We start from the raw sequence: 71,679 nt of genomic DNA, 5'->3' as shown, positions 1-71,679 counted from the left end.
TGTCACACTTGGGTTATCCTTTGTTTTGCCTTGTCTTTGGGGAGACACCTGGCTAGAGTAGTATGTCCTTTCTCATCTTCAATTAACCTTGAGAAAGAGATACTCCTTTGCTGTGAGAGGGTTTCATTTCACCTGGTAAAAACGGGAACTCCTTAACCTTCTTGGCATGAAGGCAAAACATTCTAAGATGAGATATGCTGCTCCTTATCGTCCTTGATCAAATTCAGTGAGAGACACTACTTGAGATAAAGAAAAGCTTGGATTTACTCTCCATAGCCACCTTCTTTTCCTATCACTGAAAGGTTTCTAAACAGTGCAAGGGAGTCCCAAGTTCTTAGAAGTTGCTCATGGTGCAAAGTAACACCCCTAAATTTCCTGATATACCTTTGTGTACTATTTTTTGTGGGGCAAAGATTATACAGGAGAAATAATACATCAATGAATGCTGAGAAAATTCCCAGTCTTCACCTGAATTCCTCTACCATGGGAAGATTATTTTTCCATAAAATTGCAACTGCAATAAAAAAAAGCTTTTGTGATGCAGACAAATTTCCTCCAGCATCTAAGGATGGGGCACAACTGATTTCTGTTAATGATGTATAATGTTCTCTGCCGGATTTTTCTCTAAGGGGGGAAAAATGGATGAAGAGAAATTCAGCATCATTCAACTATCTGGGCAAAAATTCCATAACTTTTGGATTAGAAACCACAACTTTCTTTGAAAGCCAGGGGACTAGGGGAGGAAAGATGGCAGGCAGGTTGTAACCATTTTTTGAAAAAAAAAATGGAAAGGAATATGAGGTTTTGTCTTTTCTTTTTTTTTTTACAAAGATGACATTTTTCTAATTTTTAAGGGAACCCATTAGAACACAAGCATCCTTCTGTGTTATGGTAATTTTATTAAGAAATACAGGGGCTTTTAATTTTGGAAATGAACACTACCTGAAAATAGGATAGTATCACAATGTACAAAAAAAGAAGGCTGCCTCTATAGATATTCCACAGTGTCCAGAGTGCATTTGATATCAGTGCCTCTCCATCACAAAGTGGCAAGTCCCAAGCCACTAGCAGACCCATTTCCAATGAGAAGAACAATGGCTCAGTGTGATGTATAAAACCAGCTCCAGTAATCTATTTTGCAGATGAATTCTTCTTGACCTTAAAAGGCCCTTGGAATTCATTGGGGGGAAAAAATTGGTATGGTCATTTGCACAAAGATAATGTCTACTTTGGTTCTTTCCCTAATAAAAGATGGCCTGCATTCAACAATAAGCAGGAGCTCAAATTAAATTCTCTGAAGAGAACTGCAATTAGAAAGATTTTGAGGGTGTCCATTCATCATTATATCGGACCTTGATTCTGAATTCACTAAAGCCCAGAATGGCAGTTTTCAACTTGTGGCACTCATCATCATCACATTTATTACAGCCCTATGGCCAGAAACAATAAAACTAAACAATAGCAACAATCTTAGATTAATACATAGATATAAAAACAAAAGCAATTAATATACTGACTATGCTGGCAGTTTGCAACTTGTGGCACTCAGCATGTGCTAAAGCAACTCATAGCACCCTGAAAAGCAAGGCTATTTAGTAGGGATAAGGGATTGTAAGTCATCACCTTCTCAAGTGCTACCACTGGTCCAGAGTGGCAAGGCTCTACTCCTGTCTCAGCTGTGTCTCCCTTTGAAATTTCATTCCTTTCCTCATACAAATGAGGAAAAAGACACAGAACATTTCAGTAAGAAAAAATAGGATAGAAAACCTCTTCAAAATAAAGTATCAGAATCTCCACATTTTAGACAGGACAGACATGATATTCTTATTTCTTATGCTGTAGATGATTGGATTGAACAGGGGTGGAAGTAAAGAATATAGGACAGTGAATGCTAAATCTAAGTAAGTTGGGGTGTTAGAGGGAGGTCTCAAATAAGCCAAGCATCCAGACACCAAAAACATGGAAAAGACTATGAAATGGGGAAAACAAGTGGAGAAGGCCTTCTGCCTTCCTTGCACAGAAGGGATTTTCAACACTGCTTTGAAGATCATGCCATAAGACACAATGATCAAAATAAAGCATCCTAATGCTGCAGTGACACTGGCCGCTACAACTCCAACTTCCACTAGATTGAATCCAGAGCAGGATAACTTTAGCAATTCTGGAATTTCACAGAAAAACTGGTTGACAACATTAGAACAGAAAGGGATGAAAAAAGTGCCAATAGTATGTAAAATTCCATAGAAAAGACTTGTGACCACAACCACAATCACAATTTTTGAGCAGGCTTTCCAATTCATCACCATCTCATAGTGTAATGGATAGCAGATAGCAACATACCGATCATAGGCCATGACTGTCAGGAGGGAGAAATCACAAACTTCGAAGGACATAAAGAGAAAGACTTGAGCAACGCAACCAGAGTAAGAGATGTTTCTGGTATTCATGAGGGAATTACTCATGGATTTGGGGACAATGACTGAAACAATGCCCAGGTCCTGCACCGCCAGATTCATTAGCAAGAAGTACATGGGGCTGCGCAGTCGATGGTCAAAAGCTACCACAGAGATGATGAGAAGATTTGCTGTTGCAGTTGCCAGGTATAATATGAAGAATAAGAAGAAATGGAGAAGCTGCAGGTGCCGATTTTTTGAGAATTCCAGGAGGAGAAAGTAAGACAGAGTGGTTTGATTGTCCATGTTTAAGTTATGGCGAAGATTAATGCCACATCTGCAAGGAATGAGAGGTGAGAGAAAACAGGACAACAGTTAAAACACATCCACAACATTTAGGGAGTGTCTTTCTCCAGTCAGTGCCCTCTGCATACATTTCAATCTATCACTGATTAAGGAACCCATCGTCAACCCTTCCCTCACCTTCCATCCTAATCATATTCTTTGTGTAGTGTTTAACCTAGAAGAGGCTTCCATAGACCTCCTCAATCATGGAGGTTCTCTTCCATCTTTGGAATAGCCATTTTCTAATCACTCTTATAAGGCTATGGTGGTGGTGAAAAACATGAGTAGAAGGGGTTATATACGATGACTTGATATCCTGGAGGATATAAACCTAGCAAGTGAAAACATGATATAAAATGTTGCAATAAAGAGCCAGTTTAGTCTAGTAGTTAAGGCAATGGACTATAAACCAAGAGACTGTCAATTCTAGTCCCGCCTTAGGCATGAAAGCTGGCTGGGTGACCTTGGGACAGTCACTCTCTCTCAGCCCAACCCACCTCATAGGGAGGAGGAAGGAGTATTAGGCATGTTCACCACCTGGAGTTATATATAAAAATAATAAAGGTGTGGTAGAAAATAAATAAATAGATAAATAAATAATACTTGAGGGTAGAGACTGTCTAACTGCCTGATTTTCTGTCTCTCTGTCTGTCTGTCTCTCACATGCAAAAGCACAGATACACAGACACCCACACAGACTGAGAATAGGTGAATGCTAATGTTTTTGTTAGCTGCTCTAGTGGCTTTTTGGCTGAATAATCAGATTATAATGCCAAAGAAACAAACAAACAAAAATAGTTGAGTAATTATCTATGCAATGGTATATTAGAAGAAAAGATAGAACTTTACTTAAGACCTCTGGTTCATGATTTGCACCTCCTCCGTGAAATTTAACCCTACTTTAACTCCAGCTTTGCTGAAGTGCAATACTTTGGTGAAGTGAAGGAAAAAAGAACAACTATTCCCAGTGATTAGTGGCTTTTTTTGGTCAGACCTAACAACCCCCTGTTCTTACAGGAATCGGGCAAGCATACATTGGTAAATGGGTCCCAGTTTGAAGAGTATTGGTTTGCCCTCAGTAGTCCTTTCAGTGAATCCCTGTGTACTATAAGTTTAGTACCAACAGCGAATGAAATTAATTTTAAAAGGGACCCAAGGATGAGTTTTTCAAGCTGAGATTGGGCAGACATCCCCCCTGACTTTTTCCCATTTACATTGCTTATTGCTGTATCTTGATTAAACGATGGCAGATGTAGGAAAAGCATATCTGCAAATAATAAGAGCCATGAATTCTTCTTTGGCATTCCTTTTCAGGAACTCATCTGCTCTTCCATAAAACCTTTACCTTAGTCAGAAGGAGTCCAAAATAATTCTGATCCCCGCCACCCTAGGATATCTGGACTAGTGATCCTTCTGCTCCAGGGCAGCAACCTTGTAGGAAATGAGTAGGAAAGCCATTCTCTTTGGGTAGCTTGCTCTTTCAGCTACCCTCTTTTCCTCTCTACTCATAGCTGAAATCATTCAGAAGAACTGCAAAGAGGGAGGCAGCCCTGAGTTTCCCCCTCAGTTGCTAGCCAAAGAGAAACCGAATTCAGCCTCTGAAGCCAAACCTTTTGCCCCAGACTGAAAGAGCCTATCCCTCAAGGAGACAGTGGCTTGTCAGGGTCCTTGTCAGGGTCCGCCACTAAGCCCCAGAGAACTGAACATATAACCCTCCGACTACACACCTTTCTTCCTGCAAATTAATAATATTTCTCTTTATTATGCTTTTCCTCATTCAATTAAGTAGTGTCTTACATTCTTACGAATGACTATGTATCATTTGTATGTTAGCTTTACATATTATTCATGCTATATTCATATATTTCTATTTCTATTTCTATGTCTATTAAAGTTTTTTTAAAGGAAGAAAAAAACTAATACAAACTAATATAAAGTGAGAAAAGAAAGAAATCAAAGACAATGTTAAAAGTGCAAGAAAGGAAAAGGAAAATAGAAAGACAATAGGAAGAAGTAGCTTCCAATCTCTTCATAGCAGTTATAAGTACAATTATAAATTTACCTCTTACTCTATGGCTACAGCATAACTCTCTTCTTTCTATAATCTATCCTGTCTAATCATCAAAACCATAAATCATACGCTCATTTTTTCATCAGCAATAGACGTGGATGTTGTCTTGTCTCTGACCAAAGAAGTCAATTTAGTCATCTCAGCAAGTTCCATCATCTTCACCAACCTTTACTCCATCGTGGGTGGTGCTGAATCTTTCCACCTTTGTGCATACAACAATCTCGCTGCAATTATCATAGACAAAAATAAAATTCCATGACTTCTTTCTAGCTGTTTTGACCACCAATCCCAGACATGCTATATTCCTCATAAATCATCAGGTATTTAGGATTTCATGGTCTTTATAACCATTTATTTCAAATATTAGATAATAAAATTGTTTGGTTATTCATTATGCTTTCATTTTTGGACTTCTGAAATGCATAAACTTGTTTAATAACCCACAATATAAAGGTACAACAGAACTGTTGCTGACCCCAGTTACTGTATCACTTTACAACTCACATCTTTATCTTCATGAAGTAATATTTGAAATTATATGATAATGGACACTTTTAGCAGGATGAATGAGGAATAAAGATGATATATTACTAAATCTTTTCTCCCATCCAACTTTACTTCTAAGGGATGGTGGAGCTAGATAAAAGTTGGCTTCCTTGGTTGCCATTCACACTTTTCTCACAGTTTATTACTTATACTATTTTACTGTATTACAATAATGTGCCACATTTGAAGGATTAAACCCTTAAAGCCTTCTCACTAAATAAGATCAGGGTGAGGGAGTTGTCCCATATTTTTTATCAACTAGAAAATGAGATGGACACACCATACCTAACAATGTTTTTTTACAGTTCAGCATCCCTTTGGATAATTGGAGTCAATTACTTATCACCAACAGAAAACACTTTCAGAAATGTCACCATCCATTATCCTTTAAGTGGAAATGCACCTTGAAATAATGTTAGTGATGCTATTCCCCTACTAGGGATCAATTCATGTAATAGGCTCTACATTTCTGCAAATGAAATATCTCCATTTTTATTTTCCACTATCAGCATGTTGGAAAGATACCATCATGCTGAATACAGATTGGTTTTATTGCCTAGGATGGAACATAGAGCAGCTCCCCATCCTTGAGTCTCGTTATTCTGATTCATAACATTTTTAATTTGGATCTAAATTTCTGAAACTAAATCCCCCTTTCCTCCCCTCCAACATATTGCATTATAGGAAAGCACTAGGTTATAATTTCATTTCTTTAAATTATCTTCCCAATGTTGAAATTATAAAAATGAATCTAACACAGTCAAATCAGACATATTTAACTAAATTACAGTCTGCCCCAGAAAGCAGGAGATGGCTTTTCTGTCAAATATTCAGCATACAAATCACTTACTATTTTTCTGCACAGAATTATTGTTTCTTTTGATGCATGCTGTTTACACCCTTCAGTACTGATTCAATAATGGAAAAAATACTATGCAACTCTTGTTTGATCAGGTAAAGGCATATCACCAGTGAGAAGCTTTATATCTGGCAATCTGAGTGATCTTTTAGTATCCCTCCAGACTTAATTACATAGTGTAAGGCTATACAGATTTTGACCTGCTGAGAGTCTTTTGATTTCAGTCAAAGAGATGAACAAAACATTAGACATTAGACATTTATTTGACTTGATTTGGGCCCCCTGCTCCCAGACTGTACCTCTGAATTTGGCTTGATGCTTGAATATGCTTAATAGTATTTAGCAAACAAGTCTGAGATGTGGATTGCAAAAACAGTTGTCTTTTATACAAAGGTACCTTTAGGTGCTAGAAGTAGTGTGCCAGATATGTCAGGGTGATAAAGGGACAAGGTGTAGCAGAAATCCCTCACAGACAGTAATATCCTCAGAGCTTCATGGACTATTCTTTTGTTACTCAAAGAAGTAGACATATGCTTTGCCATGACTCATCTGGTCTTCCTGTTTTTATTTGAATACCCTATATACCATTTTCCTTAAATATTAATCAGTCATATTGATTGTTCCTAATTATAGTTCCATATTTATATTTCTGCAGTGTTTTGGGGAGTCCAATAGTAAACTATCACCAATCAAAACAATACATTAATCACATTTCAAGTTCTCAGGAGAGTTGGTTCTGTAAGAGGCTCAATATTGTAAAACATTTATTTTGACAGATGCAACAAAGAACAATTTATAATACATGAAATAAACAAACTACATACATTCAATGGGTCATACCTAGTCAGTGATCCTAATCTGACTGCAACTTCTTAATAAGCTGAAGCTCAAAGTTAAGGTGAGCAACAAATTGGTACATCAAAGGGGAATTATCATTGTTTGCTAAATAGTCTCCAACCAAGCAATTTCCAAAAGGCAGCTTTGACATCTTTGTTCCTCATACTGTAGATTATTGGATTCATTAGTGAAGGCACAACAGTATACAGGGCAGTAAACACTTGGTCCAATCTGGATGGAGAATTAGCAGGTAGTATCAGGTGAGCCAAGAGGCTACTGCCAACCAATAGGGAAACAACAATGAGGTGGGGGATGCAAGTGGAAAAGGCCTTTTCCCTCCTCTCAACTGAGGGCATTCTCAGCACAGTGGTAAAGATCCACACATAGGTCAAGATAATGAATGACAGCCAGCCAACTCCTAAACATGAACTAAAGACAAGAATCCAGATTTCACTGAGGTAAGAATCAGAACAAAAGAGCTTCATTAATTGGGGAACTTCACAGAAGAACTGATTGATGATGTTGGAGCAGAAAGGCATTGAAAAAATATTCACTGTATATAGAGCTGCATGCAGAAATCCAGCCACCCATGCCCCACCAGCCATTTGGAGGCAAATGGACCACTTCATTATGGATGCAAAGTGCAATGGGTGACAGATGGCAATGTATCTATCATAGGCCATGACAGTGAGAAGGAATAAATTTGATGACAGGAAAAAGAAAGAGAAAAACAATTGTGTCACACATTCAGAATATGAAATCCAGTTGGAGTTTATCAGGGCATTAACAATAGATTTGGGTATAATGGCAGAGGTGGCACCAAGGTCACCAATAGATAAATTGATTAGAAAGAAATACATTGGAGTGTGCAGATAACAATTGACCAGTATCAGAAAAATAATCAGAAGATTTCCCATCAGGATGAAAAGATACATTATCAAGAAGACAATGCTATATAAAATTTGAACCTCTTGATTTCCAGAAAATCCAAGAAGTACAAAGTCCATTGTACTTATTTGTCATGAGTGCCGTTGAGCTGAAGACATCAGCACAACGGCACAAATGACAATAACGAGGAAACAGAGGAAGGGGCTCAAGATAAGCATAGCACGCACAATAAAAAGCACAGACCCTAGCCGGAGCATGCAGCCATCAAAACACAAAAGAGAGAGAAGAAAAGACAAAGGATAGGTGGATCGCGAGGCACACCCAAGCTGTTAGCACAAGCGCAACGGAGATCGCCCAGCTGACAGCAATCACCAGCTGAATGAGGAAACCGATGATGGGCGATCCCGGGGCAGCCGCTGGGGCCTCGCAACCCTTCACCTACTGGCATGACAGCATGCAGGACAAAGGGGGGATGACGTAACCCAGGGTGAGGGGGCGCTGACTGGCGCGGGGTATTTAAACCCCGCACCGGCGCGCTCCTCTCACTCTCAGCTTTTTTCGCAACTGACACTACGTACGAAATAAACCGGAACCTGCTCTCATATGAATCAGCGTCAGTGTTTTACTCTGCGGTAGGCAGTGCATGACATAAAGCTGAGAGTCACAAACTCAGCCTCGCCGAGCCCCACCGGACAACGAGCCGCGGGAGGAATAGACGGCGAGAAGACCACGAGCAATGAGGCCGACGCATCGTGGCCAAAGCGGGCGAACCGCACGGCAAGAAGCAGAAGAGGACCGATCGAGGCCAGAGGCACCGCGGACCCCAGGAGCCACGGACACCCGCCCGGCCCACCCCGAGCCTCAGCTCCAACCCCAGAGGGAGACGGCGGCGGAGGCGACCCGGCCACGGGAGGGAGCAACATACCTCCCGAGATCAGCAGAGACCCCCCCGCCCCACATCGCACCCCAGCCACGAGCGTGGAGCGGCAGCCCAACTGCAGCAAGCACGGTGGAGGACGGAGAGGCAACCCAGCCGACGCACCCCCAAACGGAGGAAGCGGACCAGTGGACGGGACTGCCTGAACCCCACCAGTGGCCCAACCCGGCGGACACCCCGACAGACCCGACCCCAGCTGCGGTGCGGATTTCGGACGGGGAAACTCAAGCCAGACTCGCGGCCATGGAGGCCCAGCTACAGGACCTCAGGACCATGCTGCAATCGCTGATGTCCCCGGCACCGCCCAACGACGTTCCCATGCAGGCCCACACCCCGAGCGGGTCGTCGCTCCCCCATGGGCTGAATGCGAATCAACAAGCGGCCCAAGCGGACGAAGCCAGGAGTCGGGAAGCGAGAGGAGGGGACTCACAGAACGCCCGGGCCCCAAAGGACTTCCCCATTTTCTTCGACGGGAACCCCGCGAAACTGTCGTTCTTCATTACGAACACCAGGGAGTTCATGGGGCGGCACGGACACTCCTTTAACTCTGAAGCGGACAAGATCGCAGCCGTGGCGATCAAACTACAAGACCGGGCGGCGGACTGCTACGTCCAAATGTACGAGTCCAACTCCCCCGCCCTCTCTGACTTCCATGCTTTCATTACCGAGATGAGGCGCTACTTTGAGGACCCACTAGCCAAAGAGAGGGCTAAAAGCGCACTCCAAAGCCTCAAACAGGGCGCACGCACTGTCCCGGACTACGCCCTCGAATTTAAAGCTCTAGCAGGGAAGATCAACGACTGGTCCGAGACCACCCTGCTAGAAATGTTTAAAAGGGGGCTCAACCGCGAAGTACTTCAATGGGCTCTCTACCGGGACGATCCGGAGACTCTGCACGGCTGGATCCACCTCGCAGGGAAAGCAGAAAACGCGCACCGCACCTTCCTAATGGCAACGACGGAAGACAAAACCAACACCTACCCAAAGGTATCCGCGCCACATGTGGGGACGGCCGGTCCCACATATCCAAGGAAGAAATTCACTCGCGGGCCCTGCGGGAGGTGTGGGAAAATGGGGCACAAAACGGCAGATTGCTTCTCCAATCGAGCCCCAGCGAGCGCTCCTAAACCTGCACCGAAACCTAACCTCAAACCAACTAACCCGCCGCCACCCCCCCACCGCCAAATGACCGGAGCCAAAGACACCGGACGAAGGCTGGGATGCTTACTGGGGGGGAAAGGATGCCGTAGACCCAGACCAGCCAGCGGGAAACGCTCCCCGCCTGCCCTAAAATGCACCGCGAGGCAGGTGGTGGGACAGAGGCGCGGACCACTTTGACAGAGCGGCGAAAACGCCGTAATAATGGCGGCAATCAAGCTCTCTGGGGGCAACGGAGCCACCACGGCCGCGGCACTAGTGGACTCGGGGTGCTCGAAAAACCTGATCCACCCTGACATAGTCGCAAAACTCGCCCTACGCTGCCTCCCCCTCCCCACGCCGCTGGCATTTCACCAGCTGGACGGCTCAACAGCGGGAGGGACACCAGCCACGATGCAGACTGAGCCGGTTACCCTACAAATGGGTACCCACACCAAACGAACATCGTTCGTGGTAACCCACATAGGACGGCCCATCGTAGTCTAGGGATACCATGGCTTGCAACAAACAACCCGCGCATCGACTGGGCGACCCGCACCTTCCGATTCGACAACGGCGAGTACCGGCGCCAGTTCCAGCGGGCAGGACCAACCCCACGGTGGGACGAGCAGAGGCGGCAACCCAGGACAACACAACCACACCAGAAGACCTACCGGAGCAATACGCTGACTTCTCAGAGGTCTTCGGAGAGGTGGAAGCTGATCAACTGCCCCCCCACCGCAAGACGGACTGCAGGATTGACCTGCTGCCCGATGTCCCCTTACCTAGGCCGAAGATTTACTCGATGACCCCGAAGCAGATGGCAACCCTCCGGGAGTTCATCGACAAAAACCTAGAGAGGGGATTCATAGAGCCAGCATGCTCACCGGTCGGAGCACCTGTCCTATTTTGAGAGAAAAAGGATGGCACCCTACGGCTCTGCACCGACTACCGGGGCCTCAATGCAGCTTCCCTATCCAATAAATACCCCTTACCCCTCGTAAAAGACATGCTCGCCCACCTGTCCACGGGCAGAGTATTCTCCAAGCTGGACCTGCGCGAGGCGTACTACCGAATCCGAATCAGGGAGGGGGATGAATGGAAAACGGCGTTCAACTGCCCCCTAGGCACCTTTCAGTACAAACTGCTGCCTTTCGGACTAGCAGGGGCCCCGGGGGTATTCATGCAGCTCATCAATGAGGTTCTGCATGAGCACCTGTTCAAAGGGGTCCTGGTCTACATAGACGACGTCCTTATCTACTCCAAAACGCACAAGGAACACGTGACCCTAGTCAGACAAATCCTCAACAAGCTAAAACGGGCGAAACTCTATGCCAAACCCTCAAAGTGCAAATTCCATAAAGCACGCCTAGACTACCTGGGGTACCGAATCTCCGGGGAAGGCATAGAGATGGACCCTGCAAAAGTCGAGGTGGTGGTGAACTGGGAACGCCCCCGTAACAGGCGCCAACTCCAGAGCTTCCTCGGCTTCGCGAATTTTTACAGGTCATTCGCCCGGGGGTTCGCGGAGATAGCCCTCCCCCTAACAGACCTCCTCAAGACTAAAGGAGTGGGGGACACACGACGCGCCAAGAACCCGGGCACAGTACTGAATTGGACTCCCGCGTGCCAAACCGCATTCAACAGGCTGAAAGTGCTGTTCACCACGGAGCCAATCCTCGCGCACCCGGACCCAGAACGGCCGTTCGTGGTCCAAGCCGACACCTCAGACTTCTCCCTGGGGGCCATCCTACTCCAAAAAGACCCCACAGGAGTCCTAAAACCATGCGCCTACCTGTCGAAGAAATTCTCTGAGACAAAAAGGCGCTGGCACGTCTGGGAGAAGGAAGCCTTCGCGGTGAAATCGGTGTTGGAAACATGGAGGCACCTACTGGAAGGCGCCACCCAACCATTCTAGGTCTGGACTGACCACCGGAACCTCGAGGCCCTCCGAACGCCCAGACGCCTCAGCCCAAAACAGGTCAGATGGGCCCAATTCTTCAGCCGCTTCAACTTTCAGCTGAAGTTTATGCCGGGCAAAAAGAACTTCCTAGCTGATGCCCTCTCCCGACTGCCCCAAGACGAGGAGCCCGCCCCAGACATGATCGGGACAGTCCTATCCGCTTCCCAGCTGGGGATGGCGGTGACCACCCGGAGCAGTGCTCGGAAGCAGCCCAACCCCACGGCACAACCGACGGTGGGTCAACCAGTAACCAGACGGCGCCAACCACAACTGCCAGGGGGGATACGCGCAGACCTCACTGCTGCCCTCAAAACCGACCCTTGGCTCCTAGCAAACCCCGACAAGGTGACGATGGCACAGGACCTGGCATGGGGGGAAGGCAGAATATATGTCCCAGACTCGCAACGCCAGGCGATCTTGCGCATATCCCACGACGCCAAGCAGGCGGGACACTTCGGGTTCCTGAAGACCCTGCACCTCACACGACGCCAATTCTGGTGGCCCGCGCTGAGACGGGACGTGAAAGCCTATGTAGCGTCCTGCCCGACATGCGCCAGGGCCAAACGGGCACCAGGTAAGCCCCCGGGACTTTTACAAAAGGTGGCGGAGCCCTCCCGCCCATGGGAGGAAATCTCCATGGATTTCATAGTAGATCTCCCACCCAGCCAGAAGAAAACGGCCATTTGGGTGGTGAAAGACTACTTTTCGAAACAAGCCCACTTCATCCCATGTTCATCGGTCCCGTCCGCCCAACAACTAGCCAAACTCTTCCTGATACACGTGTACAGGTTACACGGATGTCCCGCATGTGTGGTGACCGACAGGGGCACACAATTCACTTCTAAATTCTGGCGGGCCTTCCTAAAGCTGACGGGGACCCAACAGGCCCTATTCACTGCCTGGCACCCCCAGACGGACGGAGCCACAGAGGTCCTCAATGGCACCCTAGAACAATTCATACGCTCATACACCAACTACCACCAAGACGACTGGGTCGAACTGCTCCCATTTGCGGAAGTCGCATATAATAACGCTGTCCACACGAGCACGGGGAAAACCTCGTTCGAAGTAGTCTCGGGGCGCGACTTTGTCCCCATACCGGAGCTACCGCAACCCCCGGGACCCCAAGTGGATGCTAGTGACTGGGGACGGAAGATTGCGGAATCGTGGCCAATAATCACGGCAGCGCTGAAGGAAGCACAGGAGGCCTACAAAGAGCAGGCCGACAAGCACTGGCGCCAGCAACCGACGTTCCAGGCAGGGGATATGGTCTACCTATCCACCAAATTCCTGAAGTCACCTCAACCCTCAAAAAAACTGGGGCCTAAGTATATTGGGCCGCTTCGAGTAACCCAAATAGTGAACCCGGTGGCAATACGCCTGGACCTGCCGCACAATCTATGGAGACTCCACCCGGTATTTCACACCAGCCTCCTGAAACCTGCAACCACCTCTCGATGGCACCCGAGCACGCCACCGCCCTCCCCAGTGATGATCGACGGCCAACAACATTTCGACGTAAGAGATACTTGACTCTCGCCGTCAACGGGGAATATTACACTATCTAGTAAGGTGGAAACACTTCCCCCACCCAGAATGGGTGGCGGCGCAACACGTCAAGGTGCCAGACCTGACCCGGGCATTCCACCAGACGTACCCCGACAAGCCAAAGGGGCGACAAACCGAACCGGCCCCTGAACACCCTTTTCCCCGTGGGCCCCCCCGCCAACCGCACCCCCAGGGGAAAGGGCCCCCCAAGCCCGCGACTTGGGTAGACCTCCCTCCCCCCGGGACTCACCCTTCCCCCGCCCCGGGCCCACGAGGGAGTGACATTGGTCACCTGTGCATGCCTGGGGGGAACGCCCAGGATGCACACATAACAAAGACGACACACTTGGAAAAAAGATAAGGGCCCTACCTTGAGCTGAAAAGCACCCGACTAGCCACGCCTCTCTCCTCGCCATACTGAGCCAAACAAGCAGGGTGTGGCCGGAGCATGCGCACGCCCAGGGTGTGGCCGGGGCATGCGCACTGGGAACACACCCTAGATGGACACGAGGTAGAAGGCGGAACAAAGGGAGGGGCGAAATCACTCCGGCGGTAAATTAAAAAAAAAAAAAAACATTTTGACAGCTCGCCTGGTAAAAAACCGGAAGGCCGGGGGGGGGCACTATTCGGACAGGGGGCAGTATGTCATGAGTGCCGTTGAGCGGAAGACATCAGCACAACGGCACAAATGACAATAACGAGGAAACAGAGGAAGGGGCTCAAGATAAGCATAGCATGCACAACAAAAACCACAGACCCTAGCTGGAGCATGCAGCCATCAAAACACAAAAGAGAGAGTGGAAAGGACAAAGGTTAGGCGGATCGCGAGGCACACCCAAGCTGTTAGCACAAGCGCAACGGAGATCGCCCAGCTGACAGCAATCACCGGCTGAATGAGGAAACCGATGATGGGCGATCCCGGGGCACCTGCAGGGGCCTCGCAACCCTTCACCTACCGGCAAGACAGCATGCAGGACAAAGGGGGGATGACGTAACCCAGGGTGAGGGGGCGCTGACCGGCGCGGGGTATTTAAACCCCGCACCGGCACGCTCTCCTCACTCTCAGCTTTTTTTTCGCAACTGTTACTACGTAAAGAAATAAACCTGAAGCTGCTCTTGCATGAATCAGCGTCAGTGTTTTACTCTGCGGTAGGCAGTGCATGACATATGTACTTCTTCCTTGGCAATCTCTCTTTTGTGGAGATCTGCTACATTTCCACTACTCTCCCCAAAATGCTATGGGACCTCTTTTCAGGGGACAAGGCTATCTCCTACATAGGATGTGCACTGCAATTGTATTTCTTTGTTGCTTTAGGGAGCACAGAATGTGTGCTTCTGTCAGCCATGGCATATGATCGTTATGTAGCTATCTGCCACCCCTTGCACTACACTATACTCCTCAACCAAAAAGTATGTCAATGTTTGTTAGCAGCCTCCTGGACTATTGGCCACTTCAATTCCACTATTAACACAGCCATGGTCTTTTCCCTACATTTCTGCCACTCCAATGAAATCAATCACTTTTTTTGTGACATTCCTCCCTTACTACGCTTATCTTGCTCTGACATCTTCATCAGCCAGATGGTGACCTTCACCATCTCTGGGAGTATCATGATTGTGTCATTTGGCCTGATCCTTCTTTCTTATATTCTCATTGTCTCCTCTGTCCTCAAAATCCGCACTGCTCATGGGAGGATCAAGGCATTTTCCACCTGTGGATCACATCTCACTGTGGTGAGCATCTTTTATGGCACCATCATCTACACCTATATGCGGCCTTCATCTGCGCACACTATAGGAGGAGACCGCCTCATTTCTGTGCTATATGCCATCATTACACCACTGCTCAACTCCTTGATCTATTGCTTCCAAAACAAGGAAGTACAGGGGGGCCTTTGGAATGCTCTTGGAAAAAGCAGGTTATAGTTGTAAGTTTTAAAAGTTAAGATTCATACAATATCATAAAAACAGTGGGTGTAAAGAAAAATCACTGAGATGTTTTCCCTCTGATTATTTTGTAATAATGCAGTATAACTAATAAAGGAACTAACTTCACCATTTTGTGCACATATTTTTTATATCATTACAGCTAATGGGAGCACCATTTGCCTTTTCCAAATATTTCCAGCTATTTCACAGAGTTTCTTTTTAAACTACAATCTAGGGGAATTTCATAGTATATGGTGGTATGTAGCTTACATTAATTTAGCATTTCTAATGGAATATTGAATTTTCATCAATAATTAATATATATAAACAACCAGCAAATTCCATTCTCCCTTTCACTGACAATATTACATAGCCTGGTAATTAACATCTACTAGCAAACAATCATGCTCTGTGAAGACCAAAAACCCAACTAATGGAATATTGTATTTTATGCTTCGCTTGTGGGAAGGATGTTGTCGCTTTGGTAGTGAAGCAATTTATTAGTGTGGGTTATTAAATGTCTGGAATCTTACATTATTCCCTATTTATCAGAATATTAGATCTCCCCATGCCGATCGTACAGTGCCATTGCAGGGGGCTGTGCAATGACAGCACAATGAAATTCAGCCCTTTTTCTTCTTCTGGCAAAAGAGCAAATCATCTGCATGGGGCCCACCTTGATTGAATATTGGATCTCTGTCCTACTCCAGAAGAACGTTACAGCAATGACCCAGTGGAAATGAATAAAATTTCAGTAGAAATAAAACGATCTTTCTCATTGTGGCATAAGGGTTTTGTGACCAGGCTGGCTGCTGCTGAGCTGGTGTGAGTCAGAAGAGAAAGAGAAAAGAAAATGAAGAGAAGGGAAGGGAAGATATTCAGGTACAGTCTTGCAATCCAGGAGTGCTCTCACGAGGGTGGATGAGGCATGGCAGGTGAGGTGCCTTAGCTGCTAGCCAGGACTGTTGTGGGGTAGACGGAGGCAGCATTTTGATTGGTTCTACCTAGCATGTAGGGATTGGGATTTAAAGGCCTGGGGGAAACCCCATTTCCTCAGTTTCTGGGGGACTTGCTGTTGGTTTCATCTGTAAAAGGAGAAAGAGAGAAAGAACTACATCAAAAATAGAGATATTGCCATATTTGATTTCATGCTGTTTTGAGGCATCAAGGCAGTAAGTGATTTTGGGGTGATTGTATGGGAAGTTGGTGGTTGGGAAGAGACATCACTGTGGGTGTTCTGGGCCATTGGAATGTGGAGGTGCTAGTTTCTGGCCCTAGAGAGAGAAAAGGATGGAGACATCAGCTTAAGGCTTCCCCGGGAGAAAAGATATGAAAACCTAGAAATAGGGACTTGCTTCACCCAAAACCCAAGGCATACAGGGATACATGGAGGCAGTTCCCTGCAGACTGATGCAAGAAACCCTCAGGGAAATCATAGACTGGTAAGTGCTTAGCAGAAGACCCAGAGAGAGATACATCATGCAATGTCTACACAGAGGGATGGTTGACAAAGTCCAAAAAAGTTTGAGGAAAGGTTTTAGGCACACACCTAAAGAAATTTAGCCAGTCCCCTTCCTAACATTCTCTCTTAGTAAAAAGCAGAGATGAAGGAAGGGGCAGAAAGAGTGGACTGTTGGTAGCTAAGCAACAGAGTGGGTGGTTGCCAGCAAATAGTTCTGGGAGAGAGAGAGTTAGAAACTGGAGAGTTTGGACATTCTGCTGTAAGCAGTTCTTCTTTTTCACTAATTCCTGTAAATATAGATGCATATAGTAGAAAAAGAAAAGCACCTCCACTGTCTCTGTCTCTGTGAAGCAATTATCCTATTTAAATACATACACAGTCACACACCACAGCTCTAAAAGAACCTCAGTCACACTTGACACTTATGTATTTTGAAAAGAAAGGCAGTATTTCAAAATATTTACATCTAAAAGTCTCAGCTTTAGGGCTGAACATCAGTATGAAATTTCCATACTTCCAGTTTTACAGCATACGGATGCCTCCACTGGGGCAATATAAAACCTGCCTGTATTGGAGATGCATAAGTACAGTGGCAACTGGTTAATAGCATATCTTGCTAGTGTGGAAGTGTTCATGGTAGTGCCCAAATCATTAGCCTGACTCAACAGTGGTCACAGGGAGAGATTTAAAAAAGGCAAGATGACAGAAGTTATGCCATGATGCAAGCCCCAACTTGCATTGCAAGGCCACTACCACCATCTTGCTTTTTTGAAATCCCATCACATCCCACAGAAGCTGCTGCCCTGATATGGGAAACTGAGATAACAGTTCTAGAAGAAGGACACAAATCTCCTATAAAAAGAATGTTCCTTAGAAAGAAGTGATAAGAAGAAAGCCCCACTCTGATGGAGTGTTCCACTCTATCAAAAGTTGAAATCACTCGGGAAATGTATCTATCTACATATCTATCGGTAGCCATCCCTGACCATGCACACACACAGACACACATTTTTACCAGTCTTTGGTTAACTCAGAAATAAACCACCTTGAGCCATCTGAGACCAGATCTCCCACATGAACTGAAGTTGAGTCCAGTCAGTTCAACCAGCAAGTGGACAAGTCCTGTCAAAGCACAATACTGAGTTGAACTTGTTAATGTTTTCTACTACAGATTGTCCTAACAGCCAGGAAACACGCTGAGACAAGGAACTGGTCTCTAATATTTATTGCTAGTACTTAACAGGAATCCTAACAAACTGAAGAAGCATGGGAAAACCCAGACATATAAACCCCAAAGGTTAAGGTGGTCCCGATCTGTCTCTCTTTGAATGGCTGACCAATTCCTCAGTGCTACGCATGCACTTGACAGTCTGGATGGGAGCCCCCTGCTCGCCATCCTTACTCATGACATCACCCTCCCCTCCAGATTCACATTCCATTTCAGCCCCCTCCCCTCCAGAGTCTTGATAAGATGTGCCGTCTGCTTCTAAAGTCCCATGGGAACTGGGCAACGATGGAAAGTCTTCAAAGGACAACTCCTCCAAGGACGAAGCAGTGCTGCCCTCCAAGTCAGATAACGCCTCTGGGCCAGGTGGCTGCTGCTGGAAAACATCTAGAGAGTTAGAAAGGTCAGCCCCCCTCCCTCCTGGGAAATGCAAGCCCGAGGTGGAGGGCTGCGGTTCCCCCACCTCCTCTGTAACTGGAGTGAAGGCTTCAGGCGGGGGGGGGGAATACACACTCACGAACTCTTCTGCTTGGGCTTCTTCGGCCTGCTCAGCCGAAAGAGGAATCTCTGGTAGAGTGCGAGGCTTGGGTTTGGGAGGGAAAAGCTGATGAAAATGATGAACCAGTGCTGGTGCATGCACATCTCTGGCATTCTCCCACGTGTGCTCTTCCTCAGGGTACCCTTTCCAGTGTATGAAATATTGGATGCCCCTTCCCCTCCTCCTAGAGTCCAGAATTTCCTCAACTTCATACTCCTCCTCTCCCTCCACAATTACTGGAGGGGGGGGGGCAGTTGCGATCGCAAGGCACTTGGGGGAGGGTCTTTGGCTAGCAAGGCTCTGTGAAACACTGGATGGACTTTCATGGATGGTGGGAGCTGTAAACGATAAGCCACTGGATTTATCTGCTGCGCCACAGTGAAAGGGCCGACAAACTTAGAGTCCAACTTCTTGGAGGGTCTGGTAGAGATCAAAAATTTGGTAGAGAGCCACACCTTGTCTCCTACCGCTATAGCTGGGCCCTCCTGTCTGTGAGCATCTGCCGCCCTCTTGTAAGCACTCTTTGCCCTGTTCAGCTGCTCCTTTAACAACTCCTGTGTGGCTTGTTGCTCTTTAAGAAAATCAGCCACGGCTGGGACAGTTCCCTGCTGGGAGGAGGTGGGCAACACCTGAGGGTTAACCCCGTAGAGTGCTTGGAATGAAGACATCTGGGTAGATGACTGTACAGAGTTGTTATAAGTAAATTCTGCCATGGGCAGCAGGGCTGGCCAATTGTCTTGCTGATAAGTGGTGTGACACCTGAGATACTGCTGTAACCACTGGTTAATTTTCTCGGCTTGCCCATTACTAGCAGGATGATGCGCTGATGACAGGTGGATCTGGACCCCTAATGACTGGAAAAGGGCCCTCCAGAACCTGGAAGTGAACTGTGGGCCTCTGTCACTCACCAAGTGATTCACCATGCCTCTATACCTAAAAACGTGGTCCATGAACAACTGCGCTGTGGCTGGTGCAGATGGGAGGCCCTTGCAAGGAATAAAATGTGCCATCTTTGTGAAAAGGTCCACCACCACCAGTATGGAAGTCAGGCCCTGGACCGGGGGTAAAACAGTGATGAAATCCATGGAGATAGTATCCCAAGGCCTACTGGGGGTGGTTAGGGGTTGCAAGAGTCCTGTGGGCTTCCCTGGGAGAGGCTTGGCTCGTCTGCAGGTGTGACAAGAAGCAACGTAACCCTTAATGTCTGCAACCATCTTAGGCCACCAGTAGTCTCTCAGAGCTCTATGGAGAGTTTTGAAAATGCCTCTGTGGCCTGCCGTTTGGTGGTCATGACACAGTCTCAGTACTTCTTCCCTCAATGAAGGGGGAATATACAATCGCCCACTATGCCAGAGGATTCCTGCCTCCACATTGAATGGGGAGGCAGTGTCTTGCGGGGCCCTCTGGAGGTCATCCATCCTGGCCCGGGCATACGAGCTCTGACTCTTGTAAATAGGTCGTCTGCTTGTCTGCCTGCTGCTAAAGTCTCTGTCTGGCTCCCCCTCATAGACTGATCAAAGTTGTGAGGTTGTAATATAGCAGCCTGTACGTCCTGGTGAGTGGGGGTGTTTGCCTGAAAGGATCGAGACAGGGCATCTGCCAAGCAGTTTTGCGCCCCGGGCACATAAGAAATAACAAAATTGAAACGGGAGAAAAACTGGCTCCATCTGATCTGACGTGGGGTGAGGGATCTGGTGTTCTGTAGAAGCTGTAAATTCTTGTGATCGGTGCAAACTTTCACCAGAAAGGTCGCCCCTTCTAGCCAGTGCCTCCACTCTTGGAATGCTGCTTTAATTGCCAGCAACTCCTTGTTAAAAACATCATAGTTTCTCTCTGCTGGTGAGAGTAGGCATGAAAAAAAGGCACAAGGAAGCAATGTATTCTCTGCCTTGTTTGTATATTGCAATAACACTGCCCCAATGGCAATATCTGAAGCATCTGAATGCATGATGAATTGCTTCATGGGATCAGGGTGTCTTAACAGCGGCTGGGATGCAAAGAGCTGCTTAAATTCTAGGAAGGCTGCTTGCTGTCTCTCCCCCCAAATGAACTTTGCTTCTTTCTTCAAAAGCTGTGTGAGAGGTCTAGCGATATCACTATAGCGTTTTATGAAACGCCGATAAAAATTATAAAATCCTAACAATCTTTGGACCTCCTTAACATTTCAGGGAGGTGGCCAAGAGAGAATTGCCTGGACCTTAGAAGGATCCATGGATATGCCTTCTGTTGAGACCTTATAGCCCAGGAAATGTAATTCAGTTAAATCAAAGGCACACTTCTCTAGCTTGGTGAAGAGCCTGTTCTCTCTCAGTCTTTGCAAAACATTACGTACATGGGTTATGTGAGTTGTGGCATCCTCAGAGAAAATTAATATGTCATCTAGATAAACGACCAGATACTTATCTAGTAAATCAGAGAAAACTTGATTCATAAATCTGGAAAATATGGCTCCTGCATTAGACAAGCCAAAGGGCATAACAAGGTACTCAAATTTTCCAAACCTGATGTCAAAAGCAGTCAGCTATTCGTGCCCCTCTTTCACCCGGGTCAGATTGTACGCAGTCCTGAGATCCAACCTGGTAAAAATGCGTGCCTTCTGTAAGCGATCTAGCAGATCCGAGATTAAGGGCAGAGGATAGGATTCTCTTTTTGTTTGTTTATTTAAAAAACTGAAGTCGTGGACCACTCTCATGGGTGTCTCCTGGGTTGCAGGTGCCCACGGGTCAGGCTTCTTTGGTACGAAGAAGGTAGGAGCAGATGCTGGGGAAGTAGAAGGTCGGATGAAACCCTTTTGGAGATTGGAGTCCAAGTAATCCTTTAAGGTAGCTAGTTCCTTGGGGGACATGGGATATTGTTTCCTTGCTGGAATCTTGGCTCCTGGTATCAACTCAATGGTGCAGTCACAGTCCCTATGGGGGGGTAGTGCTGTGGCCTCTTGTTCGCTGAAAACATCTGCAAAATCTGCATACTTGGCTGGCAAGTGGACTCCCCCTGCTACTGTGACTGCGTTGGTTGCTGGAGAGCGTGGAGCGGCTTGAATCTTGTGGTGCTGGCATTCCTTAGCTGGGAAGGAGATTGCTCCTGTAGTCCAGTTCATCAACGGGTTGTGGATCCTCAGCCAAGGCGTGCCTAGGATTACCGGCACATTTAGCGATGCAGTAACATAAAGCTGGATCCACTCAGTGTGGTCTCCCATTGTCAGTTGCACCGGTTCTGTGAGCCTTCTAATCGGCCCTGCCTTGAGGGGCTGGCCGTCAATGGTCTCCACTTCTATGGGGCATGGCAATTCTCTGGTCGGGATGTTGAAGTCCTGTATGGTCTGCACATCAATAAAATTGGTTGAAGCTCCGGAATCCACGATGGCCTCTAGCTTGACCTGGTGCTCTGGGTTGACGTGCAGTATTACTGGTAAGTAGTAAATGGCTTGCCTGGAATCCTCGGAATGAGCCCTCCTTAATTGATTGATGGTCTCCCTGCTGAGCTCTGTGGAGGGAGACCGCTGGAGTTTCCCTGGTTGGAAGCAGAGGCGGAGCTGGTTCCTGTTTCAGCTGCTTGCCTTGGGGCTCTTACTGGAGTTGCTTGGCCTCTCGCTGGGCAAGTTCTCACCATGTGCCCCTGGGCTCCGCAGTAGAAACACAGGGCTCTCTCTCTCCTTCTCTGCCTCTCAGTCTCAGAAATCAGTCTCCTGCTTGCCCCAATCTGCATTGGCTCCTCTTGTGCTGAGTGAGAGGATACTACGGAGAGAGTTGGAAATCCTGAAAACGCTCTGAGGGTCCTGTTTCTCCCCAGTTCTGCCTGAGCTCTTCTAGCCTGGCATCTATGACCACCGATAACTGATATAAGGCTTCTAACGTAGCTGGTGTTCCCTGGAGCACTAATTCATTCTTAATTTCCTCATCCAGCCCTTGTTTGAATTGATCTTTTAATGCACTCTCATTCCAGTCCAGATCTCCTGCTAACAACTTAAAATCAGCAATGTAGATTCCCACCCTCTTGTTACCTTGCTTGAGCTTCTGAATCTCTCGGCTGGCCGTGGCCTCTCTGATCGGGTCGTCAAAGTGTGCTCGGAACCCTGCCAAAAAATTCTGGTAGTCGTTGAGAATCGTGTCGTTGTTCTCCACCATGGGAATAGCCCATTTGGCTGCTGGTCCCTTTAGCAGACCTAGGATGAAGGTGACTCTGGTTCTGTCTGTGGGGAACTCTGCCGGTCTGCTGTCGAAGAACATAGTGCACTGTGGGAGAAAGGTTCTCAGCTGTCCTGCTTCTCCTCCAAATTTCTCTGGAAGACTGCCCTGGGATCTCAAGACTATTGGCCGAGCTGCTGCTGCTGCTGCTGCTGCTGCTGCCGGTTGTGAGTTAATCGGAACTGGTTGTTGTAACTGCTGTAGCATGGCAGCTTGTAATGTGTTGATTTGGAGATCTACTTGTTGGTGTTGTTGCAGGGCTGCTGCCAATTGTTGGATGGTGAGCCGCATTTCTTGGTTTTCTGAAGACATTCCAAACGTATCTCCTTAATTTCTTGTTCCTCCCTCTTTCGATGGGAGTAGGAGTTTGTTAGGATTGATGTTGTCATGCGCTGCCTACCGCTGAGTGAAACACAGACACTGATTCAGGGAAGAGCAAGTTCAGGTTTATTTCAGAGTAGTGCTAGACGAGAAAAAAGCTGAGAGTGAAGGGAGCGCGCTGGTGCGGGGTTTAAATAGCCCGCGCCGGTCAGCGCCCCCCTCACTTTGGGTTGCGTCATCCCCCCTTTGTCCTGCATGCTTCCGTGCTGGTAGGTGAAGGGTTTCAGGGCCCCTGCTGGTGCCCCGCGCTTCGCCCATAATCGGTTTCTTTCTCCGGCCGGTGATTGCTGTCAGCTGGGTGATCTCCATTGCGCTTTGCTGACAGCTTCAGGTGAGCCTTGTGATCTGCCCTGTCTTTGTCTTTCCTTCTTCCTCTTTTGTGTCCTGATGGCTGGGTCATCCGGCCGGGGTCATTCCCTTCTCCTCGGGGTCTGTGTCTGTTGTTGTGCATGCTTTGCTTATCTTAAATCCCTTCCTCTGTTTCCTAGGTATTGTCATGTGTGCCGTTGTGCTGATGCCTTCAGCTCAACGGTACTCATGACATACTGCCCCCCGTTCGAATAGTGCCCCCCCCCCGGCATTCCGGTTTTCCCCGGGATAGCTGTCAATTTTTTTTTTTTTGAATTTCCCACCGGAGTGTTTTCGCCCCTCCCCCTGTTCCGCCCTCTAACTCGTGTCCATCTTTGGGGTGTGTGTCGAGTGCGCATGCCTCGACCACACCCTGGGAGTGCGCATGCCCCGACCACACCCTGCTTGTTCGTGCTCAGTTCATCGTGGATAGAGGCGTGGCTGGTCGGGTGCTTATCAGCTCCAGGTAGGAACCTTATCTTTTTGTCTTGTCGAGTTCGTCATTGTCATGTGTGCATCCTGGGCGTTTGCCCCCTAGCGATCCACTTGTGACCAATCGTCCCTCCCTAGTGAGCCCGGGGCAGGGGGAGGGTGAGTCCTGGGGGAGAGGAGGTCTACTCAAGTCGCAGGCTTGGGGGGCCCTTTCCCCTGGGGGCGCGGCGGGTGGGGGGGGAGGCCCGAGGGGGGAAGGGTGTTCAAGAGGCCGGTTCAGCTTGGCGCCCCTTTGGCTTGTCGGGGTACGTCCGGTGGAATGCCCGGGTCAGGTCTGGTGCCTTGACGTGTTGCGCCGCCACCCATTCTGGGTGGGGGAAGTGTTTCCACCTCACTAGGTAGTGTAGTGTTCCCCGTTGATGGCGAGAGTCAAGTATTTCTCTTACTTCAAAGTGTTGGCCGTCGATCATCACTGGGGAGGGCCGCGGCGTGCTTGGGTGCCATCGAGAGGTGGTTGCAGGTTTCAGGAGGCTGGTGTGAAATACCGGGTGGAGTCTCCTTAGATTGTGCAGCAGGTCCAGGCGTACTGCCACCGGGTTCACTATCTGTGTCACTCGAAGCGGCCCGATATACTTAGGCCCCAGTTTCTTCGAGGGTTGAGGTGATTTCAGGAATTTGGTGGATAGGTAGACCATATCCCCTGCCTGGAACGTTGGTTGCTGGTGCTGGTGCTTGTCGGCCTGTTCTTTGTAGGCCGCATGTGCTTCCTTCAGTGCTGCCGTGATTATTGGCCACGATTCCGCTATCTTCCGTCCCCAGTCGCTAGCGTCCACTTGGGGTCCCGGGGGTTGTGGTAGCTCCGGTATGGGGACGAAGTCGCGCCCAGAGACTACTTCGAATGGGGTTTTCCTCGTGCTCGTGTGGATGGCGTTATTGTATGTGACTTCTGCGAACGGAAGCAGTTCGACCCAGTCGTCTTGGTGGTAGTTGGTGTATGAGCGTATGAATTGTTCCAGGGTGGCATTGAGGATCTCTGTGGCTCCGTCCGTCTGGGGATGCCAGGCCGTGGATAGGGCTTGTTGGGTCCCAGTCAGTTTTAGGAAGGCCCGCCAGAATTTCAAGGTGAATTGTGTGCCCCAGTTGGTCACCACGCGTGCGGGACATACGTGTAACCTGTACACGTGTATAAGGAAGAGTTTGGCCAATTGTTGGGTGGACGGGATCGATGAGCAGGGGATGAAGTGGGCCTGTTTTGAAAAGTAGTCTTTCACCACCCAAATGGTCGTATTCTTCTGGCTGGGTGGGAGGTCTACTATAAAATCCATGGAGATTTCCTCCCATGGGCGGGAGGGCTCCGCCACCGTTTGTAGAAGCCCCGGGGGCTTATCTGGTGCCCATTTGGCCATGGCACATGTCGGGCAGGACACTACATAGGCCTTCATGTCCCGTCTCAGCGCGGGCCACCAGAATTGTCGTCGTGTTAGATGCAGGGTCTTTAGGAACCTGAAGTGTCCCGCTTGCTTGAAGTCGTGTGATCTGCGCAAGATCGCCTGGCGTTGCGAGTCCAGGACATATATTCTGCCTTCCCCCCATGCTAGGTCCTGTGCCATCATCACCTTGTCGGGGTTTGCTAGTAGCCAGGGGTCGGTTTTGAGGGCGGCGGTGAGGTCCGCGCGTATACCTCCTGGCAGTCGTGGGTGGCGCCGTCTGGTTGCTGGTTGGCCTGCCGTCGGTTGCGACGTGGGGTTGGGCTGCTTCTGAGCGCCGCTCCGGGTGGTCACAGCCATCCCCAGCTGGGAGGCGGATAGGACCGTCCCGATCATATCTGGGACGGGCTCTTCGTCTTGGGGCAGTCGGGAGAGGGCGTCAGCCAGGAAGTTCTTTTTGCCCGGCATGAACTTCAGTTGAAAGTTAAAGTGGCTGAAGAATTGGGCACATCTGACCTGTTTCGGGCTGAGGCGTCTGGGCGTCTGGAGGGCCTCGAGGTTCCGGTGGTCTGTCCAGACCTCGAATGGTTGGGTGGCTCCTTCCAGTAGTTGCCTCCATGTTTCAAGCGCCGATTTTACTGCAAAGGCTTCCTTCTCCCACACGTGCCAGCGCCTTTCCATCTCCGAGAATTTCCTCGACAGGTAGGCACATGGCTTCAGGACTCCTGTGGGGTCCTTTTGGTGTAGTATGACCCCCAGGGAGAAGTCTGAGGCATTGGCTTGGACCACGAACGGCCGTTCTGGGTCCGGGTGCGCGAGGATTGGCTCCGTGGTGAACAGCGCTTTCAGCCTGTTGAATGAGGTTTGACACGCGGGAGTCCAATTTAGTACTGTCCGTGGGTTCTTGGCGCGCCGTGTGTCCCCCACTCCTTTTGTTTTGAGGAGGTCTGTTAGGGGGAGGGCTATCTCCGCGAACCCCCGTGCGAATGACCTGTAGAAATTCGCGAAGCCGAGGAAGCTTTGGAGTTGGCGCCTGTTACGTGGGCGTTCCCAGTTCACCATCGCCTCGACTTTTGCGGGGTCCATTTCTATGCCTTCCCCGGAGATTCGGTACCCCAGGTAGTCTAGGCGTGCTTTATGGAATTCACACTTTGAGGGTTTGGCATAGAGTTTCGCCCTTTTTAGCTTCTCGAGGACTTGTCTGACTAGGGTTACGTGTTCCTCGTGCATCTGGGTTTAGATGAGGACGTCATCTATGTAGACCAGGACTCCTTTGAACAGGTGTTCATGCAGTACCTCATTGATGAGCTGCATGAACACTCCCGGGGCCCCTGCTAGTCCGAATGGCAGCACTTTGTACTGAAAGGCGCCTAGGGGGCAGTTGAACGCAGTTTTCCATTCGTCCCCCTCCCTGATTCGGATTCGGTAGTACTCCTCGCGAAGGTCCGGCTTGGAGAATACTCTACCCGTGGATAGGTGGGCGAGCATGTCTTTCACGAGGGGTAGGGGGTATTTATTGGATAGGGATGCTGCGTTGAGGCCCCGGTAGTCGGTGCAGAGCTGTAGGGTGCCGTCTTTTTTCTCCCGGAATAAGATGGGCACACCGACCGGTGAGCATGCTGGCTCTATGAAACCCCTTTCCAGGTTTTTATCGATGAACTCCCGGAGGATTGTCATCACCTTCGGGGTCATCGAGTAAATCTTCGGCCTGGGTAAGGGGACATCGGGAAGCAGGTCAATCCTACAGTCCGTCTTGCGGTGGGGGGGTAGTTGATCTGCCTCCGCTTCTCGGAAGACCTCTGAGAAGTCAGCGTATTGCTCAGGTAGGTCTTCCGGGGTAGCTATGTTGTCCTGGGCTGCCGCCTCTGCCCGTCCCACTGTGGGGTTGATCCTGCCCGCCGGAACTGGCGCCCGGTACACGCCGTCATTGAATTGGAAGGTGCGGGTCTTCCAGTTAATGCATGGGTTGTTAGTCGCAAGCCATGGTATTCCCAAGACTATGATGGGCCGCCCTATGTGGGTTACCACAAACGATGTTCGTTCAGTGTGGGTGCCCATTTGTAGGGTGACCGGCTTGGTCTGCATCGTGGCTGGTTTCCCTCCCGCTGTCGAGCCGTCCAGCTGGTGGAATGCCAGTGGCGTGGGGAGGGGGAGGCAAGGTAGGTCGAGCTTGGCGACTATGTCGGGGTGGATCAGGTTCTTGGAGCACCCCAAGACCACTAGTGCCGTGGCCGTGGTGGCTCTGTTGCCAACGGAGAGCCTGATTGCCCCCATTATTACGGGGCTTTCATCGCTCTGTCTATGTGTTTCGTGCCCCTGTCCCACCGCCTGCCTCGCGGCGCGTTTTAAGGCAGGCGGGGAGAATTTCCCGCCGGCTGGTCTGGGCCTTCGGCGTCCTCCCCCCCAAAGTAAGCGTCCCAGCCTTCGTCCGGTGTCGCTGTGGCTCTGGTCATCCGGCGGTGGGGGGGCAGCGGAGGGTTGGTTGGTTTGAGCGTTGGTTTCAGTGCGGGTTTGGGAGTGCTAGTTAGTGTTCGGTTGGAGAAGCAATCTGCTGTTTTGTGCCCCATTTTTCCGCACTTCCCGCAGGGCCCGCGAGTAAACTTCTTCTTTTGATACGTGGGACCGGCCGGCCCCAAGTGTGGCGCGGGTACCTTTGGGCTGGTGTGTCCTTTGTCCTCTGTCGTCGCCATTAGGAAAGTGCGGTGCGCGTGTTCCGCTCTCCCCGCGAGGTGGATCCAGCCTTGCAGAGTCTCCGGGTCGTCCCAGTAGAGTGCCCATTGGAGTACCTCGCGGTTGAGGCCCCTTTTGAACATTTCTAGCAGGGTGGTCTTGGACCAGTCGTTGATCCTCCCTGCGAGGGCTTTAAATTCGAGGGCGTAGTCCAGGACAGTTCGTGCGCCCTGTTTGAGGCCTTGGAGCGCGCTTTTAACCCTCTCCTTGGCTAGCGGGTCCTCAAAGTAGTGCTTCATCTCAGTGATGAAGGCGTGGAAGTCAGAGAAGGTGGGGGAGTTGGACTCGTACATTTGGACGTACCAGTCCGCCGCCCTGTCTTGTAGTTTGATCGCCACAGCTGCGATCTTGTCCGCTTCTGAGTTAAAAGGGTGTCCGTGCCACCCCATGAACTCCCTGGCGTTTGTGATGAAAAACGACAGTTTCGTGGGGTTCCCGTCGAAGAAAATGGGGAAGTCCTTTGGGTCCCGGGTGTTCGGTGAGTCCCCTCTTCTCGCTTCCCGACCCATGGCTTCGTCCACCTGGGACGCTTGCTGGTTAGCATTTGGCCTATGGGGGTGCGAAGACCCATTCGGGGTTTGGATCGGGGTGTGTACCTGCACGGGGACGTAGTTGTGAGGCATGGAGGACATCAGCAACTGCAGCATGGTCCTGAGGTCCCTTAGTTGGGCCTCTATTGCCGCGAGTCTGGCTTGTGTTTCTCGGTCCGAGATCCGCGCCGCAGCTGTGGTCGGACCTGTCGTCGCTTCCGCAAGGTTGAGCCGCCGGTGGGGTTCAGGCGTTCCCGTCTGCTGGTTGGCTTCCTTGATTGGGATGTGAATCGGCTGGTCTGCCTCTCCGTCCTCCACCTCGCTTGCTGCAGTTGGGCTGAAGCTCCACGCCTGTGGCTGGGGTGTGATGTGGGGCGGGGAGGTCTCCGCGGGTCTCGGGAGGTATGTTGCTCCCTCCCGTGGCTGGGCCGCCTCCACCTCCGCCTCCCTCTGGGGTTGGAGCTGAGGCTCGGGGTGGGCCGGGAGGGTGTCCGTGGCTCCTGGGGTCCGCGTTGCCTCTGGCCTCGGTCGGTCCTCCTCCGCTTCTCACGGTGCGGCTCGGCCGCCCTGGCCACGACGCGTTGGCCCCATCGCCCTCCGCTCGTGTTCTTCTCGCCGTCTGTTCCTCCCGCGGCTCGTTGTTGTCTGGTGGGGCTTGGCGAGGCTGAGTTTATGACTCTCAGCTTTATGTCATGCGCTGCCTACCGCTGAGTGAAACACAGACACTGATTCAGGGAAGAGCAGGTTCAGGTTTATTTCAGCGTAGTGCTAGACGAGAAAAAAGCTGAGAGTGAAGGGAGCGCGCCGGTGCGGGGTTTAAATAGCCCGCGCCGGTCAGCGCCCCCCTCACTTTGGGTTGCGTCATCCCCCCTTTGTCCTGCATGCTTCCGTGCCGGTAGGTGAAGGGTTGCAGGGCCCCTGCTGGTGCCCCGGGCTTCGCCCATAATCGGTTTCTTTCTCCGGCCGGTGATTGCTGTCAGCTGGGCGATCTCCGTTGCGCTTTGCTGACAGCTTCAGGTGAGCCTCGTGATCTGCCCTGTCTTTGTCTTTCCTTCTTCCTCTTTTGTGTCCTGATGGCTGGGTCATCCGGCCGGGGTCATTCCCTTCTCCTCGGGGTCTGTGTCTGTTGTTGTGCGTGCTTTGCTTATCTTAAATCCCTTCCTCTGTTTCCTAGGTATTGTCATGTGTGCCGTTGTACTGATGCCTTCAGCTCAACGGTACTCATGACAGATGTCCTAACAGCCAGGAAACACGCTGAGACAAGGAACTGGTCTCTAATATTCATTGCTAGTACTTAACAGGAATCCTAACAAACTGAAGAAGCGTGGGAAAACCCAGACATATAAACCCCAAAGGTTAAGGTGGTCCCGATCTGTGTCTCTTTGAATGGCTGACCAATTCCTCAGTGCTACGCATGCGCTTGACAGTCTGGATGGGAGCCCCCTGCTCACCATCCTTACTCATGACACAGATTCAGGTTACTATGGTAACTAATCATTTTGGCTGGGTGGAGAGGTTGAATTTAATTGTCCTCTTTTCGGATGTTAATTTTTGCACCTGGGGAGAAGAACGTGCCTGGACTTGTTTTTAGTTTCAGGTTCCCTTCTGTGTAGGCATGTAGAGAGTTAAGCAGCTCTCACTGAGAGCCTGTAAGAATGCAGAAGCTTTTAGATATGTTTTGCTTTCTGTAAATAAAATTATTTTTATAGAAATGCCTGGTGTGTGACTTTTCTGATCTCTCCTGGGCCCAAGGCATTCCTAGCAATCTGCCAACAGGTTATGGGCCCAATAAACAGCCCAGTAAGCCCAGTAAAACCCAGAGAGAATAGAGAGATCAGCTCCATACCTCATGCACAATTTAAAGGCAGGTAGCAAAGACTTGTGAGGATTTTCTTTGGAGCCGCCTGGAGATTTTCCAGCAACTGCCAGCCTACAGGACAAAGAAGCCAGCTGAGGTGACTTGCAAAAGAAGGAAGAAGCCATGGCTACCTCCCAGCCCTGAAATTGGTTTTTTGTTTCTGATAAATGTTTAAGTCATATTATTCAAATGGACAGTGATCTTTAAAAATTCATGATTATACCATAATGTGTTTCGTCTTTTCTTGGAAAATTCCACCATTTTTGTGTTGTGTCAGCAAAGCAATGATTGGATAACACTCAGAATTCTTCATGTGGAAACCTTCATTAACACATCTCCAGATTTTCAGATGGGGAACTGGCTTGTGTGTGTGTGTGTGTTTTAATGTAAATTACTTCCTGCAGCCCCAGGGAAAATTGTCTAGCTGTAACAGAAACTCTGTTCAATTTCTAGAAATTTACTAATGGCAGTGATTCAAAATGTACTATGAGAAAAAAAATATGCAAAGTGGAATAATTCAAGGCTTGGGAAACCAAATTCCCCTAATTAACAGAAAACTCTATCTTTTTCAAAGAACTTCAGAACTGAAGATCCCAGAAAAATCTAAATCCCACAACATACTAAATCTTGAAGGTCAATCAATTAACTCCTAGATTAATCTTATTCAGTTCAGATCCATTAAAATGAAGAGAAGTTTCTAATCTTAATTATGTAATGGCCCAATATTGAGAATAACTAAAATTTATTGCAGCTCAACTAAGTTTTCCTCTTGACTAAAGTCCCTTTGGTCACCACAAAGTAGGAATAGCTTTCATTGTTTAATTCTACTTCAATTTTGTTTAGGTAACTCCAATGTTCAAATGATCAGAGGTGATAAAAAATAAATTGTGACTGTAAATATGGAGAAGATAATTAATTATGGAGAAGATAAATTCTGCTTCTACTCTTCTTTCTCTCAAAGGATCTTTATCCACTGAAAGCCTTTCTAAATCCGGCTTAAACATTCTGATGATGAAGTTACTACTTCGATTTCATTGCAGAGTTTGAGTTGGATCAGATCAACTCAAATAAATGCAAACAATTATTATAATACTGCAATGTAGATATTTTTAACAAACTTTAAAAAATCACTATCAGCTTTTAAACTTTGTTTTCTAAACTATAGAAACTGAATAAAATGTAAAACTTCAGAAAAGAGACCTGCACATTATTAGCATAATCCAAAGTCCTACCAGTATTCCTGATTGCCCTCTTAGGTCTACTTTCTCTAGAACCAAAGCAGCATAAAACAGTTGCTTTCAGCCTAAGCCTTGACTCACTCAGTTGGCTTTCTGAACTGCTAGCTCAGCTTGAGTTGTTATGAAGCCATCTGCATGGAGACCACAGACTCCCCTTTGTGATGTCATGCTGTTGCTCTCTGCCTGAGTATGAGAAACATCTATTGATACTTTGTTGTCCTGTCCGTTGCCTGGAGATGAAATGCAGCCATGGTATGCTCAGGTTGGTGCTACATGGCTGAAGAAGAAAGGCCTTGCAGGATCAGGTTCAGATAAGAAGATCACTAACCTCACTTTAAATTCTGCACATTCTAAGTTTTTCTTTATTCATCTAATAAGCTTATGAGTTTTTGTTTATGTCCATTTGTGGTTTTATGTTTATGTGAGCTCTGGTCTGTTACTGTTGCTGTTAATCTTACAGGTATTATAACAGCTTTGTGAGAGCATTTTTTTAAAAAGCCATGAATATAGATGATTATCTGTTTTCATTCCTTGTTTTCACCAAGGAACAGTGAAAATAACTCATCAGTTGCTTTTCCCAAGGTAATTATTTCTTGTAACCCCAGAGAAAACTGACTTTGAAAAGCAACCAGAACATAAATGTAAATAGAAATTCAGTAGGAGTGCAAATGAAATGAAGTTCTCAGTGATACATGAAGAATAGTGTGAAAAAAAAATGAATCTGCATAATGGTCTGAATGGTCAACGAAAAGAAGCTGACATCCTGAATTCCCAGCATGTAATAAATTACAGGGCAGTCCTGACATCTGCACGTAGAAGTAACTGGCACTGAATTCAATGGGATTTTCTGCTAGGTAAGCGAGCATAAGATTTTAAGTAAGTAACATTCATTCTTACTTAATTCTTACTGAAGATGTTTTCCAAACTATTGCATAATCCAAGTTGATCAGCCTGGGATTTTCATAGCTGAAGAGACCAAAAAATAGGATCATTTTTCCGTTTTGATCATTTCAGTACTGCTACTTTTCATTTTCCTTTCAAAACATTTTTAATGTAACCTCAGTGGAGAAAAGCTTAAAGCAAGAAATGAAAGTCCTCATTTCAGAAGCTCACTCAGGCTGAGCAAACCTTTCATGAATGACTAAAGGGAAGGGAAGAAAGAAATCATATTATTTCAGAGAACTGAAAACAGCTTCAGATAAAGTTGACTGCTTTCAGTGGGTATAATCAACCTACTTTCTTTCAAAGGAAACAAAATACAAGTATGCAGTGCACAACACAGAGTGGGAAGTGTTCCCAAATCCATTCTTGATTTGAAAAAAACACAGATGGCCAAGCGCAGTAGATTTCTCCCTTTTCAGATCTTGGACTGACCTTTAAGCCAAGAGTGCATCTGAGAACACACTTCTTAATATTTTACCCACTGATATGAGGGTGAAAAAGTGGCTATTGTGATAAGTAAAGCTTAGATCAAAACTCAGTCATGCATTTCAACCCTTCAGCTAGACACCAATGCATCAGAGCAATAGCAATGACAAATAAAAACGTCATGTATGAATATACTGGGCAGGATTTTAAACACAAATAGATCAGAAATGATGATCTACATGCAGCTAAGCAGCACTTGGAAAAAGCTGCTGATCACTTTGCAGTGGTCTTTTATTTCTTCACTTTATAGGGGTACCACGAGGAAAAACCCTGGTGAGTAAGGCAGCATCAGATGAGATTTTACACCAAGGCAAGAGTGATTTCAAGTATTACTTGATCACAAGAACCCAACAGTTCAGCCCTGAGCTACATATACTCTCCACTGTTGCAAAGTGTTATTCATTTAAGAATACATTAATTCAAAAGGCTAGATCTGCAAAATAGTTTCAGATTTTGGAATCTTCACAAACCAATCATGTAATGTGTGCATTTGTGTGACTTTGCACTGCAAGTACTTCGTTTATTAAGGGAAACATTGGGGTTCTTGTTCTGGTTGGTAGCATCCAGTTCCTTTTCTGCATCAACCTTGCAATGGGCATTCAGGGGAACAATTCCCACTGAAAGTCTGACAACCTGCTCCTCCCCAAAGTCCTCTAAGCTGTCCCCAGAGCTCCTCCAAAATGTAACCAGTGAACTGTAATTTTTGATGGGACAGAAGCAGAACAACAGCGCACTAGATATTAAACCGCACTGGCTTTCTCAAATCATCTCCAGTAGGATCTGCTATTCCAAGTCTCCAAAAACCAGCACAGTGCTTTTCAGAGTAGCCTTGGTTTGCAAGCCTGGTGATCTGGGTCCCAAGGATAGGAGGATACTGTTCATGCAGTCAAAGATGATTTGATCTTGCTAATATTTCTGTTCTCATGATGGAAGTATTCTAGAAGATTGCCCTTCTAGAAAACACTGAAAGAGGGAAAATGGTATGTATTTATATAATTGTGCATTAAATATCCCATGTTTTTCTGCCTGACACATAGGTTCCAGAAGAATCTCATAGCGGTTTCTCACTTTCGAGATGTAAAGAAGATGTAAGTGGACTGGCACTGTTCTTCTGTTGTTATACCTACTCTTGATATTCAGTCAGCTCCCACTCTATTAGCTTTTTGGAAATTACTGAAAACAGAATTATCTAGGAGAGGTTTATGTTGCCCTCTATTTCTTGGCTATATTTTGGAATCTATATTTCTGTTCTATAAAGTACTTCATTATTTTTTGTTTATTTTTTGTTTATTGTTGTTTTTTACCACAAACATTTTAGCATAATGTGATGAGATTTTGACCTTCTGAGAGTCTTTTGATTTCAGTCAAAGAGATGAATAAATCATTAGACATTAGACATTTGATTATTTAACTGTGTTGTGTTTAGATTTTTTAAACTTTACTTGTACTTTTGATTGCTAAGGTGACTATTAACTGTTATTGTGCAATCCTATTTTCTGGTCTGCACACCAGAAAACTTTTGCATACTTTTGGCCGACTCTGCATTTTCACATTCTCTTTAGTTTATTTCTAAACATTAATTCACAAAAATGAGAAACTGAAAGGAAGTGAAATTGATAATTTAACCCATCTCCTACTTTAAAGCTTTATTATCTAAGGTCTACTTGGTTCTGCTAATTGACTCTGCATTGTGAATCAAGAAGATAAGGAACTACTTGCTTGATCAGTTTAAAGTCCACCTTTCTTGGCAAGAATCCCCAAAAGCAGGAGGTTCTAATGTTCCAGTAGAAATTGATCAGTGGCCCACCAACTCACTACAGCTGACTTTTCATCCTGATCTAGGCCTGCTGCTTGTATGTGAAGTTGGTATAACAGGAAACAAAATCACAAAGCTGATGTACAAATTCACTATTGACTGATGGACACTTTTTTACCAGTTGCACTTTTGGGAATTACCAACATTGGTTGATAAAACAACTGAGACCTTTTCAAGTCCAAGAAGCTCCAATAACCTCATTAAAGATGGACATCAGGCCAACAGAAAATCTGAACCAGACAAGTGTCACAGAATTTCTCTTGATGGGTTTCTCTATTGACCCAAACAACCAGACTCTTCTCTTTGTCATGGGCCTGTTTTCCTATTTGTTAACTTTAGCTGGGAATCTAACCATCATTACACTGATCAGGATAGATCAGCATCTCCAAACTCCTATGTACTTCCTCCTTGGAAATCTTTCCTTTGTGGAGATCTGCTACATTTCCACTACTCTCCCCAAAATCCTGTGGAACCTCCTGTCAGGGGACAAGACCATCTCCTACATAGGATGTGCATTACAAATGTATTTCTTTGTTGCTTTTGGGGGCACAGAATGTGTGCTTCTCTCAGCCATGGCATATGATCGTTATGTAGCTATCTGCCACCCCTTGCACTACACTCTGCTCATCAACAAAAGAGTACATCGATGTTTATTAGCAGTTACTTGGAGTATTGGCCACTTTAATTCTATTGTTAACACAGCAATAGTCTTTTTCCTCAATTTCTGCCACTCCAATGAAATCAACCATTTCTTTTGTGACATTCCTCCCTTACTACGCTTATCTTGCTCTGATATCTTCATCAGCCAGATGGTGACCTTCACTGTTTCAGGGTGTGTTATCATTCTGCCATTCTGCCTGACCCTCCTTTCTTATGTTCTCATTGTCTCCTCTGTCCTCAAAATCCGCACTGCTCATGGGAGGATCAAGGCATTTTCCACCTGTGGATCACATCTCACTGTGGTGAGCATCTTTTATGGCACCATCATCTACACCTACATACAGCCTTCATCTGCACACTCTATAGAAGAAGACCACCTCATTTCTGTGCTATACTCCATCATTACACCACTGCTCAACCCCTTGATCTATAGCTTTCGAAACAAGGAAGTGCAGGGGGCCCTTTGTAAACTCTTGGAAAGAGCAGGTTATAATTGTAAGTTTTAAAAATTAAGATCCATACAAAATCATAAAAATAATTGATGTAAAGAAAAACCACTGAGATGTTTTCCCTCAGATTATTTTTAATATAAACGGAGATGAGCACCGCCCCCTAGAGTCGGATTCGACTGGACTTTACGTCAAGGGAAACCTTTACCTTTTTTTTTATAGGGACTCATTACTCCCATGGGAATGAAATTTGGGAAAGTTGTGGCCATTTCATTTGTGGTCACACGATTTTAATTTCCAGTGCTCCTTTTCAGCTTCTCACAAGTCAATGGGGAAGCCAGCAGGAAGTCTAAACATGATCGTGATTGCCAGTGTTCTCTGCCGCTTTGCACATTGCTCTCTGCCAGCTTTGCACATCTAACGCATTATCCCTGACCTGTGCCACACCTTTTTCACAAACTCCCCAACCGGTGCTGCACACTTGTGTAACTCCGCACACCCCCACTGGACCAATCATGCACCCATTTGCACCATCATGCACCATTCCTAACCCACTCCACACCCTCACACACACTCTGAGACCTACAGTGCACCTTCACACACCCTTCACAACCCAAGCAACACCTCTTGTACACACTTTCTCAGCCACACCATGCTTCTCACATATCCCCACACACACTTGCCACACCTTTTGCACACCCCTTGCACCCTTGCACACCATCCCTGACCCATGCCACACCTCTTGTGAACACTCCGCAACCCACGCTGTGTCTCTCCTGCAACCCAGCAACCCCCTTGCCACATCTCTCATGCACCCATTGCACCCTTGCACACCATTTCTGACCTGTGCTTCATCTCTTGTGCACACGCTCTGACCCATACTACACCTCTCACACAATCCTGTGCACCCCTCACCACATGCCTTGTGTACCCCCTCACACCCTCATGCCCTTCTTTGACCCACACTGCACCCTTGTGCACCCCCTCACAACCTTGCACACTGTCCTGACCCACAACATGCCTCTTGTACACCCCGTGTACCCCTTACCACACATCTTGTGCACCTCTTGAACCCTTGCACACTCTCCTTGACCTGTGCCTTGCCTCTCACATACCCCTCTCTGTAGCTCTCATGTACCCCCTCACCATCCCTTTCCTGCACTGCACAGTGGCACACCCCCTCATTCTCTCCTCCACCTGGCAGCAGCCACTTACTGGCCAGCTGGCCTTGTACTTGCAATTTCCTGCCAGCTTCTACACTGGCTTTACCCGTGCAAGCTTCCTGGAAGAAAAATCAATGGAGAAGCTGGCAGGTATTCTAAACTCGACAGGATGACCCAATGGGTCACGGGTTTTCTACTAGTTTATGGAGAATTTATTTATTTATTTGTTTGTTTGTTTGTTTATCAACTTTCTCTGCTGCCCGTCTCATTCACAATTACTATGGGTGGCTTACAGACAATAAAATAACGATCCATAAAAACAGTACAATATAAAATTGATACAAATATAAATATACGTAAATACACATACAAATATAAATAATACATAATATAAAAATACAAAAATACAAAAATATAAAGTATATAATTCAAGATGGCAATAGGACCTTGATAGGATCTTGTCCTTGGCACAGTCATGGTGCCAGCCACCCTCATGAATGGCTATCTTCCCTCCCGTCCCATTGATGAAAATCCATTAATCTCTCAACACCAAGACAAATCCAAGCAAAATTTCAATGGGAAACTATTGATATCCTCCTGAGCTGCCCACAGCCAGATAAGCAACAAATAGCATCAAATAAACAATCAGAGAAGAAACAATACAGTAATCAAGGAGCCATTAAGGAAAACCACACCCCAAACAATATTGGCAGATGAGGCCATATAGATATGGGCCAGGACAGAGGAGGAAGGGAATATCACTACAGACGGTCATCCCCATCCATTTCTCCCCCCCCCCCGAGCGTGAGGAAGAAGGACCAGAGGAGGCACCAGGGGGATCACCACCGCGCAGTCCCCGGCGTGCGTCCCCATCGCCCCCTCGGCGTTCAGAGGACAGAGGAAGGGGAAGAAGTAGAGATGGGAAGAGAAATCCCAAAGTCAGGGTTTCGAATTCCCCCCCCCCCCTTGAGAGGAAAGGTCCCCGGTGTCCAGGAGAAGGGCTGGGCAGAAAGAGAGGAAGAGGAGCCCACAGGGGGCAAGATACAGGGATTTCAATGTCAAGTTTGATGGGGATCCCACAAAGCTGTCATTCTTCCTGACCAATGCTAAAAGCTATATGGAGGAGTTTGGGAGGCTGTTTCCTTCGGAAAGGGCTAAGATAAATGCTGTGGCCACCAAACAGAAGGGGAGGGCAGATTGGTTTGTCCAATTAACCGAGATGGAAGCCATGGAGTTGGAGGATTTCAAAGACTTCCTGTGGGCACTCAAGTTGCATTTTGCTGACCCGTTAGCTAAAGAGAAAGCCAAGGTGGCTCTGTTGGAACTGATCCAAGGATCAAAGTCTGTGGCCGATTATGCCCTAGAATTCCAAGCCTTAGCTGCAAAGGTGGACGACTGGTTGCAAATGACCTGTCAGGGTCAGTCTCGCTTCGCAATAAGACACAGACTCACTTAATGGGTATTAAGGATTTCTGGTTTATTGGAATGATGGCTGACAGAATGAAAAACGGGAACGGGGGTTGTGGTGTGGAGGTGCCCCTTTTATACCCTCTCATAGGGCCCTGGGCTCCTCCACCCTTCATTGTCCCAATCCCTCTTGATGGGTTCCTTGATGGCTGCATGGGCATTTTCCCGGTGTCTCCCTTTGTCCCCTCGAATCGGGAGTGTCCTCCAGGGCACCAGGTGCAGTTTATCTCTGTTCATCCAATGTCCTTCTTTTCAGCTGTCTATAGGTCCATGGGTGTGGGTGCTTTGGGTGCTTGTTTTAATCCCTGGTTTAATTATCTTCTTCCTCTATTCCTTAATGATCATGATCTACGTTGTGAGGCTCTTTTGTGCCTTGAAACGAGGTCATGACACGACCTTAATAGAAATGTTTAAAGATGGACTGAGACCCGAGTTGCTGAGGTAGGCGTTGGGGCGAGCAGATCCTATTTCCCTGTATGACTGGATTCAACTGGCGGGGAATGTCGAGCAAGCCCACGCTAAGTTTGCACAAAGCAGAAAGGGTCCCAAGCAAATGGCTATGATGAGAGCAGCCAAGCCCCTGGGCACCACCGGCAGAGCGGGGCGCACAGCTTGGCAGGAGGAGAAGGAGAGCCGTTTCGCAAAAGGCCAATGCCTCCGCTGTGGGAAAGAAGGACACCAAGCAGCGGCGTGCCCGAAAAGAAAACCCGAGGAGCATCCGGGCAAGACGCCAGGGAAATCCCCCTCCTTGTCCAGGAAGATGAAGGCAGCACTGGCTGAGAACGAGACAGAGGACGTCCCTTTCTTTGGAGATGATGGGGAGGCTGATCTGGTCCAGCCGGCGGGAAACGCCATCTGCCTTAAATGGAGCCACTGGGCAGGTGGTAGAGGAGGGGCGCGATCACATTTCAGTGAGTGGCCACTTCCCCACACTGACAGTGAAGGTGAAATTGGGCTCCCATACAAAAACGGTGGAAGTGTGGGCATAGATCAATTCAGGGTGTTCCCGTTGCCTAATGCACCCTGATGTGGTGGCCGCTTTGGAGCTACCCACATTTCCGCTTAAACGGCCCATGATCTTTACCCAGCTGGACGGAACTACGGCAGGGGGAAAGCCAGTCACCCATTCCACAGGTATGGTGGCGTTGCAAATGGGTAGCCACCGGGAGGGGCTGCCTTTCGTAGTGGCACCAGTGGGGGGTCCTTTGGTCATTTTAGGGATCCCTTGGTTGGTCCAACAAAATCCCTATATAAACTGGGTGCACAGGACTTTGACTTTTGGGGATGGTTTCTATCAAGCTCCTGAAGAAGACGACACCTCAGAGGCTGCAGTGGGGAGGGCGGCAGCCGCAACTCTGCACTTTGCAGCTGCCCCACTAGAAGGCTTACCGGAGCAATACCAGAGTTTTGCAGATGTGTTTGGCGAAAAGGAGGCGGACCAACTCCCGCCGCATCGAAAAACTGACTGTGCCATAGAGTTGGTCCCAAATGCCCAACTGCCCAAGCCTAAAATCTATGCCATGACCCAAAAAGAACTGGCAGCACTGAGGGAGTTTGTGGATAAAAAATTGGCAAGGGGTTTTATTGAACCAGCTAACTCCCTGGTGGGTGCACCTGTTTCATTCCGAGCAAAGAAGTATGGGACATTGAGACTTTGTACAGATTACCGCGGATTAAATGCAGTTTCGATATTAAACAAATATCCTTTGCCAATAATAAAAGACATGTTAGCACATCTGGCCAAGGGGAAAATCTTCTCAAAACTGGACTTGAGGGAGGCATATTTCCGTATCCGTATACAGGAGGGGGATGAATGGAAAACTGCTTTCAATTGTCCTTTGGGCTCTTTCCAGTACAAAGTGTTGCCATTTGGGTTGGCGGGGGCACCTGGGGTATTTATGCAATTGATCAATGAAGTGCTACATGACCATTTGTTCAAAGGGGTTCTAGTATATTTGGATGATGCTTTAATTTACACTGAAACGATGGAAGAACATGAGTGTTTGGTGAAACAGGTGCTCAGCAAACTGAGGAAGGGTGAGCTTTATGCTAAACTATCTAAATGTGAATTTCATAAGACTCAACTTGATTATTTGGGGTACAGAATTTCTGACAAGGGCATCGAAATGGACCCTGCAAAGATCCAAGCCATTCTAGAGTGGGAGCGCCCACATACTCGCAGGCAGCTCCAAAGTTTCCTTGGGTTTTCCAACTATTATCGGCAATTTATCCAGGGGTTCGCAGAAATTGCATTGCCTCTCACTGACTTATTGCGCACAAAGGGTCTGGGGGACACACGCAAGGTAAAGAACCCAGGAGTGGTGCTCAAGTGGACACCCGAATGCCAGGTGGCTTTCAACAAGCTAAAAAGCCTGTTCACAGCTGACCCTATCCTGCAACACCCTGATCCCACTAAACCGTTTGTGGTTCAAGTGGATGCCTCTGATTTCTCCATTGGAGCGCTTTTGTTGCAAGCAGACACTGCTGGCTGCCTAAAACCCTATGTGTATCTCTCCCGCAAATTTTCTGAGACAGAAAGATGATGGCATGTCTGAGAAAAGGAGGCTTTTGCAGTCAAAGCAGCTTTGGAGGCATGGCACCACCTTTTAGAGGGGGCCAAATGTCCTTTTGAAGTTTGGACGGACCATAAGAACTTAGAAGCACTCAGCACACCCCGTAAGCTCAGCCCCAAACAAATTCAGTGGGCACAATTTTTCAGCCGTTTTAATTTTAAGTTGAAGTTCATTCCGGGTAAGAAGAACTTCCTGGCTGATGCGCTTTCCCACCTGCCCCAGGATTTGACTTCGGTGCCGGACGTAGTGGGTACATTGTGGACAGAACCTCAGTTGGGCATGCAGGCTGTCACTCGCAGCCAGACTCATGCACAGCCGCCCTCAGATTCAGTTTCACCAGCTGGGGGGAGGCTCTCAATTCCTTCCCAATTGCAGCAACAGTTTCTCTCCGAACTGAAATCTGACACTTGGTTGCAGGCGAATAGAGACAATGTTACATTTGACTGAGGCTTCACGTGGAAGCAAAACCGTCTCTATGTCCCTGACAGTTTGCGAAAGGAGGTCCTACTCAGGTCTCATGATGACAAACTGGCTGGTCATTTTGGCTTTGTAAAAACCTTACACCTGGTGCGGTGCCAATTTTGGTGGCCCACATTGAGGCATGATGTAAAAAGTTATGTTGCCTCTTGTCCTGTCTGTGCCATGTCAAAACGGAAGGGGGGTAAACCGCAAGGGCTGCTGCAGCTGGTGGCCAGTCCCTCCCATCCTTGGGAGGAAATCTCCATGGATTTTATTGTCGACTTGCCTCCAAGTCAGAGAAAGACTGTGATTTGGGTTGTGAAAGACTACTTTTCTAAACAAGCCCATTTCATTCCATGTGCCTCTATCCTGTCGGCTCAGCAGCTAGCCTGCCTCTTCCTAGTCCACGTGTACAGAATTCATGGATGCCCCGCCTGTTTGGTCACAGACCATGGGACACAATTTACTTCCCAGTTTTGGCAGGCATTTTTAAAACTGCTGGGCACCAAACAGGCGCTGTCCACTGCGTCGCATCCTGAGACTGACGGATCTACGGAGGCTCTTAATGCCACATTAGAACAATATTTGAGAGCCTTTGTAAACTATCAGCAGGACAATTGGGTTGATCTCCTGCCTTTCGCCAAAGTGGCTTACAACAACGCAGTACATCAAAGCACAGGACCCCCCCCCCCTTCCGTACTGTGTTTGGCCGGGATTTCGTGCCCATTCCTGACCTGCCTCAACCCACTTCACCACCTTCTTCCCCTTCCGACTGGGCTGCGCACCTGGGCGATTCCTGGCGGGTAATTCCACAAGTGCTGGCAGATGCCCAGTCAACCTACAAACTGCATGCTGATAAGAAGCGAGCGCTTCAGCCTGCCTTCAAAGTTGGCAATAAGGTCTACCTCTCCACCAAGTTCATTAAATCTCCTCAGCCCTCTATGAAATTGGCTCCTAAGTCTGTTGGACCTTTTCCCATTGTTGGAATTATCAACCCTGTTACTTTCAAATTGGACTTGCTGCACAACCTGAAACGCTTACATCCTGTTTTTCATTGCAGCTTGCTCAAGCCTGTTCACCACTCTGATCGCTGGCATCTCCAACCTACACCCCCTCCACCCATTATGATTGATGGACAACAGCATTTTGAGGTGAAGGAGGTCCTTGATTCCCACAGGCTTCGTAACACCCTCCAGTACCTTATACGCTGGAAGCATTTCCCCCACCCTGAGTGGGTGGCTGCCCATGATGTTCACTCTCCTCTTCTAGTTAGGTGTTTTCACGCTGCTTATCCTATGAAACCTGCTTCTTAGTATTTTTGGGGGGGCAGTATGTCATGTTCACTGTTCCAATGTTCCTGGTACATCGTAATGTTTCACATGTCATTTGCCTGATACGTGTTTGATCTCGGGAGGGAGGAGGATTCCTCTTTGGGGAGTTGTTATCTGTTGGCTGTTGGGTTGGAATGTCTTGGCTGCTGGGTTGGAATGTGTTTGGGTTATCTCATGTGTTCAAGGTTGCTTTCCCAGGATGTGTGGAAAACGGTTAACAGCACCTGGGAGGGGGGTGGTTGCTATGGCCAGGCGAGGGGAGGGATTACGTTTGGAGCCGAGGGTTTTTAGTTTGTATTTGGCGCGCTTTTAGTCATTCTCAGCTTTCTCTGTATTTGCATACTATTCAAACAATAAATCAGATATCATTAAGTATCTGCTTGTGAATCTGAGTATATCAGGATAGGCAATCATTACACTTTCATCCTAAACATATATTCCACCCTTCTTTAATCAAATCCTTTTCCTTGCTGTATTGGTTAAAATTGTTTCCTAGAATCTGAAAGAGCCTGCCGAGAGCATCTTTAGTCTGGGATTTGCACCTGGACCATTTAGACCATCCAATTTCTCAGGACTTTTATAGGATTATGCTGTTGGTGAAAATTGGAGGAGGGGGTGGTATATATAATGCCTTGATCCCCTGGAGGAAAGGCAGGAAACAAAACAATCAAATAAACTCAGAATGTAAAGTATTATAGTAGTGCTTGGGAGCAGACTTTAACTAATGCCCAAATGTGTGTAGCAGAGAGAGAGGGAGAACACACAAACATCCACCCACACAGTTTTGTCAGGTGCTCTGGGGGATTTTTAATTGAAAAATAAGACAATAATGCTTTAAACAAAGAAACAAACAAATATTGGCTGAGTACTCTTCCACCTAATGACAAACTCATTTAAAGAATAAAATTTTGAACTCAAGACATCCATTGCATCATTTGCTCCTCCTCCCTTTTAAACTGTATCCCAATATGGCTCAAAGTTTGCTGAAGACTAGGGCCATGCCAAGAAGTTTTTAAAAAAAATGTCTGCAAGGGTTAGTTCCCTTTTTCATCCAGACCTGATATCCTTATGCTTTAGAGTATGTTTGGCAGGGACATGTAGTTGCAAAACAGACCCCCACTTGGAAGAAAACTGGGGTGCCCTCCTATCCTGGATTAACCATTATTCAAAATAAAGACCCACTTAGGGCCCCAAGGGAAGAGGGGCACCACAGTGTTTTCCCCTAGCATGCCCTTATCTCTTCCAGTGTCACACTCGACCTTAGTTTTGAATACTGCCTTTAGTTTGCATTTGTTTCCTGATAATACTTTTATTAAAAACAATATAAAATTGTGCTGAAAATTTGCTTTTTTCTATTGCCCTAGTTATAAGTAAATAATTGGCTTATATTGCTTACTGCTGTTTAGTATTATTATTTTTTTAAAAGTTTATATTTAATGTAGTTGTGGGGTACAGTCTGGGGAATGGTCTGAAAGAAAACTGATTTTTTTAATCTATTATTTCACTTTCAGCATTTATTGAGTCTTAATTTCTTGTCAGTTAAGCAATGGATGGACTAAAGGAGAGCTTTGCTGTGCTGTGTTTAGGGTACTAGTTGGTCTTAATGCAGCCCTGGTGCCTCCAATAGTAGCTTCAGAGTAACCCGGTGCAGTATAATGCTAGTAGCAACAGGAAATGAAAATAACATTAAAAGGTACTTAATGTTTAAAGGACTTATTATATGGAACAAGACTGTGTAGACATCCTCCCTCAAATTTTCCCATTTGCATTGCTGATTGCTGTGACTTTCAATATTATCCATGCTATATCCCCATAAATCGTCATCTGCTTCATATTTTTGCCTTTAAACCATTTTCTCATATAGTAGTGAAGATATAATTTGATTATTTATTAATTATAATTTCATTTTGCACTTCTGGAATGCATGAGCCTTTTTAATGTATGGTGTAAAAATCACAAAAGAATTGTTGCTCAGACAGACCCCAGTTCATAATGCAAGACTATAACTCTCATCTCCATATTCACTGGGTTCTGTTTAAGCATAAATGATTAAAGTACATTTTAGCATGACAAATGAAGAACAAGGGATCTATATTAATCAATCCCCTCTCCCAATCAACTGGAAGGTGCAGCTAGAATGAAGTTGGCTTTCTCCCACTCTCTGTCTTCAGTCTTTCCAAGCATCATGCAAAGTTTCTAAAGTACCCATTCAGACTTTCCGTTCTTCTTTATGTTGCTTCTCTTTAGCTCACTGCACTTTGATCTATGTGACCAACCTGTCCACCCACCACATGGTATCAGCTTCATCATAAAAGTAGCAGGAGTCAAAATTCTCCAGTTTACATTTCTCCAAACTGAATGTTAAGAAAAGTTTCTAATGGGAAGAATGGCTAGATGGGGGACCAATAACTAATGACCATGATAATTTGTCTACATTGGATGTTTTCAAGAAGGAGCTAGACAGCCATCTTTCAAAGATACTTTAATTTAGATCCATGCACTGATTGTGGTTTTGTATTTTATAGCCTCAATCAGCCCCTCCATTCTGTGATACATTTTTTTAATTCTTAGTCACCTCCGATACTTTCCCCAAAGTTAATTACTTCTACCATTTTATTGTAGTTAATATGATAATGGACTACCTTAATAGTGTATTTAAATGGATAATTCTACTGATTGATAAGTGTTGGATTGGAAGTACACTTTCCTGAACTTTTTCATATGCATTATATATGTCCTATCTTAGAGCAAAGAACCACGCTGAGATGGTATCTTGGTCTCTAGTGTTTATTGAACTACTCTAGTAGACAGAAAATTCTGCCAAACTGAAAGACCGTGGGAAACCCACACAGATAAACACAAAACTCAAGGCGGGTCTGCTCTGAGTTTCTTTGAAGGAAGGTTCAAAGCCTCTAAACTACGCATGTGTTTCTCCCCCTGGATATGAGCCCCCTCCTGCTCACCATCATCACTCATGACAATATATTTCTATAACTTAATATAGAAGCTAATTTAAAGCTAACTTCTAAAGCTAACTTTAAAAACAGTTGAATGTTCCCACCAATTAGTATTGAAAAGGGATTTTTTTTGTCCCAACTTTTTCACTACAGTGTAAACACACCCTTCCATAAACAGTGTAGTGTTAAAGTTGAGATTTAACATTTTAAGTATGTGTATCAAACATTTAACCAGAGTTATTTTTAATAAAGAAATATCCCTCCTATGTGCAAATGAACCTAGAAATGATGTTAGGGATGCTAATTCATCAGGTAGTGATCAGTTCACCCACTGTGGGCTAAATTTGTGCAAACTTTAAAATATCTCTGTGTTTAATATCCAGGTGGAAGATATGCCATTATGTTAGGTATGCACTTGTTTTATCATTTAGGAAGCATATACACCACCTGCTCCCAGAAATAGATTCCCATTATTCTGATTCATAATACTTTTAACCTACCCTTTACAGTCTAAATTTCTGAAAATAAATCTGTCTTTGTTGTCCTCCCAACCCTAAAATTGTTTTCTATTATAGCAGAGCACTGGATCCTAATTTCATATAATTAAATCCTGTCCCCAATGTCAAAAGTCTAGAAGTGAGTCTAATACAGAATCAAGTCATGGATATGTAAATAAGTGCCAATTTGCCCCAGAAACCTGGAAATGGATTTTCTGTCAAATAATCAGTATACAAATCACTTACAATTTTCCTTCACAGAATTATTGTCTCTGTTGATGTCTGCTCTTTAACATGTTCAGTATTGGTCCAGTAATTGATAAATGGTTTTCTTTTTCAGTCATGAAAAAGAGGTATTATCAGTGGGAATCTCTGAGTTTATATTTGGCAAGCTTAATAATAAATTGACTTTACATTTGGCAATCCTTTTTTTTCCCCTCTAGACCATACAAACAAAATTGGCAAAACATTATAATGAGCTTCTGTATTTTTAACATAATTAGCAATTAGCAGCTACTGCTTCCCATGTTCAAATGTGGATTAAGTGAGAAGACTTTCACGACATATGTTCTAGAACAGGTCTCATCACCTGGGATTCTATTTTACAGCCAGCTTTGAAGTGATTGCATGCTCCATCACAAAGCTATCTGTAGTCTTTCTTGTGATAGCCATGAATTCTATTTATTAGTTATGAATAGAGTAATAAAGTCCTTTTAGGGATGAATGCTGGGATTTCTATCCATTTATTTGAATGTCCTCAATCTGCAATGTTAGTATTTCTGTCATTGTTGAGAAATAGAATGCTATGTATTCAAAATGGGGCTGAACCATGAAGTAGATTAGGACCCCCAACCTTTTTGGGCATGCAGGCATGTTTGCAGCTTTGTGTTAATGGCTATTTATCAGCAGATAAATGTTTGAATTTGGTTCTGGCTACTCCTTCTACTTGTATTCTCCAGGGTATCCCAGCATTTTTATTTTCTTCAAATGCTTATGATGTCTAATACATATTAAATATTGGTATTGTAGAAATTGCTTTTTCGCATCCCATTTTTTAAATTAGTTTGCTTGTATTAGTAAGGAAAAGATTGTGTTAAAATAAATAAAGTCATGTAGAAGAAATACCTTGGCAAACACTCATGTACCCCAGAATAAGACAAAGTTGAGAAATCCAAAACTATCAATGATTGCTATTCATTCTTTCTCCATGTTGGAAAAAAGGGCCCAATGAGTACTTGATTAAAGGTTCATTCTCACATTCCTTATACCAGGGCACCATTATAAAGGTTTTCCAAAGTCATCTCCTCATGACATGTGGAAAGACTTCATCATAATCTTTAACAAGCTTCTGGAAGTATCTTTTGATATTGAATCTGACTTTATAGCATTGGATGTGCACTTCTGCATCCCATTTAATACAGAAACCCTATGATTTATTCCTGTGAAGAGATTGAATCACATTTCTGTTAGCTTGTAGCCACACATTGTGTATCTGTGTGTGTGTGTGTGTGAGAGAGAGAGAGAGACAGAGAGACAGAGACCCCTTCCATGTGTGCTCCTGTGAAAGGACTTAATGTCTCATCTGCTCTGTCTGACAGTATAATCCTTTAAGGAGCACCATTTTATTGTGCCTGATTGAGAGCTGTGCTACTGGTTCAAACTCCATTCTCCTCTTCTTCTGGTTGCTGTGTCACCATTTCTGTGTCTTGTTCTTCAGCATCAAGGATGTCAATAACTGCCTGCATTGGAAGCTGCTCCATTGTTTCCCGTGTTGAGATTGCTACATGAAGCTTTGACATTTCATTAGCATATGGTCCTTGTGTTTCATCAAAATATGCCACACTGCATTTCTTTATTGTCTTTTCTTTATGTAGAAAGGCCAAAACCTATTCTGAAAAGTCATTGATAAGTATCAGGAAATATGAATTCATTCCTGGGGTTAAGGTTAAAGTTTTAAAAGAAGGCCACAAAGATGTTAAAGCCAGCCTCTATGAAAGAGACTTTAAGAGGCAATTCTCTGGAACTAGAGTGGGATATTCAGAGACAAACAGAAACAAACAGAGACACATACACCAATTTATATGGCTGCCCACTTCACCAAAGCAAATCTGGTTGGCAAAGATAATTACAATATATATCATGCATCTTCCCTTATTAAATTTATTTTTCCCCTGTCGGCTTAACTCCTCTACTTTTAAGTGATGACTTTGTTTCATTTTAGGTTACGATATTGCATAAGAAATGGAAGTGCTATGATTTTTTTTTAACTTAATGCAATTGTGATGGTGAGATCAGCAGCAGCATTAAACCATGTGCAAAGGATTGGAAACCCAATTAGATCTGGCTGCCATACCCGGAGATGTGTTCTTGGGCAGACACTCATCTTTTTTCATGCTGGCTCTCTATCAAAGACAAATATCAGTTCTCAAATTCAGGAGAGTACTAATTCTGGTACCATTTAATGCCCTCTGAACAGCTGTTCTTGTGGGGAAAGTATGCGGTATTCCTTTTGAACAAAGACTTTGCTGCTCTGATGAAATAGTCTCTGCAACACTAAAAACCATGTCCTTTTTTATTGCTCCTATTAGAAATATGCCCTGTTACAGTTAATAATAGCCCATCCACTCAGATTTCCAGGCCACCCAGAATCATTTTATTTACAGTTGCTACTATCCAATCAGTGCAATCACATTTTTTTTAACGTGGCTAGATTTTGTTTTACTGTTTGTAAAGAATCTTAACCACATCAGTTTTATAATTATTGGGTTTTAATGTGGTTATTATTTTGTGTCTTACACTTTTTTTTTTCTTTCTGGGTTTGAGCTGGTGCATGATTGTAATAAATGTCTTGTGTATGGATCCAAGTATACTGCTGGCTTAAAATAAAATTTTCTGTGACACATTTGAGATCTTAGTGACATCTTGCTGCAATTCTGTTTGAAGTTCTTGAAAATCCTTTATCTGAGAAGCATCATCTCAGATAATAATAATATTGTATTTATAATGATATTGAATTTTTTTTTTTGTAAACTGCCCAGAGTCCCTCCTTTGGGTGGGTGGGGGAGATGCGTGGTCATACAATTTGATAGATAGACAGATAAATAAATAAACAAACAAATAAATAAATAAATAAATAAACTCTCGATCTATTCCCAAGGACAATAGAATCACAGTTGAAACTCCCAGTATTTTACTTTGTCTTTTATTTAATGATTATAGCCTTATTAAACAACCTGCTAAGTCATATAGTTTCTTTTGCTTTTGTTTGTAAATTGTGTGAATCTAGTTAAAATAGAGTTTATGTGATCCTGTTTCATGTCTCCCCATGATCTGGGATCTCAGGAAATTGTGGCTTGCTTACTTAATAATTGCTTGTTAAATGAACTATGGCTTAGGAAGATTTTGAGATTATCCATTCATCATTATATCTGACCTTGATACTGAATTCTCTAAAGCCTGGAAGGGTGGTTTTTAACTTGTGGCACTCAGGATGTGCTAAAGCATAGCATAAGCTTTAGCACATAGCACCCTGAAAAGCAGGGCCAGTTACTAGGGATAAGGGATTGTAAGTCATCACCTTCTCAAGCACTACCACTGGTCCAGAGTGGCAAGGCTCTACTTCTATCTCAGCTGTGTCTCCCTTTGATATTTCATTCCTTTCCTCAGAAAGACAAAGGTAAAAGACACAAAAAGTTCAGTGTGAGGAAAAAATAGGACAGAAAATATTGTCAAAAGAAAATATCAGAATCTCCGTAATTTAGACAGGACAGATATGATATTCTTATTTCTTATGCTATAGATGATTGGATTGAACAGGGGTGGCAGTAAAGAATATAGGGCAGTTAAAGTGAAATCTAAGTAAGTTGGGGTGTTAGAAGGAGGTCTCAGATAGGCCAAGGATACTGTGACAAAAAACACTGAACATAGTATAAGGTGGGGAAGACACTTGGAGAAGGTCTTCTGCCTTCCTTTCAGAGAAGGGATTCTCAACACTGTCTTGAAGATCATAGTGTAAGAGAAAATGATAAAAATAAAGCAACCTAATCCTGCAGCAATACTGGCCACAAGAAATCCAACTTCAGTTAGACTGACTCCAGAACAAGATAGCTTTAGCAATTGTGGAATTTCACAGAAAAACTGGTTGATAACATTGCAACAGAAAGGGGTGGAAAAGGTGCCAGTGGTATGCAACATTCCAAGTAAAAGACTTGTGACCCACACCAGAACCACTAATTTGTTGCAGGCTTTCCAATTCATCGCCATCTCATAGTGCAGTGGATTGCAGGTGGCAACATATCGATCATATGCCATGACTGTCAGGAGAAAGAAATCAGAACCTTCGAAGGAGACAAAGAGAAAGACTTGAGCAAGACAACCAAAGTAAGAGATGCTTGTGGTGTCCATGAGAGAACTAATCATGGTTTTGGGGAGAATGACTGAAACAATGCCTATATCCTGCCCAGACAAATTCATTAGAAAGAAATACATGGGGCTGTGCAGTTGATGGTCAAATACTACTATAGAAATTATGAGAAGATTTGCTGTTGCAGTTGCCAGGTATAATATGAAGGCTAAGAGGAAATGTGGAAGCTGCAGATGCTGATCTTTTGAGAATTTCAGGAGCAGAAAGTAAGGCACTGTGGTTTCATTATCCATGTTGAAGTTATGGCCAAGATGAGTGCTACATCTGCAAGGAATAGAGGTGAGAGACATTAGATAAAAGCAGTGAAGTTCCAACTTGATATATACTGGGAACAGAAAGGAAAAATGTAAGTCAAATTTTACTGCAATTAAATGACAACTACACCATTGAAAGAATGCCTATGTCCAAATATATGTTCCATATATTTCAATTCATCATTCACAAAGGTACCAACCAGAAACACTTTTCCTTTTTTCCCCTTCTTCCATCCCAATTCTTTTCACTGTTGTTATGGTTAACATATTTGCCTAGAACTCCAAAAAGCCTGCCAAGTATATCTTTAGCAATGGGAAAATTTACATCAGTCATTTTGTAGCACTTTATAGGATTGTGGTGTTGGTGAAGAATTGGAGAAGGGAGAGGTATATAGACTGCCTTGATCTCCTGGCTGAAAGACAGGATACAAACACACCCACAGACAGAGAGGGAGAGAGAGAGGCTTGTTTTGTCAGGTGCTCTGAGGTTTTTGGTGGAGAAATGAGATAATAATGGTGTAAACAAACAAAGAAACAAACAAACATTGGTTCAGTATTTATCTCCATAATGACATACTCTTTTAAAGGAGAAAAATTAGAACTTTACTTTAGATATCCATTGTATCATTTAAACTCTATCGCAATTTGGCTCAAGGTTGACTCAACACTATGGTGAGGCCTAAATTTTTTTAAAAACTGCAAGGATTATTTAAAAAACCCACTTTAAAGAAAAATGGGATGCCTCAGTGAAACCCTGTGTACTGCAATTCTGGTAGCTATGAGAAAGAAAAATAATATTAAAAACAAATCAGTCATTGAGAGGGACCCACTACCTTCCTTCCCTTCCAATTGTTGGGGAAACCATCTAACAGTGGCCTTCAAGCTTCTGAACTCTGGGTACAAAACGCAAAGGAAAGATGTTCTCCCACTACCACCTCAATCCAGAAACATGATATTTATTTCTCTGTTCCCAAGTGAAGTGGTATCTGTGGCAAAGGTATCCCACTGAAAATAAATACAACTCCCAATCCCAAAATATTTTTCTATTATAGTAAAGCCCTAGGTTATAATTTCATTTTATTAAATCCTCTCCCCAATGTGCCCTAGAAAGCAGGAAATGGCTTTTATCTCCAATAATCAGTATGCTAATCACTTACTATTTTTCTTCACAAAATTATTGTCGAGTAATGCATAAATGCTATTGGATTCTCCTTCAGTCATGAAAAAGATGTCTCATCAGTGGGTAACTGAGTTTATAATTTGGCAAGCTTAATAAGTTGACTTTACATTTGGCAATCACTTTGTTTCCCTCTAGACCATACAAACAAAACTGGCAAAACATTATAATGAGCTTCTGTATTTTTAACATAACTAGCAATTAGCAGCTACTGCTTCCCATGTTCAAATGTGGATTAAGTGAGGAGACTTTCATGACATAAGTTCTAGAACAGGTCTCATCACCTGGGATTCTATTTTATAGCCAGCTTTGAAGCAAATGAATGCTCCATCTCAAAGCTATCTGTGAGCTATCTTGTCATGGCTATGACTGCCATTAATTTGTTATAAATAGTGTAAATAAATTGTTTTAGGCATGAATGCTGGATTTTCTATCCTTTTAATTGCATGTCCTCAATCTGCAATGATAGTTTTTCTGCCACTGCTGAGAAATAGAATGCTATGTAGTATTCAAAAAGGAACTACACCATTTGTAGATTAAGGCTCCCCCAACCTTTTGGGGCATGTAGGTATGTTGCACTTTTGGGTTAATGTCTAATTATCAACAGATAAAACTATGAGTTTGTTTCTTGCTCTTTCTCTTAGTCTTATTCTCCAGGGTTTCCTCCATTGGCCACCATTTTTATTTTCTAAAAATGCTGAGTTTTAATACATATTAAATTGATTTTTAGCTTATCCTTCCTTCCAATAAGTACAAGATTTTGTTAAAATTAATGAAGCCACATCCTGTAGACCAAGAAGCCTCAAATATTCTTGAGCCCTTGGATAAGATGAAGTTAAAACATAATTGACAGGCCAAATCTTTCAATAATTGCTATTCACACTTGCTGCAGGTTGAAAAAAATAATTCCTACTGAATACGTGATCATGAGTTCATTTTCACATTCTACATAAAGTGCCATTATAAAAGATTTATAAAAGTGAGAACTTCCTGGCACTATTATAAAATATTTCCAAAAATCATCTGCTTGTCCTGCTTTTGTTGATGGAGGCATTGTTTTCTCCTTGGGAGTTCCTTGATTGGACTGTTGTTTGCTGCTTGGTTGATTGACTGAGTTAATAGTTCCTTGATTAGGGTATAATGTGCTGTTTGACCTTTCATCTGGTGTTAATCTTGGTGTTAATCTTTGCATATCTGGGTGTTGATTGCTGGCGAGGAGGTGATCTGGTCTTTTGGCTTTTCTATTGTCTCTTTTTAAAAGTGTTGTTTATCTCTATGTGTCTGTTGATAGCTGCTTTGTCTGAGTGCCAAGCTTCCAGGAATTCTCTAGCATCTTTGGATTTGGCTTGGTTTAGGATACTCACAGTTTCCCGGTTGAAAGTATGGTTGAGTCTGTCCATGTGTTGTGAGATTAAGGAGTTCTCATTGTGTCTTCTGACTGCTAGTTGGTTTTCATGGATGCGCTCTGTTAGTCTTCTGCTGTATGTCCTACAAAGTAGCTGCTACAGTTCTTACACTGTATGTTGTAGATAAGTCCTGTTTTTATCTTCTTGGGCTACTATGTCTTTTGGGTTACTTAAGATGTTCTGAAGGGTTTTGCTTGGTTTATATGCTACAGTGATGCCGTGTGGTTGTAAAAGTGTGTTGATAGTTTCTGAGATGTTTCTGATGTATGGCACTGTTATCCTTTATATAGCTTCTGTTGGTTGGGTTGTAGTGGGTTGAGTGGTCAGGCACTTTTTAATAAAGTTGAGGGGGTATCCATTTTGTTGGAAGATCCTGTATAGATGATTTGTTTCCTTTTTCTGGTGTTCTGGGTTGTTGAAGTGCATTAGTGCTCAGCTGAATAATGTTCTTACATAGCTCATCTTGTGGGAGGTTGGGTTGTTGCTTTGGTAATGGAGCACTTGGTTAGTGTGGGTAGATTTCCTATAGACTTGTGTTTCTAGATTGCCATAATTTCCTTCACTGATGCAGATGTCCAAGAAGGGTAGTGTGTTGTTGTTCTCTTCTTCCCTTGTGAATTTTATTCCATTGAAGATGCTGTTGATGTTTTAGTTGAGGCCTCTCTGTAGGATATTGTGTTCTGCGGTGGATAGTGGGCAGCTGGACATGTTAACAACCCATTCTGGTTATGGTACCTCTTTGTTTCTGGGTTTTAACTTGAGTAGTTTGCAGTTTAGTTTTCCTTTTTTCAGCTTGTCTTGGTGATGTGGTCTTGATGGTAGTAGTCAGCATGTTAGTGTGTTCTGGGGTCATAGTCTATTCTAGTTGTTCCTTGAGGTTGTCTATGGTGTGTTAATATTTGTTTAACCTGAGGTGAGCATTCTTTATAGCATTGGATGTCTGTCTTTTATAGCACTGGATGTCCACTTCTGCATCCCACTTAATACAGTAGACCCACTGACATCCAATAGACCTCAGCTCCTTTTGGGAACTCTGTAAAGAGATCCATTCACTTTTCTAGCATCTTATAGCCACATGCATTGTACGTGTGTGTGTGTGTATGCATGTGTGACCCCTTCCATGTATTGTTTTGTGAAAGGACTTTGTATCTCATCTGCTCTGTCTGACAGTATAAGCCTTTAGGTGGTACCATATTATTGTGCCTGACTGAGAGCTGTGCTACTGGTTCAAACTCCACTCTTCTCTTCTTCTGCTTGCTGTGTCACCATTTCTGTGTCCTGTTCTTGAGCATCAAGGATGTCAATAACTTCCTGCATTGGAAGCTGTTCCATTGTTTCCCATGTTGAGATTGCTACATGAAGCTTTGACATTTCATTAGCATATGGTTCTTGTGTTTCATCAAAATATGCTACACTGCATTTCTTTATTGCTTTTCTTTATGTATAAAAGGCCAAAACCTATTTTGAAACATCATTGATAAATATCAGGAAATATGAATTCATTCCTGGGGTTAGTATAAATTTAGTTGTAACTAAATTTAAAAGAAAGCTGCAAAAATGTTAGAGCCAGCCTCTATGAAAGAGACTTTAAGAGGCCATTCTCTGGGAGCAAGAGAGGCATGTTCACCTCTTATCTAATAGTTGGCATACCAACCACCTGGGAACAGGAACACAAACCTGGGTGCCAGGAAACTGTGAGGGTGCCATGTGGAGAGGTAAAAGGAGTTATGCAAACAAATCTCAAGAAAATCCTAAAACAAAAGTTTCCAGAAGAGTTTCTCCATTCGAGTGGAGGAGCCCCATGCCCTTGGGTAGATGCTGGGCCAACTTTCAGCCACAACAGCCAGGAATGTGAAAGGAGGAGTGTGTCTGTATGTTTGTGTGTCCATGTGACAATGAAGGCAAGGATGTTCTTTTCCAACCAAGCTTTGTAACCACTGGAACACACTCTGCTGTCAGGCTCACTTTGCATGCCTGCCATGAAGTCAGTTGCTAGCTGCTATGCCAGAGTGAGAGCAAACCCATGGCACTTTTCACAGCTTTACAGACAGAGAGGGTCATTAATCACATTTCTTCACAAGCTGTTGAACCCAAGGATGGGCTGATAAGACACCTGGACTCTAATTAAGTCTAAGGAAATGGGAGGGGGGAGATCAGGAGTGAGAACGGGCTGGTTTGTGAGATAGGGAGGAGAGACTATGTCAGAGGGAATGATTTAATTTGAATGCTTTGGCACCAAAACATTATTCAGAGCTTTAAAATTATCGTATGTAATTGGATTTTAATAAATGAATTCTTTAAGCTTTGTAATGGACTGTCTGGAGAATTTCTAAAGTTAATATCCTGGTAGTGGGGCTGTCACAGAAAGCTCTGAATCATCAATCTAATGGCAACCTGCTCTGAGGACACTACCCTATCCAAGGAAGCAGTACCTTCTGTGGATCCAACATTGTCAGGCAACCTTGGGAAATTAACTGTACTGGATGAGCGGCAAGATGAGGAGCTCATCTTGGTGGCTCGAGGTGTCCCCTGTAAAGGGTGAGACTTTCCTGGTCACCTGTGACAGAGCACCCAATGTTTGTTTCTGAGATGAAGGATGCAGCAAGAGAGAGTAATGCTGGAAGTGTCTCCTTGAGGAGATTTTCCCAGCAGTACCCCAAAGGAATTGAGGATTCACAACAACTGATGGTGAGCAACACCACCATGACTGACTTACTGACAGATTTTAGGGGGAGTGAGCTGACATCCAACATAAGAGTCTTCTCCACTGAAGAAGCCTATGATATATGAGGCAAAGAGCCACAGATGAGAAGAGACTTACTGGAAAAATCTGAGCCCAGAGAAGACTTTAGCCGTTCCATGGCAGGTCTGCAGAGGTTGGGAGCCCGACCTAAAACCCAATTCTCAGAAGTGGAGTTTTGTCCGAACCCATTGATGCGGGATTTGAAAGACAGATAACCATTTGAAAGACAGATAACTGCATGAGATTGTGTGCAGTGAAGACTCAGCTCAGCTGTACACTAAAATGTCTAAATGTGAATTCTATAAACAGCAGTTAGACTACTTGGGGTATAGAATTTCCAATAAAGGCATAGAAATGGATCCAGCCAAAGTATGGGATGTTTTAGCTTGGAAAGCACCCAAAACAAGAAGGCAGTTACAAAGTTTCCTTGGATTTGAAAAAAAAAAATATCAACAGTTTATTCAAAATTTTGCCCAAGTTGCTCTGCCCCTGACTGATTTGTTAAAAATGAAAAGAAAGGGGACAAAAAAAAAAAAAAAGCTAAGAAGCCCGGGGTGGTGCTAAACTGGACAGCCAAATGCCAGCAAGCTTTCAACCATCTCAAAGCCCTTTTCATGGCAGAGCCAATTTTAAAACATCCTGACCCTTCCATGGCTCTTGTCATCCAAGATGATGCTTCTGACATAGCAATTGGCTGTGTTTTATTGTAAAAAGATTATCATGGGGCATTACGCATCTGCACATACATTTCACTCAAGTTTACTGACACTGAAAGGCTCTGGCATGTCTGGGAGAAGGAAGCTTTTGCTGTCTGCTACATGCTCTTAACTTGGCGCCACTTGTTATAGGGAGCCCCTCATCTGTTTGAGGTTTGGACAGGTCATACAAATCTCCAAACACTCCAGTCTCCCAGAAAATTGAATCCCAAACAAGTCTGCTGGGTGCAATTTTTTAGCCACTTTAATTTTACTCTAAAGTACCTTCTGGGGGAAAAAAAATTTCCTGGCAGATGCCTTATCCTGCCAACCCCAGCACAACAGCGAAAGGGAGGAGATTGTGGACTCCGTCATTCCCTTGCTGCTGGGATTGGTTGCTGTAACTAGAAGTGCCAAACCTGATTCCATGCCTCCTCCAGCAGCTGACATACAATGGGAGCTGATTGCTGCCCAGCAACAAGATATGTGGCTGGCACAAAACAAAACTATTTTCACAGAGCACAAAGGAATTTGGTGGTGCAGAGCCCAAATTTATGTCCCTGACACATTATGCGAGAAAATTCTGGAGTGCTGCCATGATTCCAAACCTACTGGTCATTTTGGATTCATAAAGACTCTCCATTTAATCCGCAGGCAATTTTGGTGGCTCTCCCTCAGGATAGACATGCAGGATTATGTCTCTACCTGTCCTACTTGTGCTACCACCAAACATAAAGTGGGTAAACCCACTGGATTATTGCAAAATGTAGCCAATCCCACCTGGTCTTGGGTCCAAATTGCCATGGATTTCATTGTAGAACTACCCAAGAGCAGAAAGAAAACTATTATCTGAATTGTAACAATTTGAATGCTTTGGCACAAAACGTTATACAGAGCTTTGCAATTGTCCTATGTAATTGGATTTTAATAAATGAATTCTTTAAGCTTCCTAATGGACTGTCTGGAGAATCTCTAAAGTTAAGATCCTGGTACTGGGGCCATCACACTGTGCTCATAACTTGCTGAAAGCTTCTGGCTGCTCTGCTAGTTAGTGCTTGAGGGAAATTAAGGAAAGGAGTCTAACCAAATGGTGTGTGCATGTTATCCTACCATATAATCCCTTTAAATAGTCTTCTTTAGTTCAGCTATGTGAAAGTATCTCCATCACGATGGCCACTGTGAAAACTTGATCAGGCAAGTGGGCAGAGCTTAAACACATGCTTGAAGAAGAGAAAGGAGAACGCTTGACTATAAGACGGACTCTAGGGCCAGTTAGAAAACTTCAGGAAGGTCCTCATAAATCTGAATAAATCATATGTGAAGGCATTTTTTTAAAAAAATTCCCTTAGATTTGTTCATTTTTAAAAATATTTTTTATCAAACTTTTAAACAAGAAGATTAAAAAGTAACACAAACTTATATAAAATAAGAAAAAAAAGAAAGAAAAGGGGAAATGAAGGAAATCAAAGAAACAGCAGAAAGTGCAAGAAAAGAAAAAAGGTTAAAGAAAAATAGAAAGAAAAGAAATATATAAGGCAGCAGCTTCTGATTTTCTTCACAGCAGGTATTACAATATATTTTAACCTCTGTTCCTAACATATTACTCTTCTTTCTATAATCTATCATGTCTAATCACCAAAACATAAATCACAAGTTCATTTTTTTTTTCATTTTTATGCAAAAAGTCCATAAGAGGCTTCCAGTCACCAATAAATGTAGATAGTGTCTTTTCTGTAATCAAACAAGTCAATTTATCCATTTCAGCCAATTCTGTCAACTTCACCAACTATTCCTCCACAGTGGATTTTAATAGGAGACTGAGGACTGATAATACTCAATCTCTTTTCTTTCTGACATAGTGCACAAGAACATCTTTTGGAACATTTTTTTAATTTTGCATAATGTGTGTGGATCCCATAGACTTGTCAGTCTCTGTATCAGGATCATCTTCCTCGCAAACCAAGAAATCAGAGAGAGGCTTAATAATTTTTCTCTCTGATATTCTCTCCATGTTCTTCTGGAATTGCTCTAAACTGTAAACAGAATTCTTTTTCCCTCAGTTCCAATAATGCCAAGTTGTCCAAAACCTTCTCAATCTCTCTATTTACAACTTCTGTCTTACTTTCCAAAACTTCCATTTTGTCAGTAATTTGTTTTAAATATGCAGCGAGTTGTGCTACAGATTCTTCAATTTTTTAACTTCTTTCAAGTTTTTTTTTTATCCCTGCAAATCCTTCCTCCATTTCTTTTTTAGCTGTTGCACCAATTATTACTGTCTTTAAGAGTAAACAATCTGCATTCCCGCGAAGGTCTGGTCTGTTAGTCTAATTAAGTTTTATTATTTTCGAAGGCACTTTCATAAAAAAAAAGAAGTTTACTCTATTTTTTTTTATTTTAAACTGTCCCCGTTGTATGTTTATATCCTTATATCATAATCCTCAGGTGCTTATTGCTTTTAAATTAAAATCAGGTAGCTTTTTTTTTCTTCTCTCTTCTTAATTTCAAAAGAAGGCACTCACTGAGAGTTTTTGAACTTCACTGCCATTTGGAATATCTCTCTTAGGCTGTAAAGCAATTAACTCATAAAGTGACTAATAAGGTGAGGCTTTTGCCAGTCAAACGTCCAATAAAGGCTGCACAGCAATTTAGGGCATATTATAAATCCAGCTCCCAAGCCGCTCAACCCATGACTGACCACAAGAAACTAAATCCCTGTAGTTTTCACATGGGAACAGCTCTTCCAGAGCAGAAGCGGTTAATCCCTCAATTTCTTCTTCCTCTGGAGAAATTTCTGTCAAACAGAACTGTCTCCTGGCTGAGAAATCTACTGCTGTGTTGTCTCCACTTGAAGAGCAGCTTGCAGAGATGACTAACTGGCCATAACACCTCACCTGGAAGCCATAATTTGTTTGTTTGTTTGTTCATTGCTTTATATTGATTTATATGGCTGCCCATCTGGCCAGTGCATCTTGGGGCAGCTAAAAACAGTTAAAACAATACAATACAAATACAATATATATTATAAATACCCCCAAATACTGTCCCCAACCAAGTAACACAAAACGCTTCCCAAAACACCATTCACCAATAGTGTGGGCTCTAGTCACATTTGCTCTAGTATTGGTCTCTAGGGAGAAAAATAGACTGCCAAGCCTCATCAACTGGCTGGTGGAGTGTAAGAGGGTATGGAATGTCATGGGAGGCAGCCCCAGAGTCCCTCGTCCATGCCCCATCATCTGTTAAGCAGGCTGATTGGGGTTTGTTTCCCTCCAGTCCAGGAGACTGGGAGGGAGGAGGAAGAAAATTCAGGACTCCACCTGAAGTGCTGGTGGTTCTAGTGGAAGATTGGCAGGGAGGAATTGGGGAGTGGTGTGTTCTTCTTTCCTTTAGGTGTATGGTACATAGAACTCTATGTGGTTTTATTGTTTCATGTGATGGTTATTCTGTAATGCAGATTAAAGCATGCATTTATTTCAGTCCCTGAAGTGTCACACTTGGGTTATCCTTTGTTTTGCCTTGTCTTTGGGGAGACACCTGGCTAGAGTAGAATGTCCTTCATCATCTTCAATTAACCTTGAGAAAGAGATACTCCTTGGCTTTGAGAGGGTCTCATGCCACCTGGTAAAAACGGGAACTCCTTAACCTTGATGGCTTCATTCTTGGCATGAAGGCAAAACATTCTAAGATGAGATATGCTGCTCCTTATCGTCCTTGATCAAATTCAGTGAGATATACCTCATGAGATAAAGAAAAGCTTGGATTTACTCTCCATAGCCACCATCTTTTCCTATCACTAAAATGTTTCTAAACAGTGCAAGGGAGTCCCATGTTCTTAGATGTTGCTCATGGTGCAAAGTAACATCCCTAAATTTCCTGATACACCTTTGTGTACTATTTTTGTGGGATAAAGATTCTACAGGAGAAACAATACATCAGTGAATGTTGAGACAATTCTGTCTTCACTTGATTTTCTCTACCATGGGAATCAGAGTTTCCCATAAACTTGCCATTGGAATCAAAAAAAGCTTTTGTGATGCAGACAAATTTCCTCCAGCATCTAAGGATGGGTCACAATTGATTTCTGTTAATGATGTACAACGTTCTCTGCTGGATTTTACTCTAAGGTAAAAAAAAAAATAATGGATGAAGAGAAATTCAGCATCATTCAATGATGTGGGCAAAAATTCCACAAGTTTGGGTTTAGAAACCACAGCTTACTTTAAAAGCCATGGGAGTAGGGGAGGAAGGGAGTCAGGCAGATCTTAACCATTCATTGAAAAAAAAAATGAAAAAAATATGGGCTTTTGTCTTATTTTTTTAAACAAAGATGACATTTTTCTAATTTTTAAGAGATTCCATTAGAACACAAGCATCCTCCTGTGTTACGGTCATTTTGGTGAGATATATAGGGGCTATTAATTTTGGAAATGAAAGCTACCTGAAAATAGGATAGTACCACATACACACAAACACACAAAAAAGGCTGCCTCTATACATATTCCACAGTGTCCAGAGTGCATTTGATATCAGTGCCTCTCCATCACAAAGTGGCAAGTCCCAAGCCACTAGCAGACCCATTTCCAATGAAAAGAACAATGGCTCAGTGTGATGCATAAAACCAGCTCCAGTAATCTATTTTGCAGATGAATTCTTCTTGATCTTAAAAGGCCCTTGGAATTCATTGGGAAAAAGAAAATTGGTATGGTCATTTGCACAAAGATAATGTCTACTTTGATTCTTTCCCTAATGAAAGATGGCCTGCATTCAACAGAAATCAGGAGCTCAAATTGAATTCTCTGAAGAGAACTGCAATTAGGAAGATTTTGAGGCTGTCCATTCATCATTATATCAGACCTTGATTCTGAATTCACTAAAGCCTGGAATGGCAGTTTTCAACTTGTGGCACTCATCATCATCATCACATTTATTACAGCCCTAAGGCCAGACACAATAAAACTATACAATGGCAACAATCTTATATTAATACATATATATAAAAACAAAAGCAATTAATATACTGACTATGCTGGCAGTTTTCAACTTGTGGCACTCAGGATGTGCTAATGCTAAAGCAACTCATAGCACCCTGAAAAGCAGGGCCAGATACTAGGGATAAGGGATTGTAAGTCATCACCTTCTCAAGTGCTACCACTGGTCCAGAGTGGCAAGGCTCTACTTCGGTCTCAGCTGTGTCTCCCTTTGAAATTTCATTGCTTTCGTCATACAAATGAGGAAAAAGACACAGAACATTTCAGTAAGAAAAAACAGGATAGAAAACATCTTCAAAATGAAGTATCAGAATCTCCACATTTTAGACAGGACAGACTTGATATTCTTATTTCTTATGCTGTAGATGATTGGATTGAACAGGGGTGGAAGTAAAGAATATTGGGCAGTTAGTGTGAAATCTAAGTAAGTTGGAGTGTTAGAGGGAGGTCTCAGGTAGGCCAAGCATGAAGTTACCAAAAACATGGAAAAGACTATGAAATGGGGGAAACAAGTGGAGAAGGCCTTCTGCCTTCCTTTCACAGAAGGGATTTTCAACACTGCTTTGAAGATCATGGCATAAGACCCAATGATCAATATAGAACAACCTAATACTGCAGTGACACTGGCCACTACAGCTCCAACTTCAACTAGATTGAATCCAGAGCAGGATAACTTCAGCAATTCTGGAATTTCACAGAAAAACTGGTTGACAACATTAGAACAGAATGGGATGAAAAAAGTGCCAATAGTATGCAAAATCCCATAGAAAAGGCTTGTGACCCCTACCAGAATCACGATTTTGGTGCAGGCTTTCCAATTCATCACCATCTCATAGTGCAGTGGATAGCAGATAGCAACATACCGATCATATGCCATGACTGTCAGGAGGGAGAAATCAGAAGCTTCGAAGGAGATAAAGAGAAAGACTTGAACAATGCAACCAGAGTAAGAGATCTGCCTGGTGTCCGTGAGGGAATTAATCATGGATTTGGGGACAATGACTGAAACAATGCCCAGGTCCTGCACCGCCAAATTCATTAGAAAGAAGTACATGGGGCTGTGTAGGTGATGGTGAAAAGCCACTACAGAGATGATGAAAAGATTTGCTGTTGCAGTTGCCAGGTATAATATGAAGAATAAGTAGAAATGTAGAAGCTGCAGATGCCGATCTTTTGAGAATTCCAGGAGCAGAAAGTAAGGCACGGTTGATTGATTCTCCATGTTTATGTTCTGACTGAGACGAATGCCACATCTGCAAGAAATCAGAGGTGAGAGAAACAATTAAGATACAATCAGAACATTTAGGGAATGTCTTTCTCCAATCAGTGCACCCTCCATGTATTTTAATCCACCACTTATTGAGGAACCAATCATTAACCTCTCCATCCCTCCTTTCATCCTAAACATATTTTTCCCCTTCTCCCATCCCAATCCTTTTCCCTGTTGTAATGCTTAAAATTGTTACCTAGAATTTGAAAGAGCCTGTCAAGTCTCAAATTTGCACTGGGATAATTTAGGCCATCCAGTTTCTTAGCACTTTTATAAGATTGTGTTGTTAGTGAAAAATTGAAAGAGGGGGTGGTATATAAAGGGTCTTGATGCCCTGGAGGAAGACAGGAAACAAAACAATCAAATAAACTCAGTATATGAATTATTAAATCAGTGCTTGAATGTATGTAACACAGAGACTAACACACACAGACAGAATTGTTTTGTCAGGTGCACCAGGAGATTTTTGATTGAAAAATATGGTAATAATGCTTTAAACAAAGAAAGAAACAAACAAATATTGGCTGAGTACTCTTCTATGTAGTTGCATAAGAGACGCCACTTGGAAAAAAAGTGGGGTTCCCTCCTATCCTGGGCTAACCATTATTCAAAATAAATACCTGCTTAGGGCCCCAAGCGAAGAGGGGGACCACAGTGTTTCCCCCTAGCATGCCCTTATCTCTTCCAGTGTCACACTTGACCTCAGTTTTGAATACTGCACTTAGTTTGCATGTTTTTAGTGATAATACTTTTTTTTAATTGAATATAATTCAGTTGAACATTTGCATTTTAATTGCTCTAGTTATAAGTAAAAAAATAGCTTATAATTCTTACTGCTATTTAGTGTTAAATAATTATTTTTAAAAAAATAGTTTATATTTAAAATTTATATTTAATATAATTGTAGGGTCCAGGCTGGGGACCTCCTGGAAGAAAGCTGAATCTTTAATATTCTAATTGAATCTATTATTTCACTTTCAGCACTTATTAAATCATACTTTCTTGTCAGTTAAGCGATGGATAGACCAAAGGAGAGGATTGCTGGGCTGCACTTAGGGTACCAGTTGGCCTTAATGCAGCCCTGGTGCCTCCAGTAACCCTTCAGTGAAACCTGGTGTACTGTAATAGTAGTTGCAACAGGACATAAAGATAAAATTAAAAGGGACTTGTTCCATGTCAAAGTAAGATTGGGCAGACATCCTCCCTCACCTTTTCCCACTTGCATTGCTGATTGCTGGGGCTTTAAATAGTACCCATGCCATATACCCCATAAATTGTCAACTACTTTGTAGAATTTGTCTCAAATATTAGTGAAAGGATAATTTGATTATTTATTGATTATATTTTAATTTTGCACCTCTGGAATGCATGAGCCTTAATAATAATGTATAGTGTAAAAATCACAAAAGAAATGTTGCTTGGGCAGGCCCCAGTTCGTAATAAATACAAGAGTATAATTCTCATCTCCATATTCACTGGTACTGTTTATAGATAAACAATTAAAGTGCATTTTAGCAGGACAAATGAAGAACAAGGAAGCTATAGTAAAAAATCCTGTCTCCTAATCAACTGGAAGGTGTAGCTAGAATGAAGTTGGCTTTCTCCCACTCTCTGTCTTCAGTCTTGTGAAGAATCTAAGAGTGGAGTAAAGCATCCATTCAGACCTCCCCTTCTTTATGCTGCTTCTGTTCAGCGCATTGCACTTCGATCCATGTGACCAAATCTCTCCACACACCACATAATAGCAGCCTCTTCCTGATAAAAGTAGCAGGAGTCAAAATTCTCCAGTTTACATTTCTCCAGACTGAATGTTAAGAAAAGTTTCTAACTGGAAAAACAGCTTGATGGGGGACCAATCACCAAAGACCATGATGATTTGTCTAGGTTGGATGTTTTCAAGAAGAAGCTGGACAGCTATCTATCAAGGATACTTTAATTTGGATCCATGCACTGATTGTGGTTTTGTATTTTATAGCCTCAATCACCCCCTCCATTCTGTGACACATTTTTGTAATTATTGTAAAGAAACAGGAAAAGCTAAACTGGTGCAGGCGTAAGCAAAAAAGCATATCAGGCCAGTGCTTTCTGAGCTTTTCCAGCACAGGAATAAAAGGACCTAAAAGTTAATCACTATTAATTAAACATTTAGTAACATTGCATCTCTAAAATCAGACCATTCAATCATCAAGACCTAAGATCAAGACTTCATTCTTTTAGGTTACAAGCAAATAGTCCAAGAGCGGCTTCCAGATGGAAATGAATCTAGTTACAGTGTTTTCTTAGTCACCACCAATACTTTTCCCAATGTTTATTACTTCTACTATCTTTGTGTAGTTAATACAATAATAGGCCACTTTAATGGTGTATTTAAATGGATAATTCTACTGATTGATAAGTGTTGGACTGGAGGAACACTTCCTTGCACGTCTTCATATGTATTTCATATACACTTTGGTCAGGTGGTTAAGGTGCGATCTAGAAACCAGGAGACTGTGAGTTCCAGTCCTGCCTTAGGCATGAAAGCCATCTGGGTGACTTTGGGACAGTCACCCTCCCTCAGCCCAACTCACCTCACAGGGTTGTTGTTGTGGGGAAAATAGGAGGAGGAAGGAGTATTAGGTATGTTCACCACCTTGAGTTCTTTATAAAAACAGCAACAACAACAATAAAGGCAGGATAGAAAATAAATAAAAAAAATATAGTTCTATAACTTAATATACAAGCTAATTTAAAGCTAACTTTTTAGGCTAAGTTAAAAACATATTTGAATGTTCCCATGAATTAATATTTAAGGGGGATTTTTTGTCCCACCCTTTTCAGTAGTGGAAACACACCCTACCATAATAATGTAGTGTTAAAGTTCAGCACCCTTTAAATATGTGAATCAAACATTTATCCATTTTTTCTTAAAAAAAAACAAACTCATATGTGCAGACGACTATAGAAATGATGTTAGGGATGCTAGTTCAGCAAGTAGTGATCAGTTCACCCAATGTGGGCTAAATTTGTGCAAACTTTAAAAGATCTCTATCTTTAACATCCAGTATGGAAGAAATGCCATCATGTTAAATATACACTAGTTTTATTATGTAGGAAGCATATACACCACCAGGTCCCCTGAAATAGATTACCATTATTCTGAATGATAATTCTTTAACCTACCTTTCACAGTCTAAATTTCTGAAAAAAATCTGTCTTTGTTCTCCCAACCCTAAAATGGTTTTCTATTATAGCAGAGCACTAGATTCTAATTTCATCAAAATGTCTCTCTAATGTCCAACGTATAGAAGTGAGTCTAATACAGAGTCCCGTCATGCATATGTAAATAAGTGCCAATTTGCCCCAGTCACCTGGAAATGACTTTTCTGTCAATCAGTATACAAATCACTTACAATTTTCCTTCACAGAATTATTGTCTCTGTTGATGTCTGCTCTTTAGAAGGTTCAATATGGTCCAGTAAGAGATAAATACTATTATTTTTCAGTCATGAAGAAGAGGTTTCATCGGTGGGAATCTTTGAGTTTATATTTGCAAGCTTAATAATAAATTGACTTTACATTTGGCAATCATTTTGTTTCCCTCTAGACCATACAAAGAAAACATGATCATGGCCTTTTGTATTTTTAACATAATTAGCAATTAGCAGCTACTGCTTTCCATGTTCAGATGTGGATTATGTGTGAAGGCTTTCATGAGGGACCAGTCTTGGGTGAACATGGTTGTTAGAACTACTCAAGACCCAAATAGAATCCATACTGGATATGCCAATTTGTGCAGCACATTAAGAAACTTTTTAATAGACAAACTGCAGTTAGGAACCAACTAATTGGTTCAATCTTGATTGCTCTCTCTCAAGAAAGACCCTAAGAGCAGCTATGCATTTGGTTCAAAGAAACCCCACCCCAAACAACCACGCCAACATGTTAAAGTTCAGATGCAAGTATAAGAAACTAACAGCCAATAAGAAGGCTCAATATACAGCTACATTTTGGTCTGAGCTAGAAAAGCCAGCAAAAGGGTCTAATCCAGTCATATTTTGTAAATTTGTATCTCGCATTTTGAAGGAGCGTAAGCTCCTACTTGATATCTCCATTTCAGCTTCAGTCTGGGAGGATTTTTATACTACCCTATTTGCCAGGTCCAAGCAGGACTATCCTGAAAAGATGACTACTGAGCCTCTGACCCTTGATAATCTTCCTCCTTGGCTACCAGTGATGGTGACAGGAATTAAACACATCATCCACTTACTGAAACCCAATAAGGCACCTGGTGAAGGCTTCCTACCACCAGAAGATTTCAGGATACACACTGACTGGTGGGCTCCACTATTGGCAGGACTTTTTACATACATATACCACACCAGCCATATTCCAGCAGGATGCAAACTTTCCATCATAGTTCCAATACACAAAAAAGGAGACAAGGAAGATCGTAAAAATTACAGATCCATAAACCTTATTGATATAACAGGTAAGATGTATGCAAAACACCTCCTGAGAAAAATAGACGACTGGGCAATCGAGAAAAATATACTAGTGTAAGAATAGGCTGGGTTTAGACATGGACACTCCACAATAGACAATTGCTTCATTTTACACCAACTTATCACTAAATATACAACTGATGGAAGGGACCTGTTTAGACCTTTTATTGATCTTAGCACAACAATTGACTCCATAAATAGAGATATCTTCTGGAAAAAGCTGGCCAAGTTAAATATGGAACCTAGACTTTTATATTTGATAAAGGCCCTCTACACAAATACACGCTTGAAAGTCCGTACCAGAGCCAATGGCTCTCTTACACAGAGCATACCCACCCACAAAGGTGTCAGAAAAGGATGTATCTTGGCCCCGATGTTGTTTAATCTCTATGTTAACGACATCCCAGGATTTCTCCGTTTTCATGGATGTTCACATGACAAAAATCCTCAACAGACATATCAATATCTTCTTGTATGCAGATGACATGGTTTTGATGGCACATTCCCAAGTAAGCCTGAGAAGATTGATGGGGAAATTTGGTGCTTACTGCACTGCAAACTTCTTAAATATTAACAAGTCCAAATCCAAAGTGGTGTTTTTTGGGAAAAGACGGGCCAAATACAATTGGCACTTGGATGGGGAGCCTATAAAACAAATAGACTCTTTTTCATATCTAGGGGTGGTTTTACAGAAAGAGGGCCTTGAGCTAATCATTATAAGCAAAGTTCTGCAAAGGCCACAGCAAGTTCTAAAACACTAAACTACTTAGCTACAACCACCCCTACTCTCTGCTCTCCATTCTGAAGGTCCATAAGGTGAAAGTTGTACCCATGCTAACATATGGTGCCGAATTGTGGGGCCTATCAAAGGCCTCCTCACTTGAACAAAATCAAGCACGCTTCTTAAGAACTATTCTGGGGACCAACAGGAACACACCTGCAGCAGCAGTAAGAGCTGAAACAGGCACCCATTCCATATACAGTCTATCAGTAACCAAAGTTCTCAACTACTGGTGGAGGATTCTCCCAATGGAACATGATAGACTACAAAAAATGAGCTTGAAGAACAGATGGGCGCACTTCAGCCCTCCACATGGATCAACCATCTCTTCCAAACTATCACATTCCTTGGCTTATCATCACAATACTTACTTTAAGCTGGAGACCAGGCCAAAGCAATATTCAAATAAAGAGTCTTGGATGTTAATGCCCAAACAGACATTGAGTCATTTCCACACAATAGGTTGTCAAAACGGCTGGCCAAGAAGAAAATATCCTTTCAAATAGAAAAGTACCTGACAATGGGTCTGATGCAATAGCATAGGACAGCTCTTACTAGGGCAAGATTTGAGCAGTTAGTTTCTATGTTCAAATATGGTCGATTTCACCAAGTGCCTTACCTTGAGAGGACATGTGTTTGTGGAGCACCCGAAGTAGAAGACATTGCACATGTCCTATTTAACTGCCAACTATATGCCCCAGTATGGGCTCAGTACCTTCAGACACTAATTGACAGAACCACATACTGGGACCCTAACAAAAGACTATGTTACTTCCTCCAGGGCACAAATATGTCTATGGTCAATAGAACTGTTAAGTGTATAGTTAGGGCTGTCCAACTGAGAACGCAATTAATAGAACGCATTGGGGTGGCATGAAAAGGTGACAAATTCATTTAAACTCACATTGTTTCTGTATTTTATCACTTCTTTTTTCACATCCTGCATTTTTATCTTACAATTTCATCTCTATTTTATCCTACCATATTTTATCCTATTTTATTTCACCATAGAATATTCTACTTATTTTTACTGTTTTTAGCTGTTTTAGGGTATCATATTTTATATTTTATATTTTATAGTGGCTTATGCCCAACTTTCTGATATGGTCATTTGACTAATCAATAAAGTTATTCAAAGTAAAGTTCTAGAACAGGTCTCATCACCTGGGATTCTATTTTACAGCCAGATTTGAAGCAATTGCATGCTCCATCTCAAAGCCACAGTATCTCTGGTCTCTCTTGTGATAGCTATGAATTCCCTTTGAATTAGTTATGAATAGTGTAGATAAGACATTTTAGGCATGGATTATGGGTTTTCTATCCGTTTATTTGAATGTCCCCAATGTTCAATGTTAGTATTTCTGTCATTGCTGACAATGAGAATGTTACATAGTATTCAAAATGTGGCTTCACCTTGAAGTAAACTAGGATCCCCCAACCTTTTGGGGTATGCAGGCATGTTTGCAGATTTGTGTTAATGCCTATACCATGGTCCCTGTTCCAATGTTCCTGGAGAACATTGTAAAGTGTTCCCATGCCATGCTGGTGCTGACACAACTTGCTGTACGGGAGGGGGCTGCTCCTGTTCCCTTGTACCAGGCTGCGATGCAAGGAGTGAAGAATGCATGTTGGGGTTATCTTGACTGGTCAAGGACATTTCCCGAGGACCAGCAGAAGCCGTTAGGGGCACATGCAGTGAATGGAATTATACTGACTCTGGGGGGAGGGACTGGAAACTGCTTGGCTTTTTACTGGGAGAAACCCCACACTTTTACTATTCTCAGCTTTGCTTGTGATCCTGCGTACTATTCATTACTAAATCAGATATCCATGAAAGCCTTGTGTGAGTCTGATAGTGATTTTGAATAGGCAATCATTACATTAAGCTGAGAATCCTAAAACCATTAGCTCCTACCAAGAACCACTTCTTGTGAGGGATTGTAGTTAACAATGGCTGACTTGTCAAAGTGCACCAAAGGACCTGAGGAGCCCACCAGCTCAGCCCCTGAACCTAGACCCGGGAGCGAAAGGCAAGACACTTCCTCAGAGCCATCTGGTGCCCTGAATCCTCCACATGAGTTGTCAGACACAGGATTGGACTCGGGAGAGTTTGAAGCCAGTGGGGTGTCAAGAGGAGGACCGGCACCTGTGGAGTCAACTGGCAAACTCATTTTCCTGAATGAAATGGATGGCCCACAGCCGGGGACATCTGGGACATCCTGGAAATATCGAGTACCACTGAGACCCGAGAAGGAATCCACCATGATGTTGACAGATGGGATGCCAGGAGGGCAGGTGAGAGGGGATTCCCCAACCCCTCAAAGGCTGCGGGTCCTGGAAGCAAAAATGGAATCACTAAAGAGTTTGTTAAAGAACCAGTCCATGTCAATGGAGAGCCTGGGGAAATGAGAGGAGGACACCTATCAGCAGCCTTCTCCCATACCTTTAGCGAAGCTGGCTGCTGATCAGGGATGGACACCTACCAGGGATGGGTCCCCCCCTGGCAGAGCCTGACCCTCCGTCACTTGGAGTGACAGCCAACAAGCCACTTCAGGATGAGGTCCAACCAGGGGAGGAGTTAGAGAGTTCTTGGTGAAATTCAATGGACACCTGGTGAAGCTGTCATTCTTTTTGACCAATGAGAATTGTTATATGAAAGAGTTTGGTGCATGCTTCCCCACTGAGGAATCTAAAATTAATGCGATCACCACCAAGCTCAATTGTAGAGCAGCAGAATGGTACATCCAATTACATGACGCTGACTCCCCTGCACTAGATAACTTCGATGATTTCATGTGGGCACTGGTTGCACTTCAAGGACCCACTGGCCAAGGAACATGCCAAAAAGGCTT

At 44.1% G+C, this 71,679-nt stretch overlaps 5 protein-coding genes across 5 annotated transcripts; 2 read left to right on the top strand and 3 right to left on the bottom strand.

Moving 5' to 3' along the window:
• Window positions 1-1,784: 1,784 nt before the first annotated feature.
• LOC134497357 (olfactory receptor 14C36-like) lies at window positions 1,785-2,717 on the bottom strand. Its single transcript, XM_063303018.1, has one exon. It carries the CDS (start codon window positions 2,697-2,699, stop codon window positions 1,785-1,787), a length of 915 nt encoding a protein of 304 aa, XP_063159088.1. The 5' UTR covers window positions 2,700-2,717.
• An 11,974-nt stretch (window positions 2,718-14,691) lies between these two features.
• Window positions 14,692-15,450, top strand: LOC134496663 (olfactory receptor 5A2-like). The gene has a single exon (XM_063302375.1). The coding sequence runs from the start codon at window positions 14,692-14,694 to the stop codon at window positions 15,448-15,450; it is 759 nt and encodes a 252-aa protein (XP_063158445.1).
• Window positions 15,451-35,256: 19,806 nt separating this feature from the next.
• On the top strand, window positions 35,257-37,495 carry LOC134496662 (olfactory receptor 5I1-like). Its single transcript, XM_063302374.1, has 2 exons — window positions 35,257-36,205; window positions 37,287-37,495. Exons 1-2 carry the CDS (start codon window positions 35,257-35,259, stop codon window positions 37,493-37,495), a joined length of 1,158 nt encoding a protein of 385 aa, XP_063158444.1.
• Window positions 37,496-50,347: 12,852 nt separating this feature from the next.
• LOC134496661 (olfactory receptor 14C36-like) lies at window positions 50,348-50,917 on the bottom strand. Its single transcript, XM_063302372.1, has one exon. It carries the CDS (start codon window positions 50,915-50,917, stop codon window positions 50,348-50,350), a length of 570 nt encoding a protein of 189 aa, XP_063158442.1.
• An 11,682-nt stretch (window positions 50,918-62,599) lies between these two features.
• On the bottom strand, window positions 62,600-63,514 carry LOC134497356 (olfactory receptor 14C36-like). Its single transcript, XM_063303017.1, has one exon. The coding sequence runs from the start codon at window positions 63,512-63,514 to the stop codon at window positions 62,600-62,602; it is 915 nt and encodes a 304-aa protein (XP_063159087.1).
• Between the last annotated feature and the right edge of the window lie 8,165 nt (window positions 63,515-71,679).

This window comes from Candoia aspera, chromosome 4, assembly GCF_035149785.1.
Source record: "Candoia aspera isolate rCanAsp1 chromosome 4, rCanAsp1.hap2, whole genome shotgun sequence".
In the NCBI taxonomy this organism is placed as follows: domain Eukaryota; kingdom Metazoa; phylum Chordata; class Lepidosauria; order Squamata; family Boidae; genus Candoia; species Candoia aspera.
This window is presented reverse-complemented; position numbering and strand designations above follow the sequence as displayed.

Bases quoted from the DNA above. Each gene is read 5' to 3' on its own strand.
- LOC134496663 (XM_063302375.1), top strand. From the start codon at position 14,692: ATGTACTTCTTCCTTGGCAATCTCTCTTTTGTGGAGATCTGCTACATT.
- LOC134497357 (XM_063303018.1), bottom strand. From the start codon at position 2,699: ATGGACAATCAAACCACTCTGTCTTACTTTCTCCTCCTGGAATTCTCA.
- LOC134496662 (XM_063302374.1), top strand. From the start codon at position 35,257: ATGGACATCAGGCCAACAGAAAATCTGAACCAGACAAGTGTCACAGAA. The intron at 36,206-37,286 runs GTAAGTTTTAAA...CCCTCTCTGTAG, and splicing joins GGAAAGAGCAGGTTATAATT to CTCTCATGTACCCCCTCACC.
- LOC134497356 (XM_063303017.1), bottom strand. From the start codon at position 63,514: ATGGAGAATCAATCAACCGTGCCTTACTTTCTGCTCCTGGAATTCTCA.
- LOC134496661 (XM_063302372.1), bottom strand. From the start codon at position 50,917: ATGGCATATGATCGATATGTTGCCACCTGCAATCCACTGCACTATGAG.